Source organism: Herpailurus yagouaroundi, unplaced genomic scaffold (genome assembly GCF_014898765.1).
Source record: "Herpailurus yagouaroundi ecotype Mexico unplaced genomic scaffold, PumYag 77, whole genome shotgun sequence".
Classification (NCBI taxonomy): domain Eukaryota; kingdom Metazoa; phylum Chordata; class Mammalia; order Carnivora; family Felidae; genus Herpailurus; species Herpailurus yagouaroundi.
The window spans coordinates 73,769,668-73,841,756 of record NW_024412388.1 but is presented as its reverse complement, the minus strand read 5'-3'; the positions used below and the strand labels follow the sequence as shown (position 1 = coordinate 73,841,756).

At 38.0% G+C, this 72,089-nt stretch overlaps 1 protein-coding gene across 5 annotated transcripts; it reads right to left on the bottom strand.

Moving 5' to 3' along the window:
• Positions 1 to 24,471: 24,471 nt before the first annotated feature.
• SH3GLB1 (SH3 domain containing GRB2 like, endophilin B1) lies at positions 24,472 to 64,077 on the bottom strand. 5 transcript variants are annotated; one of them, XM_040470866.1, is made up of 11 exons: positions 63,698 to 64,077; positions 52,934 to 53,075; positions 50,155 to 50,283; positions 47,890 to 48,023; positions 46,443 to 46,535; positions 42,831 to 42,917; positions 41,199 to 41,222; positions 36,989 to 37,078; positions 36,507 to 36,607; positions 29,527 to 29,752; positions 24,472 to 29,162 (listed from the first exon to the last, which is right to left on the bottom strand). In XM_040470866.1, the coding sequence occupies exons 1-11, from the start codon at positions 63,767 to 63,769 to the stop codon at positions 29,055 to 29,057; spliced, it is 1,206 nt and encodes a 401-aa protein (XP_040326800.1). In that variant the 5' UTR covers positions 63,770 to 64,077; the 3' UTR covers positions 24,472 to 29,054. The 5 variants fall into 5 exon arrangements, with proteins under 5 accessions (XP_040326800.1, XP_040326802.1, XP_040326801.1 ...); XM_040470868.1 differs by having other exon boundaries at positions 42,879 to 42,917; positions 63,698 to 64,076; XM_040470867.1 differs by lacking the exon at positions 41,199 to 41,222 and having other exon boundaries at positions 63,698 to 64,076.
• Between the last annotated feature and the right edge of the window lie 8,012 nt (positions 64,078 to 72,089).

The following is a 72,089-nucleotide window of genomic DNA, read 5'->3' as shown; positions in this document are numbered from 1 at the left end:
AGGCTAAAATAAAATCTCTCATGTTTCTTTCCTAATGTCTTGTTTGGGGCAGAGGTGTGTGGGGGTGGGGGGAAGTAAGCGGCAGGATGAGTAAGCTTCTGAAATATTGCCCAAGATGTGACAACAGAAAAATATCCTCTTTTGAGGAGGGGCGATGGGCATGGGGGCAGGGGAACAACAGCCTCAGCAGCTGCTCCTGCAGAAGTTGCTTTGCACTGATTTCTGCTGGCATGTCCAATTAGGAAGCAGGGGCATGACACAGCTAGGGACCCATCAGAGAGAGCCAGCTCAAGTCCTTCTTCACTGATGGAACTTTAATTAGCATGTCTCAGAGAGGAAAAGGGAGGAGGGAGATAGATGGCAAAGGAATATCGCTGGGGGTTTTAGGAAGGGGAGTTTGAAGAGTCAGCTTGATCCCTACCAAAAATGTAGGAAGATTGCATATCTGCTCTTATCCTTTAGCCATTAATCATAGCCAATGTTTTTGCTGATTTTTAAGGGGATGGAAGGGGGAAAGTGTTGAGCTGAAGGGTGGGGTGTAGGTGTTGGGAAAGCATGGTGGTTGTGGAGGAGAGAAAGAAAGCTTGTCTTGTCACCGAAGTTTGCACCTGGCTCTTTCTCAGCTGCTGTTCTGGTTAAGAGAATGCTTTCATTTGTTTTCTCCCTGTGGATACACATGCTTGTTTTCAAGAAATGTGGGAAAATCCCATTTTTGCTCCCAGACTGTTCATCTGGTAGAAGGCTATGATCTTTGCTAGGAGATGTCTTTCCCCTGACTTTTTCTACTTTGCCTGAACCAAATCAAATTTAGTGTAAGGTATCTGATACACTGGGGGGAGAAAAAAGGCAGCGAGAATGAAAGCTGAAGTTCTGGCTCATTCGTTTGAGGTTTCAGACCTAGGTAGAAATATCCCCTCCTGCTCTCAATAGTAATCTTGTTTTATATGTGATATCCAGGGTGATAAGTCCTTGTATTCTACTCTTTCTGCTATGGCTCCAGTATTTTTCAAATATTTTTATCTACATGGAAAATACAAACTATTCACTTATTTCTTCAAAACTTTTTTTGTTAGCCTAAGAGACTCATGCATGAAAGTATTGCCAAATGGTGTTTTGATTCAGTTCCTGATTAAGTTCTTAAAATAAGAGGATTTCACTTCCTCAAACTTTCCTCTACTTCAAAAGGCAACCATGTGCCTCTAGTTGGAAGGATAGCAGCCTCCTGGTCAACTGGCCCTCAGGATGCTGAAAACCAAAGAACTATCACAATACTAAAACCTGGGCTCAGGAGTACCTGCTTGTCCTAGAAGCTCCAGGACAGTGTCCTAGAGCTGCCTCTCTTAAGGCCTCAGGAAAGAGAAAATGCTTCAGAAATCATTTAGAATACTTAACTCATCATATATAATAGAGCAGAACGAAAAATCTGGATTTGGTTTATGGAATGGTAAAGAAGCAATACCTTGTTCAATCCTTGTTATTAGGATAGATTAGTTTAGAGATTAATTTACCAGGAATGTGCCATGAAACAACACTAAGAGGCAACTGTGAAGTTCTTCATACAGTTATCAGCTTCTGAAGGGAGAAGTCAAATCAGATGCTTGTTCAGGGTGGGTCGAACTGGCAAGAACCAGGCAACACCCAGAGAGCAGAACCAAGTGACCAATGCCCAATGTCTCTTGAAAACCACTTTTAAATTTTAGGAAACTTTACAGTCTTTGGGAAGGCAGATATGGTAGCATTGCAGTTATAAATTGCAATTGTTTGTATGAACCTCAGCCTCCTATAATCTGAGCTCCTTGAGAGTAGACATCCTGTTTCTTTCATTTATTCAGTAGGCACAGAGAGTGTAACAAACATGGCTGAGCTGAACTGAACTGAACTCAGTGGATGGCTGGACATGTCCCACTGTTGTAGACTATAGCGAACACAGTAGTTTCTATTTTCTAGTAAATTCAGTAAGAAACCCTCACAAAATAGGAGGCTGAAAATCCCCCTGGAACAAGAAGCATATTTCCCCAGAAATATTCCTATCACTACAGAAGGGTGTGTGGTCTATGTTGGAGGCAGGGGAAGTTGCTCAAGCTTTTCCACAGCTGCACCAAGGAACTTCAAATTCATAAGTTATTTGACCATCATTCATAAGTAAGATAATCCAACTCCAAATTCAGTTTCTGCATTGACCAACCTGCCCTTAAATTTCCATTGTGGGTTTCCTGATAACTTTTAACCAAGAAGGGGATGCCCCAGCCAGGACTTTCTTTTCAGACAGGACAAGAGAAGCCACAAAAAGTTTTCACAGTGTCTTCATTCAAGATATTTAGACCTCCTTTCAGAATAAAAATGAAAAGAAGTCACAGTTAATGGGCAACAAAAAAATGGAGGACTGAGTGTATAACCACGAAAGGGTTTTCTGAAACCAAAATGTGGATCATAAAGTTGGCACACTCAATACTCCAATGCAACCAAGCCCGTGTGTCAAATTAGACTTTGGGTCTCCTCTTGGGACTTCAGGATGGTGCCTTACAACCCAGGGAATGCCCACCCACTGGAGGAGAACAAATGAGTTCTTAACAAATTAAGGGACCCTTAAGTTTAAGTTAATAAATTTCTAGATCTTCAATTTCCAACTGTACTCTTTTCTAAATTTGACCTGCCAAGTCTGTGTTCTGCTGATTCTTCCCACCTCTTATTTTAAATTACCTTTTTACAAATGAAAGACAAACCTTTTACCCATCTTAAGTCTTATAATTGCCCCAGAGTATCAAAGAAGAGGACAATTCCAAAATACCTTGCTCCAGAGGGGAGTCCTATAAGTGCCAGCAGGACTTATTGAAAGGAGAAGTCCCTTATTTCACCTGAGAGGCGAACTCTTGGCAAGGCTCTGAGGGCTTGCTTATCTACCCATTCATCCATCCATCCCTCTTCTAGTTAAAATTCAAAAGTGAGACGGCTATCACGGGACTGAGCTTTAACATGCTTATTTGAATTGAAAAATAAAGTAAGACTTTCTGACAGAAAGTGATTCTGTTTGGGACGGTTGGTTTGGCAATGAGAACTGGGTTTGCTAATATATATGGTAGATATTGTCTATAAATTAACTGAATCAAGTATGAAGCTCCAAGATTTTGACCAAAAAAACATATTCAGAGCACATAGACATTATAGAATATGATAGAATATGTTGGAAATTAAACATATGATGAACATTTCTCAATGTCAGCTTAAAATCACAGAGGGTCACATAGATTATTTTTCAAAGATTGTAACGGAATGTGCAAGGAAATTTGAAGACAGCTGCTCTGGGGATTCAGCAGGGACTAGGGTAAGCTAGATCAATCTGAAGAGGTTCATTGAAGTGGATTGGTTTGGGTGTTAGCTAGGATGGTTCAAAGTAAAAAGGCAGGGTAAGGATACCTGGTCATTTGTTCAACGTTGACAGCACATGCAAGGACTTCGAGGTTATGCCAAATGTGTCCAGTGGCAAGATGATAATATGACTGGTGTCACTTCAGGGCAGGAACCAATGGGATGGAAGGGACAAATACTTGGGCCACCTGTCTCAGCCTGGAAAAATTCAATATCGTTCTTGCTGGGGAGTAGTAGGGGAGTAGATTGGACAGGTGAATGAGAAATAGGGCAGGTAAGAAAAGGTTTTGAAAACCCCATGAAGGACTTTTGTAAAAATGTTTTTATTTATTTTTTAAGAGAGACAGAGCAAGTAGGGGAGGGGCAGAGAGACACGGCCAGAGGATCTGAAGTGGGCTCTGCACTGATGGGCTGACAGCTGCGAGCCTGATGTGGGGCTCCAACCCACAAACCATGAGATCATGACCCGAGCTGAAGTCTGATGCTCAACCCACTGTGCCACCCAGGCGCCCTGAAAAACCCATGAAGGATTTTAAACGACATGAACAAAGCAGGATTTACTCAGTCTTAGTCCCTCAACTTTTCTAAGCAGGGCATGTTGCTCTTCTGGATTCCCATAAAATTATTTCCATTTTCTGTTAGAGGATGTCTCTCATGTCATGGCAATTGTTTGGTTACAGGTTGGTCTCCTCCATTATTAGTCTGTGAACTCTTCAATAACATCGGTTATGTCTCGTATATCTTTGTAACCCCAAGGCCCAGCACGTCTTCCCTCAAGTGATAGGATCTTATAAACTTTTTCATAAATAAAATAATAAACAAAGGAAGTCCAAAAGGAAGGCGAAAAGGGATGAGATAGGAAAAGAGGCCCAATATGCTATATAGTCCTGTATACCAGGGACTGTGTGCTAGTTCTCCAAAGTCCTCCCAGCTGAAGGGAAGTCCTTTCTCCTCTGACCAGCTGTTTTGCTCTGTCTGTAGCTTTGCACTTTCAGATTGGTGTATTATCACTAATTTGTCATTATTATGTTGTTAGGTGTATGAAATTTGATATAACTCACACATTGGTAGCATGCAGTAGTAAAAAAAGCAACACTTCAAGGAAATACCTAGGTTTAAAAAAAATGTTTTTTTCCTTGAAGCCTTGGATCACAGCAGCTGGCAGAGAACATCTGAAAGTGCAACCCGAGAAACATAATTTGTCTCTTTTTTTAAATCTAGTTCTTAAATTATTTTCACCCTAAAATCTGTCCCATCTATGGAATCCTTCATAATGGACACTACAAGTTGCAAACTCAATACCCATTCCTTGCTTTCTTGCTAAGAAAACCCTAATTTCCTTTTCAGGCATCTACTCTTTTCCTATATGACTTCTGGAACTGCGTCCCCAGCTCCTAGGATAGATCCTACAGATCTAAGCTAATTATGATAATCTCATTTCCCCTGCTAGTGATTGGTTTAGAAATGACCAGAGAAAGTGAAAACAGAAGTGTCCTTGTACAGTGGGAATTTCTGCAGAAAGGCCCAAATCTCTTTAGCCTAAATACAATTTAAGGGAAGGAAGAAGATTCCCTTTAGGGCATTGACCAGACATTAGGTAAAAGCAGAGATTTTTTTTTTTTAAGCTGGTGAGGTCAGCAAGGATCTTAATTTATTTCTCATGCTTTGCTTAGACAAGATAATGCACTTAGTACTGCTTGGTCGGTCTCAAATGCTTGGCCAGCTCTCAAAGAGCATTTGATTTGGGGAAAGGATAGAACAGGGCATTCCCAGCCAGCCTTATCAGGACCAGACAGTACTCAGAACTGCAGCCTCAATTGTGTGTGTGCCCTTTTGTGAAACCTTTAAAAGCCTGGATCTGCTTACAGAGCCATTAACTACGGGGTCCCAAAAGTCACCTTACAGGGATGGCTGAGCATCCCTCTCCTAAATGCATAGCAGTCATCAAGCTGGAGCCTTTCACTCTTAACCATTGCCAACCCATGACATACTTAACAGATGCAGGGAAACTCACCAAATCTGTGTGGAAATAAAAATTTCTATTTATTTTGTTAACATATCATTAACTGACCCTAAAATGGGATGGTCACAGGGGGCAACTTGGAGGAAGTAGGATTTTGATTCATTCATTTCCTCATAAACTCAGCCTTTCTCAACTAGGGTTCCCCTTTTGAACTATAGCACACAAACAGTGATTTGAGTGACTGTTTCCTCATTCTAAGAATGGTACAAAGCTAGCGCCATTCATGAGGCATGGGAGAATAAATTAGTTCATGCAGCGGATGGGGCATTAGGACTTAATTCTTTCATGGAACTACAGTTCATTTATTCATTATATTTATTGAATGTTTACTATGTGCCAGATACTCTTATAGGTACTGGTTATACAGCAAGGAACAAAACAAAGTCCCTGTTTCATGGAGCTTACACACACACACACACACACACACACACACACACACACAAACACAAACACACATACACACACTCTGTATGTATATAAATAATATGTATGCTATATGCTTGGATCTTGAAGAAAAGAATGGAATTTGGATAGTGGAAGGGAAGGGGGAGCCATTCAACATGATCTAGGAAGGCCAGACCATCTGGAAAAAGATCCAGTACCTGGATGGTTTCTGCTCTGGTCATTTCCACCAACAGGAAGGGCTAAAAGGGCAGGCTCTCCCCATCTCTGACTGCCAACCATCATAATCTCTAAGCATATGCCTCTTTGTCCATGGGGCCATGGTCAAGCTCCACTTTTGTGGGGCTGACAGTACAGGAGCCAGATGTCACTTAGGTTATGACCAGGAATTTGGTAACAAGGTTGGGCATCTTGAGTCACCAGAAAAGTAGACACCAGAAAAGTACAGGGTGTGATTTAGGGATTCTGAAGTCATCCTTCTCACAAATACTTTCCCCAGAGCTTGCTAAGGAGCTCCAGATGCTACCCTTACTTTCTCCGTTAGCCTAGGGCAGAATTTCCTGAACTTTCTCAGTTTATGGTACATTTATTTTTTTTCATGGTTCTCCTAGGTCAAAAGAAAGATCTAACAGTTTTATTTATTAAGTAGTTAAGACCAAATACTGTAACTTAGTTTGTAGTAGTTCCTGCAGAGTCTGGCAAATGTCTCTATGTTTCCCTCCAAAATTTAAAATATCCCACAGTACCCCAGTGAGTTCACTGTGGAAAGCTTGGCACATGTTTGTGGTTGTAGACTTGATGCACTGAAAGTCCCTGTTAAGATATAAGTCATCTATCAACCCTGAAAGCCAAATGTGTGTCTCTGGTTTGTTGGAGAGTGGTCTGAGCCTAAAGAGATGGAACACATGATGGTTCAATTTGGATGGAGGGAAAAAGATGTAAAGGCCAGGATATAAAGTGCTATGGGAGTCAGACCTGTGGAGGGGGAAAAGGCTGCCTGCCAGGAGGAGAAAGAGAAAGCAGTAAGAGTCCCACATGGGGAGCCTGCAGAGCCATAGGAAGTGAAGGCAAGGAGGAGGGTCATGAAGTAGATGCAAATTATCTACTGCTAGTACACACTGCAGCCCCCAGTATGGACCCAGTCAAATGAGAGCCTCTTCTAGGTGTGAGAAGTCACTCTGAAGGGCTGGCTCACCCTCTCCAGATGGACCTGCGCTTTAGTGTTCCTGAAATTCCGAAGTTGCCCCTCTTGGCCATACCTCTCCCACTCCTCTATGGACTTCCAGGACAGGTAGGAGATATCATCTTGGCATCCCACTCACTTTGTTTCTACAGGTGAACATTTACCAGGCTCTACCTTGAGAAAATGCTCAGGTGTTAGGGATGAATGAAATGCAATATCTAATTTTATGAGCTTAGAGTTCCAGCATCCATCTGGAAGACCTTTGGATCTTCCCTGTCTTCTTCCCTTTTGGCTGGGAGTATTTAGATTCATCAGGTGTTAGAAACGTACGGGTCTCTTGACTAGCTCTGTTGCACATATTCTCTTTGAATTTTACCAATTAATTTCCAGATTCTGTAGGGAAAATCTAAGAGAGAACTACCAAATTCCAAAGGCTCTAAAATGACAATTTCAAGATGCACCCAGTATTTATGTATCTCTAAGAAAGAAAAAAATGTTCTTAATTATGGTTGTGAGATTTTATTGATTTTAAGATATAACTTGTCTTTAGAAATGTTAAAATGTTAAAGAGAAGGTGTGTCTCAGAGAAGAGAAAATATAGTAACATTGATTAAGCATCTGTCATGGTTAGGGACTGAGCTAGACACTGTTTATATATTATCTCATTTAATCCCTGTTTTCTGCAGGTAGAGACTACATGACCAATCTCTGAATAACTAAGGCATATTCAGATGGGTTGTTTGTTTGTTTGTTTGTTTGTTTTTTTGCTATGTTACTAATAACTTGATCTCTTAATTTAAGTTTCTCAGAAAGTCAAGCATTTAGATAGGAATCTAGTTATTTGGGAAGTGATTCCAAATAATTCCCTGAGGGACCATGGAGAGTGCACAGGGAGAAGGAAAAAGTCAATCAGGTGTGCATTATCAAAACCACCGATTTTGGCTACAGGGGCTGAACTCTGCAGGGACCATTGAGGCCTACAGAAAGGCTTCCAGAATTGTCTCTCCATCATAAAGGAGGTTGGGGCATCTGTCCAATGGATCCTATTTCCCTTTGGCTGAAAGTTCTCCCTGGGGGCTTTAACTGCTCCCATGTCCTGGAGAACACGTGTGCCGGTTGAGTGGGTTCTTCCTGTGTTTTTAGAGAAACGCTTGAAATGGAAGAACAGAGAAAGGCAGGGGTACACTTCAGGTGAAACTGTGATAGCTGCAAGCTGTAGCTGAGAGGATACGATGCTATGAAGATACTTTGCCATCACTTGCAACCTTGAGTTCTGACTAATCTTATAGTTTAGGATGAGTCAAGGGGCTGAGCTCCACACACTACTGTGTAGTCTTGGGCAGGACCGTTCACATATCTGGGCCTCAGCTTCCTCCTCTGTTGAATGAGGGCAGTGGACCACACCAATTTTGAGGAGCCCCTTAATCGATATTCTATCACTTGACCTCAATCTTCTATTTACCATGATTATACTATTATTAGTTTCAGCATTGGCCACCTTCCTATCTACCTCCTCTCTTTGTTAGATATCTCCTTGAAGGCCACCCAGATGGTAAGGGATGAGACTGGAATTTATATGCAGCGTTGTCTGGTATAGACTATACAGTCTGAATCAATGTTAAAATCAATGCTGAATCAACATTAAAATATAGAACTCAAGTTACATTTTCCTCTTTCTTTAATCCATTCATTCATTCAATAAAATTTTTTTTTATTTTATTTATTTATTTTTTTTTTTTTAATTTTTTTTTTCAACGTTTATTTATTTTTGGGACAGAGAGAGACAGAGCATGAATGGGGGAGGGGCAGAGAGAGAGAGGGAGACACAGAATCGGAAACAGGCTCCAGGCTCTGAGCCATCAGCCCAGAGCCTGACGCGGGGCTCGAACTCCCGGACCGCGAGATCGTGACCTGGCTGAAGTCGGACGCTTAACCGACTGCGCCACCCAGGCGCCCCTCAATAAAATTTTATTTGATGCCTACCACGTATCAGTCACCAAGCCAGGCTCTGGTACACAGCAGCAAACAAAAAGACAAAGTCCCTATCCTTTTGAAATTTATATTCTAATGGAGAAGGACATATAATAAACAATTAAACATTTCAGTACTGAGGGGAAGATAAGTGCTATGAAGAAGAAAAAAATAGGCTAAGGAGATAGAAAGTGGTGGGGTACTCTTTTCTATAGGATGAAGGTTATTTGCCAGCAAAGTCTTCATTGATAACCTTAATTGGTGTGGTAGATGTGGCATGTCAACCCTTACAACTTTTCTCTTACCGCAGTTGAAGACCCCTCCCCAGTCTTTCCTACCCCTACCCTCTATTTCTAGCTGGAGCCTTGTATGGCAGGTTGCATTTTCCAAAGATGGCTGTAACAAGCTCTTCTGCTCTGTGTGCTCTTCTTATGATGTGACTTTTAAACTCCTTTCATCAGGAGGTAGATACTATGCTCTTCCCTTTGAATTTGAGTGGGTTTATGACATTAGAATAAGTGATGCTATTAAAATTCTGAGGCTAACTCATTGAAGGTAATGCAGCAAGCAGGGACTCAAACAGGTATTTGCATACTCATGTTCATACCAGCATTATTTGCAAGAGCTGAGAGGTGACATTTAGGTTGAGATTGGGAGGATAAGAAGGCAATTGTCTTCTATTGGAAGAATACAGTGAAGAGTAATCCAGGCATAGGAGACAGCACTTGTGAAGGTTTTGAAGCCCAAAGAACTTGCCGTGTATAATATACCTAATACATGTGTGTTTGCCTGGGCCTGCTCAGAGCTGTAGGTGTGGTCCAGGTTATTCCACAAGTCTCTCATCCTGTTTGAACTAATGTTAGCAGGGTAGGCTCTTCTCTGGTGCTGGCAGAAGCCCAAGAAGGCAAGCCCAATTGTGTAAACACATTACAAGCCACTGTTTACATGCTTTAAGCATCCCATTGGACCAAACAGGTCACATGACCAAGTCCAGCATCATTGGGGGATCCATGGAAGAGAGGGAAAAGGGGCACATCCTGTTTTGGGGACAATCCTCTACATTTGTCAAATTCCCTGTATCCTTACCTATTATGACTATTGCCTGGGCTCCCCCTTTTGATCTATGAATGCTAATAATTTTGTAGATTGTACTGACACCAACTAGACTGTTCTTCCTGACACTTCCAGGTAGGTCATGCCCCCTCTCCGGGCCCCTCCAACCATCCATCACGGCTCATGCCAATGCCTTGTTTGATTTTCCATCCTCATCAGTCTGCCCCTCTCTGCAGCATTTAACTGTCTGTACCAGCTGCATCCGGCTATGACAAGAAAATCTGATGAAAATGTAGGGTGCTGGCAAAAATCATTTCATGTAGATAAAATACAATCGCCTAGGCTGATTAAAACCCTGAAGAAGAATTGAATTGGAACAGGGTAATAAAACTCACTTATCTTAGAGAGATGCCATGAAAATTAGCTAGTCAGTATTCATGATTTGAACACAAAAGAAAAATTGTTATTGATTTACATATAATGTCTCTGTTCTGTCTTCCAAAAGCCTCTTCAACTAATATATAATGGGATGGCAAAACCAAATGTTAAGCTTAGGACCCATTCATCATGGCTTTCTTTTTTTGTTTTTTTGTTTTTTTTTTCTTTCTTTTTTTTCTTTCTTTCTTTTTTTTTTTTTTTTTTATTTGGTCAATCAAAGAATACCATTAGCAGAGGCAAAGATAGCAGCTCTCTCGGCAGTGGGTGGAAAAAGCAAAGAGAGCTGGCTCTGGACCTAGACATCTTAAAGAACTGCAGAGTAGATCGTAAAACACCATTACATTCATAACGTATGGTTCATTAGATTTTTGATGAAAAACTTCAAGAGGCATCTGTTTTCCCCTCTCTGTTCTCGCCCCACCCCCCATCACCATTAGAGGCCATTTTGGAGTAAATTATGGCCTGTTCTCAAGCCTGATTATTCCGGGCCTGCTTGGCTTGGCTGCTTTCTTTTTCCTGCCAACCAGCGTCCCTCCATCTCACAGCTTCTTAGCCCTAACCTCTGAGAGCACAGAAGCAGAAATAAAGAGGAGGGACTCATGCCAATTCATTATGCCTCTTGGTGGTGGTGCTGGTAAGAGGTTTGCTGGGAAAAGAGATTGGAATTATGGCCCTCATTAACTGAGGCAATGGAAGGCGGGCCCTGCACTGCTGTTCAGCACTACATCACAGTTTAGGGGTAAAACCTCCTTCCTTCCAAGCTTGTCTTAGCAATGTCTATTGAGAAGAACTTTCCAGCAGGTTTTGGTTTTTTTTCAGAGTCAAATGATATTATGCTATGATAATGGTTATAATTATAAGAAGACATGTTCAGTTAGGCACTGTGCAGAGTATTTCCGGTGTATCATCTCATTTAATGCCCATAAAGACCCTAGAGGTGAGAACTGTTACGGTGCTTATTTTACAGAGCAATAACCAACTTGCCGGAGACCATGGCCCAGAGCAGCAGTAGAAACTGTGAAGAAAAGAGAAAACTGTTCTCCACTACAAGCAGCTTCATCATCTCTTATGGCTGTCCCACTGACACCCTCTGTCCCCGAGGTGCAGAAGCTTGTGTGGGTGTAACACTCTTTCCCACCTTTGTGGAGGGATTCACCAGAGCTCCTTCCCAGCCACTCCCCACCTGCTTGCTTGTGAGATTTCCCTGTGCACATCATGGCCTCTGCCTGCATGATAGAGCCTCCATGGTTTTCTCCCCAACCCTCAGACAGCAAACAAAGGCTCACTGAGGTAACAAGCACACTTGTTAGTCATTCTGGTTTTGGATCCAGACTCCTGGGCTCCATTCTTGCCTCTATTACTGATCCCCTCTGTGACCTTGGGAAGTCAGTTAGCTTCTCTGTGCCTCAGTTTGCTAAGGCTGATAATCATGCTTACTGTCTACAGCTGTTGTGAAGGTCAAATGCACATAGTTTCAAGCACTTGGCAAATGCTCAATAAATACTAGCTATTATTATGTCTTACTACATACAGTCCTAGGACTAAAGAGGCATGAAAAAAAAACCCCACTGGGCTCAGATAAATTTAGGGGTCTTCAGTAACCTTACATTTTTATGGACTGCTCTAGGTATTAATACTATTTTAGGCATTTTGGTTAAATAGTTAAATTAAATAGATTAATTTTGGTTAAATAGATTTTGGTGCACTGACTTGGGAGCCTTGTTACCATTTATGACATATCAATGTGCTCTGAGTTTGAGCAACTAACTTTCAAGGACCCTTGGGAAAGTTCTCTCACTGGGAAGAGCTGAGTAGACTGGAGAAGCAGCACTCATTTCTTACACTAATGATGAGGCTAGGAAGGGAGGGTCCCTGATTAGGAAAGGAGCGTTCCCAACCTGCTGAACATTCCAAAATGGTGGGCACCACAATGGGTTAAGAAACAAGAGGAAAGAGAAACCATTTCTTGGAATAGCATCCACTGGGCAGGAACCATCAAACTGTGGTTGAGTATTATGTTTAGCTGCATCTGAGAAGCTGCACTCTATCTTGTTCATAGAATAAGTGTCTGCTCCTACCCATTTTAAATATTGGTTAGGCTTAATGGTATAATAGTTCATTTGGGGGGAACCCTCAGTGTAGAAACTGAATGCGAGGCTTTTGGAATTAGGGAGACTTGGGTCAAATCCCAGGCTTCCTACTCTACCTGCTGGGTGGTTTAAAAGCTTTTATTTCCCCTTTTGTAAAACGGAGATAAGAGTGGTACCCACCTCACATGTTGTTAGAATGAGATAATGGGTGTAAGTCACCTGTGCCTGGCATGCAGGAAGCACTTAAATCATTGCAGCTATTATTATTTCATTGTTTTCTTAAGTTGCAAGGTTTCTGTTAGGACATTGGGAGAGAGGAAGTTGGGAAGGGGGTAGGGAAGACCAGCAAAGGAATCCCCGTCCACTACTTGCTCATGATTGTGGTTCCTGTGATTGGCGATGTGAAGCCACCTCAAATGAAGCAAGTGACCCCAGATGGGAGGAGATCTCTCCAGCACAGCCAGATTGGTTTCTAAGATAGACACCTGGCTGCTAAGGGCTTGACAAGTTTCCGGGTCACCACCAGTGTTTGTCCACTACTAATCCAAGGAGAATTTTTTTGCATTATTGCATTGGAATGTATGCACTGTTGGTGGATCTATGTTCTCTAATCTAGGAAATACAGGTGTGACCAGTGGCCTCTCCAACTCTGAAGTAATGAGCAGACAGCTGTCCCATGTCTGCAACCCCTGAAGTGTGGCACTATCATAGTAGCAAAGTCACTATTCCAGCAAAACAACACACGAAGTTATCCAACCCATCTAATAATTTGCATACTAATTATTTTGCTATATATGCTAGTGAAGCAGATATGGTAAGCTATTTATAAAAATCACCATACTTCTGTTGAAACCAAAACCAAAGAATAAAATGAAAAACAGCCTTGAAAATTCCCCAAGCAGATAAAACCAGCGTGGTTCTACAAGCAAAGCTTCATTTAGCTTACTTTGTAAGACAAACTTTACCTGGGTTATTTCCTGCTTATGCCTCTGAAAATCATAAAAAAAAAGCTTAAACCATCTCCAGGGTTAATAAGAGGTAACCACTAACCAATTCCCTATCATTTAAGAAAAATCTAGGGGCACCTGAGTAGCTCAGTCAGTTAAGTGTCCGACTTGATCTTGGCTCAGGTCATGAACTCATGGTTCATGAGTTTGAGTTCTGTGTCTGGCTCTGTGAGGCAGAGCCTGCTTGGAATTCTCTCTTCCTCTCTCTCTATTCCTACCCCACTCATGTGTACTTTTTCTCTCTCTCAGAATAAGTAAACAAACTTAAAAAAATTAAAAGCCAACAAAATAAAAAGGAAAAGAAAATTCTAATATAACTAATCACTGTGAAGAATAAAAGTCCCTTCCTCCTCACTATATATGCTGCTTTATAGTAATATACCTTTCAGCCTCATTCCATGTTTTGGTTTTTGTTCCTCTGGTTTGCAAACTGCCTTTTTGTTGTGTGGGCAAACTAAACTTTTACTACTTACTTCCTCAGTGATTAATTGGCTTTACTACTGTTATTTCTGAACTTTTGACACTTCCCATGATTTCCATATGGACCAGTCATATTTTTAGTTGTTCTCTTTGCTAGTTGCCTAGTATCTCTCTGCTCAGGGTCACTATTGACATAGTTTTCCACCTTCTAGAAGTCATGCCTCCTGCTACTACTGCTATTCTTCCTTTGTCTTCCCAGGAGGTATTCGTGTCCCCCCTCCCAGTGAGCTCCTGGGTCTCAGCAGCCCTCCTAGATCAGCTGTCTGGGAGCTGGAGGGCTAGAGTTTGCAGAAATTGAGCTTAAAATCAGCCACAATGGGCATCATGTTGGGAGTGAGAGAAAAAGTGGAAATGGGCTGAGAAGAAAGACCTAGAGCACTGGCCCCAGTGCTTAACAGTACTCTCCCCGCCCCACCCCCCCCCAAGTAAAGGAATGGAGGGCTAGCTAGCAATATGGAGGGAGAGGAAAGAGGAGCTACAGTTTAAGGAATGTACCGTCTCTGGAGACTCCGGGACCTTGAAATAAGCACAGCAGGTTCACACTTAACGTCTCTAGTGAAGCTTCAGTGTTCTCATCTGCAGAGTGAGGACAACAAGGTCTCCCTCACAGTGTTGGTTCAAGAGTGAAGACAGAGAATGTGTGTGAAGCACTCCATACAGTGACCAGCATACTGTAAATGCCGATGAATGGCACCTGCTGTTTTTTGTAATGGCGTCCCCTTGTCTTGCCCAATAGGGCATATAAGCCCCTCCGTGGAAAATAAGACTCTGGCTAGAAAAAATACTAACGATTATATAGATGTGTTATCTTGATAAAAGACAAATTTTTAGAACATATTCCATTATGGCTAAATTTTGGAATAAAACTAATCCATGGGCCCTTTCCCCTGTTCTGATTATATTCTGAGTATTTCACTTGCTCGCCAAATTTCTCACTAGTAATGGCCTATTTATTTGACAGAGTCAGTAAAGTGGTATTACATTTCAGCTTATTTTAACAAGTTAGAGTAATATGGGGGGGGGCTGTCATTGCTCCTTTTTTTTTTTTACTGTTTCTGCAGTAAGTCAGCTTTAAAGTGAAAGACAAAAAGGCAGTTTCAGTCTCTGCTTTATTTACATCAGTGTTTCTCAAATGTGCCCATCAGAATCACCTGGAGAGCTCTTGAAACACAAGATGGCTAGATCTCACCTGCAGAGATTCTGAAGCCTGTGCTTTGAGAACTACTGATTAAACCCAGGCTGATTTCTTTGCCCTTTTAGCTGTGCTGGTTAATGAAAGATCCCCACTTGGCTTGATGAACTTTGTAGATACTTTTTTCATTGGTTAAGAATTAAGAAAACTTTTTTTTTTCTGCTCTAAGAAAAGTTACTAGGCCAGGAGGACGGCAGGGAATAATAGGTAGGTTTTGGGCGATTGACTGGCTCAGTCAGTGGAGCTTGCTACTCTTGATCTTGGGGGTGAGATGTCAAGCCCCACATTGGGTGTAGTGATTACTTAAAAAATAAAATCTTTAGGGGCACCTGGGTGGCTCAGTCGGTTAAGCGTCCGACTTAGGCTCAGGTCATGATCTCGTGGTTTGTGGGTTCAAGCCCCACATTGGGCTCTGTGCTGACAGCTCGGAGCCTGGAGCCTGCCTCAGATTCTGTGTCTCCTTCTCTCTCTGCCCCTCTCCAACTTGTGCTCTGTCTCTCTATGTCTCTCAAAAGATAAATAAATGTAAAAAAATATTTTTTTAAAATAAAATGTTTAAAAAATTAAAAATAAAAATAAAAATGGTGTCTACATTACACACTGATTAAGAGCTTGGGTTTTGGGGTGGGAAGACAAGAATGAGACCCAGTTCTGCCACTGTCTGTTTCTGTGGCTCCCCAAACTTTGTTTCCTTTGTCTGTAAAACGGGGTCAAAGATAGCTTGTTGCCGGGTTTAAAGTAGGAAATGCACATAAACAATTCAATAAGTATTAGCAATGTTTTTCAAAGCAAAGTAAAAACTCAACAATGCCCAAGACTGTTGAGTGCCACTGTTCATGACGTGAAGGCTAGTTAGACTCTGTCAGTCCATGTGGAGAGGGATTTCCAAAGGAATCTCTCTCAAGTTGTCATTCAGTCTTTTCTAGAAAATTCACACTAAAGAGTTTTGTTCTCTAAAATTAAATATTGATAAAACAGCCCCATTGATTATCTGCCCATAGGTTGTGCATGCTGTTTAAGTTAATTAATAAATTGGGGGTTAGCATCAGTTACGACTACAACATGAACAGCTTTGCCTTTTTTAGAATATCTTAGGATGCAAGAGCTAGGATGGTAGAGATCACCAGCCTCAATACTTTTATTTTACAGATAAGAAACCTCTGGGTCAGGGGGGGTTAAGTGAATAATTTGCCGGAGGATACAGAACCACAAATTTAATTGTTACTGGACTTGTTATCTAAATGCTCTCAGAAGGAATGGCTAATGATGAACTATTCTAAAACCACAAGTATTTTAGTCTCTTGCAATATGTAATTGGTTTATATCCACACACCCTAAGTAGAAGGTAAATCCATTTAGTTTCACAGGGTGACATGAAACAAATTTATCTGGAGACATTTCTCGGGAAGTTACAGGGAATAAAGCTAGTCATTTTATGATTGCATCATTGCAACTGTTTCATAACCACAACATCCAACAGGTAACATACGCTTTCAAACACCTCGGGTCAAAACGTCATGGGTCCTGGGTGTATTCTATGAATAAGAACATTGGAGCTTCAATGTCCCCCTTTTCCATTCACGTAATTACACACTGGACTGTTTTCTGAGAAAAATCTTGACCCTTTCTCCAGTTGCTCCTTTTTGCATAGACGGAATGATGTTCTGTACTTTCAGTTGGTGAATTTTTGGTAAAAATAAGTTCAACTCATTTTCTACACAAGTGGTTAATGTATAGGGATTTGTGCTCCCTTTCTTCATCAGAGATCTTAACTTCAAACGTTCAGCTGCCAAATTCTTATGAAAAGTTGGGTAATGAAACAACTATATGGAACTTTGTGTGAAGGGTGTGTAGTTCATTACTTTAAAAATTCTGATAGCGATGATAATAATAATAATAGTAATAATAATAGACATTGTTAAGTATTTACCATATGCCGATTACCATGCGCCATGAGTCAAGATTTTTCGTGCACTGTTTTATTTGATCCTTAGAATCAGCGGTTCTCCAACTTCAGCATGCACCAAATCACCCGAGGGCTTGTTAGAACACAAATTGTTTCTGATTCATTTGGAGTCTGAGAATTTGCATTTCTAATACATTCCTAGGTGATGCTGATGCTCTTGGTTTGGGGACTGTGTTTTGAGAACTACTGCTTGCTATTCACCTAGGAGGTAGGGATTTCAATCCGTATTTTACAGATAAAGAAACAAGAATTGAAGTTATGTAACATGCTCTACACACAGCTAATAACGGGCAGAGGTGGGATTTGAAATTTTGCCTCTTTGATTCCAAAGTCTGTATATAGTCTTAATTTCTGTGCTAGCTGGTTTTGCAAGAAGACATTCTGTCTAGGAAGAATAGTATAGGACTCTACTGCTCCCAATACTGAGGTTCAAATACAGGCACACTTCGGACATTTGCAGGTTTGGTTCCAGACCACTGTAATAAAGCAAATATTGCAATAAAGCAAGTTAAATGAATTTTTTTTGTTTCCCAGTGCATATAAAAGTTACGTTTACACTATACTGCAGTCTATTAAGTGTGCAATAGCATTGTGCTACAAAATTTACTTACTTTAGGGACGCCTGGGTGGCTCAGTCGGTTAAGCATCCGACTTCTGCTCAGGTTATGATCTCATGGTTCATGAGTTCGAGCTCTGTGTTGGGCTCTGTGCTGACAGCTAAGAGCCTGGAGCCTGCTTTGGATTCTGTGTCTCCCTCTCTCTGTTCCTCCCCGCTCACACTCTGTCTCTCTCTCTCTCAAAAATAAAGATTAACCAAATGTACTTACTTTAATTAAAAAGTACTTTATTGCTAAAAATGCTTGCCATCATCTGAGCTTTCAACAAATCATCTCGCCTCGATGTTGATGGCTGCCGACTGATCAGGGTGATGGTTGCTGAACGCTGGGGTGACTGTGGTGATACCTGAAAATTAGTGAATTTGCCGCATCCACTGAGCCCTCCTTTCAAGAATAAGTTTTCTGTGGCACACGGTGCTGCTTGATAGCATTTTAGCACAGTAGAATTTGTTTCCAAATTAGAGTCAGCTCTCTCAACCCCTGATGCTGCTTCATCAACTAAGTTGATGTCCTATTCTACATCCTTTGTTGTCATTCCAACAGTCTTCACAGCACCTACACCGGGAGCAGATTCCATCTCAGGAAACCACTGTTTTTGCTCATCCGTAAGAAGCAACTCCTCGTCCATTAGTTTTGATCATGAGATTGCAGCCATTCAGTCACATGTTCAGGCTCCACTTCCCGTTCTAGCTCTCTTGCTGTTTCCACCACACCTGCTGTTACTTCCTCTACTGAAGTCCTGAGCCCCTCCAAGTCATCCATGAGGGCTGGAATCTTCTTCCAAACTTCTTTTCATGTTGATATAGTGAAGTTTCCCCATGAATCATGGATAGTATTAATGACATCTAGAATGGTGAATCCTGTCCAGAAAGTTTTCCATTTGCTTTGCCCAGATGCAACAGAGGAGTCACTGTCTGTGCCAGTGATAGCCTCATGAAATATATTTCTTAAATGATGAGATTTGAAAGTTGAGATGACTCCTTGATCCATGGTCTGCCGAATGGATGTTGTGTTAGCAGACATTAAAAACAACATTAATCTTGGGGCACCTGGGTGGCTCAGTCCGTTGAGCATCCGACTTTGACTCAGGTCATGATCTCACGGCTAGTGAGTTTGAGCCCCACGTCGGGCTCTGTGCTGACAGCTCAGAGCCTGGAGCCTGTTTCGGATTCTGTGTCTCCCTCTCTCTCTGCCCCTCCCCTGATCAGGCTCTGCCTGTCAGTCTCTCTCTCTCTCTCTCTCTCAAAATAAATAAGTGTTAAAAGAATAAAAACAAAAAAAACAAAAAACAACATTGATCTTATTGTACTTCTCCATCTTGTAGGTGACCAGGTACATTGTTAATGAGCAGAGATATTTTGAAAGGAATCTTTTGTTCTGAGCAGTAGATCTCAACAGTGGGCTTAAAATATTCAGTAAACTATGTTGTAAACAGATGTGCCCTCATCCAGGCTGTTGTTCCATTTCTAGAGCATAGGCAGAATAGATTTAGTGTAATTCTTAAGGGCCTTAGGATTTTCAGAATGGTACATGAGGCTGGGCTTCAACCTAAAGTCCTCAGCTTCATTAGCTCCTAACAGCAGCATCAGCCATTTCTTTGAATTTCAAAGCCGTGTATTGGCCTCTCCTCTCTAGTGATGAAAGTCCCAGATGGTGTCTTCTTCCAATAGAAGGCTGTTTTGCCTATATTGAAAATCTGTTGTTTGGTGTAGCCGCCTTCATGAATTTTCTTTGCTGGATCTTCTGGATAACTTACTGCAGCTTCTCCATCAGCACTTCTTGCATCACCTTGTACTTTCTGTTACAGAGACAGCTTCTTTCCTTAAACCTCATAAACCAACCTCTGCTAGCGTCAAACTTTTCTCCTATAGCGTCTCCACCTCTCCCCACCTTCACAGAAAGGAAGAGAGTTAAGGCCTTGCTTTGGATCAGTCATGCTTTGGCTTAGCAGAATGTTGTGGCTGGTTGGATCCTTCATCCAGACCACTCCATCTTTCTCCATATCAGCAATAAGCCTGTTGGTTTTTTTTGTTTGTTTCCTTTTTTAAAACATTTATGTGTTCTCTGGAGGAACACTTTTGATTACTTTCAAGAACTTTTCCTTTACATTCACAACTTGGCTAAGTGGCACAAAAGTCCTGGCTTTAAGCCTGCACTGGCTTTCAGTATGCCTTCCTCACTAAGCTTAATCATTTCTAGCTTTCGATTCAAAGTGAGAGATGTGTGACTCTGCCTTTCACTTGAACACTTAGAGGCCGATATAGGGTTTTTAGTTGGCTTAATTTTAATATTATGTGTCTCAGGGAATAGGGAGGCCTGAGGAGAGGGAGAAAGACAGGAATGGCTCATTGGTAGAGAAGTCAAAACAAACGCAACATTTACTATTTAAGTTCCCCATCTTACATGAGCGCGACTCGTGGTGCCCCAAGCCAATGACAATAGTAACATCAAAGATCACTGATCACAGATTGATTGCTGCCAGAGGGGAGGGTGGTGGAGGGACAAGCAAAATGGGTGAAGGGGAGTGGGAGACACAGGCTTCCAGTTACAGAATGAATAAGTCACAAGAATAAAAGGCACAGCATAGAGAATATAGTCAGTAATATTGTAATAATTCTATAACAGTGACAGGTGGTAACAACACTTGTGGTGAGCGTAGCATAACTTATGAACCTGTTGAGTCACTACGTTGACCCCTGAAACTAATACAGCATTGTGTGTCAACTATACCCAAATCAAAAACTTTTCTAAAAAGTGAAAAAAAAAAAATCACTGATTACAGGTTACCGTAACAATTTATAATAGTAACGAAAAAGGTTGGAAATATTGCAAGACCACCAAACTATGACACAGAGACAAGATGAGAACAAATGTTGGTAAAATGGCACTGATAGACTCGTTCGATGCAGGACTGATGCAGACCTTCAATCTGTAAAAAAATGCAATACCTGTGAAGCATACTAAAGGGAAGTACGAACGAAGGTCTGCCTGGAGGCTGGTGAGCAGCCCTCCTCCCCCAAAGGCTGTGGGTTGAAGGGGAGTCTTGTTCCAGGTGGACACTGCAAAGTGTACGATCGTGGGATTTGTCTCCACCAGCCATCCTCGTTGGGGCTTGTTCCCAAAAGATTTGGCTGCATGTGGAAACTGAAAGAACTCTTTAGCTTAGGGAGCTGTGCTTTGAGAGGCCCTCAGTTGAGCATCATAAGGAGGAAGAAATGGCTTATTGTGCATGGTGCTCTGATTTCTACCTCTAAGGGAGCAGTAAACCTGGCATGGGGCGCCGTAGTTGGCACTGAAAAAGGGGGTGGTGGATTAGGGTTAACAAGATGCATGGGTGACTGGGTAAGACCTGTATTGTTAAGGTAGTGCATCCCCATGAGTTATATAGGGGAGGGGAAAAGTTCTGTCATGTAACAGCTATAATACTTCGAGTCATGATGAGCAACTTTATTGCTTGCAATTAAATTGTATTAATTAAAACAGCATTCCTTACTCAATTCTGTAGACTGTTACATCAGAGGCCAAGGGTGACCTTCCAGTTTTGCCACTGTAACCCCTGCATCATTGGCTGCAGCTGCAATTTTTGAGGCAACTGGAATGGGGGGTGTGCAAGATGGGGTGGAGGGCCTAGGCTGTCCTAGAATGAGGCAGGAAGCTGGTCCCTGAATCCTTTCTGCACTAGCAGGTAGAAAGGAGAAGATTGATCTGTGGTCTTTAAGTGTCCCTGGAGATTGTGAGAAATATGTAGGGAAGGGGAGTCCTTGACAGGTGAAAGCTGGGAGTCATTGTATTTCAGGGTGTTAAATGAATCTTGTGTGCTCATTTATACTCCCAGGTTGAGGAAACCTATAAAATAGCAGATATGTAACATTTAATTCCTGAATCAGGGCAAGAGCTCTGGCCTCTTTTTTTTTTTTTTTTTTTTTTTTTTAACTCTGCTTTGGTGCTTGATATTGTCTTTGGTGCCACCCCAATGAGTGGCCTTTGGAGCACCAGCATGTTTCTATAGGTGGATCATTGATATGAAGTTCAATCATACTTCCTTCCTTTTTTGGTTGCTAAAATCTGAGTCAGATTTGCCACTCAGGAATAGAAATTGACCAAAATCAATCATACATTTTATTTTTCCTATTTGACCATTTTTCTTTTATACATTTACCTTTTTCCTGCTATGTGGTATACATTCCCCTAACCATCTAATCTTTCTGAAAGAAGGGAGAGGGAGTATGCACAGAAATAGAAAAAAAAAAGTAGGATGAAAAAAGAGGTAAAGGAGAGGAGACAAGAAGGAGAGTTAACCCATTTTACAGAGGACATTTACATGGAAAAGCTAATGACCTAAATTGCCCAGTCTTCACTTAATTGAGATGACTAATCCTAAATTTAACTTGAAGTATCTAACCAGCAAAAAAACGTCCTAATAAATTATAGTTTTGCAAAATACAAGTTAGTGATGGCAATTGTTTAAAGTGGATCAGAATCAACAGGAAGTAATAACAATAGATTCTGGAGTTTATGCTCAAAGAAAAGTAGGCATCATTTTCTATATTGGTGTGCAAAAGGAGAAATGTTTCTTAGGGCAAACACACATTTAATAGCACCAAGTCTGAATCATTAATAGATCTTTTGTAGAAATTAGAATGCTGGAAGCAGCTTCGGGGGTGCTAGAACTCAACTTTAGGTGAGCTAGGAGTTAGGGGACACAAGGTCCCTGTCCTTGAGCTCAGCTATGTTGGCAAGTAATTGCAATTCAAGGCAATAAATGCTATAGGTGAGTTACACGTATAGATATATGGATAATTAATTCTGCCTGAGGGAGTCCAGAATATCTTCGTAGAGGAGGGAGCCTTTGAGCTTGCTCTTAACAAATGAGGGTCTTCAGGCAGACCGAACAGAAGAAACTACACAGAAGGCAAGCAGCCATCAGAATATGTGGTTGCTGGGGATTACCCAGTATTTCGGACACTGTCACTAGAATGTGAGACAGGGCAGAAACATGTGCGCTGAACCCCCCAGTGCATCAGGCTTCCAAATATTTGCTGTAACAATAGCCCATTTTCTTTTACCTTATAATCATTTAACTTCTGCTTTGTTCTCACAAACCTGAAGCCTCCTCTATAGGCTTTCTTACTTACATCCCTCTTTAGTTCTCTTATTACTCAGTTTTTATTGGCTGAGTAGCTCCCAGTTATAATCAACAGACTAGAGGCTAATTTAAACTTACTGGGGTTCATCCAAATGTGACGAGTTGGTTTCTGGGGTTTTGTCTGCTATGATTACTGTAGCTGTTAACCCTGAGACATCTACCTTTTGGAAATACTGCTGAGCAACTTTTAGAATTTACATACATCTCTAAATTTCTTCCATTATGGATGGATCAATTCTCTGTCCTCTAGTTCTGGAGATGCTATTGGGACTTAGCAAATTACCGTTACCTGTATATTGAGCTGAGCCCTTTGTGCCAGGTTCTCAGACTAGTGTGGGGCAGTTTCCATTAGGAGAAGTCTGGCATGGTCGGCCTGTCCAGCTCACCATTTTAGAATAATCTGATCACCACTTTGTTATGGCCATAAAAGCATAGCAGTTGAAATCTTCTATGTTACCCCTTGACCGAGAGTTTTATTCTGGTTAGGTACTTGAATGCCTAAGTGTGCAAAAATTAGACAGCTTTTTAAAGAACTAGATTTTGTAGGTATACCAGGATATACCAGGCAATATCCATTTATCACCACAGCTTCCAGGAAGATTTTATTCAGCAACAGCTGTGATATTCACTCCACTGAGGTTGGTAACAGCAACTGCCCTAACACACTCAGCTGGAAAGCGTAATAAATTATTATCTATTGGGTGCCAGGCACTTTGTAACAGGGTACTCCTTTCAACCCTACAAGAAAGGTTTATGTTACTCTCATTCTAGAGTTGAGCAAAAAGGCTCAAGGAGGAAAGTCAGTGTTCTGCTTACCTTCCAAAGTTTTTACTTCTCTTTTTATAGCTAAGCTTTCTAAAACCAACTACAAGCCTGCATTAGAATGCAGAGGGGCCCCATTACAGGGGTGCCTGGGTGGTTCAGTCGGTTTAGGGTCTGACTCTTGATTTTAGCTGAGGTCATGATCTCCTGGTTCATGGAATCGAGCCCCGAGTCGGGCTCTGCACCGTCAGAGCCTGCTTCGGATTCTCTCTCTGCACCCTGCCCCCCGTCTCTCTCTCTCTCTCTCAAAATAAACAATAATAAAAAAATTACCACAAGGTTCCACTCAAGATTGTTCTCTTACCGTTTCACCACAGTCAGAAAGGTGATTGTGTTTCCAGGAGATTGAATTAAAGGAGCAAGCTAGTACTACAAACATTCCCAAAGGATTACAAAACACATAATAGAAAGTAGAACAGTAAATGACGTCACATTGGAATAATTTAAGACTGATCTTAATTTTGCAGGGTCATTTTACCTTCCTCTTACACTTCAGTTTTAAACTGAAGGCCCTAAGAATCTTTAGTTGGAAGCCCTCCAAAAAGAAACAGTATTCTTTTACGTACTACTGATAGAAGTGTAAATTGGTGTTTTCTAGGGGGCAAAGTGGCAGTAACAAAAGCTTTTAAAAACTGGCATATTCTCTCCACTAGCAATTCCAAGTATTCATCTTAAAGAAATATTAAGAACACATAAAAGATTTAGCAACACAATGTTCTTTAGAGCAGTTTATTAGTGAAAAATTGGAAACAGCCTAAAAGTCAACAATAGTTTAATAAAATGTGGCACATACGATGGCATACTGTGCAGCCATTAAAAAAGATGTAGAAATAGATTCAACACAGCAGGATAGTTATGGTATTGTCAAGTGAAAAAAAGTTACAAAACAGTACGTACAACTTGATTCCAATTAAAAAAAAATGTATAAATGCACAAAAGAGTCTGGAAGGCTATATACCTCAATAACAGTCCTCCCGGATGGTGGGATGATAGGTGATTTTTATCTTTCAAACTAAATTTTCATTTTTTTCCCCTTTTTACCAACACATCTATGACTTGTATTATTAAAAAAGCATTAACAATTCTCAAAAAGTCTCCTGTGAAGTAGGAATGAGAGTGGAGCTTAGTAACCTGAGGCACAGGGATGTAAACATTAGTCTGAAACTGCTTTAATGGCTTGTCAGGGTGCTTTGATGTCAAACTGTGACTGTGTTTAAGTGGAAATGTGGGTGGTCGTAGAGCTTACCCTTCTTCAGACTAAGGGATTCATTCCTAAGAAACCTTCCACAGCAACCAAGAACTGGCATTCCAAGCAAGATTTCCCTTGCACACACTAAGCATACCTTTATCTCACCCACTTGTAACAGAGCCCAGCAAGGTGCCTCTACCCTTGAGAACAGTGCTGGGTGACAGTACAGAAGGCAGGGAAAATTTCTCAAGTGATGTCAAAGAGTACCTGAAGGTGAAAGGCAAGTTTTTTGTTCTACTGAGGTGGTTCTCAAACTCACAAAAACAGATTGCGGGGCCTTACCCCCTGGGTTTAATTCAGTGGATCTCAGATAAGGCTTACGAATTGCCTTTCCCCCCCTTTCATTTGACAAGTATTTATTGAGTACATAAAACGTGCTAGGTCTTGTATTGTTGGAAATTTGTGATCAAAAGAATTATAGCCTCTATCTCAGAGAGCCTATATTGTAGATTGACAGATATATATTAAATTATAAAAGTAACTCTATATATAATTAAAATTATGATAGTGCTAGAATAAAGACAATTTTTGTCTTAAAACTATTTTTTAAAAATGTTACATGAAAGAACTAAGACCAGTTCTATAGCCCCTTCAAGACAAAAAATTAAGTACAAAGAAAGTACTTGGAAATACGAATTAGCATTTTAGACAAGTCCCTAGGTGATGCTGATATTGCATCTTAGGGTCTCACACTGAGAACCACTGCGCCCTAACTGAGCAGACTTTCTAATTAGGATAATGTGGGAGGAAGGGCACAAGGTAACAGCCATTTAATCATCTGGGGGAGGGGCTGAGGCAAAGCTAGCTAGCTATTATGGCTCCTTACTCAGGCTTCAAGTGTTACATACTAGGCAACACAGACCTCAAAATTTTAAGCATTTGGGAGGCAGGGAAGAGATTTTTGAGGAATCCTGTCAACAAAGCATGGAGGTGAGCTGAGCCTCTGGGTAAACGGAGCTGTTGCTTCTTGTCCTGCACTTGTCACCTCTCCCACAGTATCTCAGAAAGGTGCTCCCGTATCAGCTCCTCCATTCACATTCTGTTCTTTTGTCCTAGTGGGTAACAGTAGACTGTGTGGATGGACTCGAACCCACTGGTGACCCTAGCCTCAGGTTTCTTATTTCTCCTGTTACACAGAATGAGGCACATTCCCATTTCTGGGACCTAATGTTCTAATGTATCAGTTTTTCTGATTTAGCACCATAAAAAAAGATTTAACACCATGACCTTTCAGGTTAGATTACTTTGAGAACAGATGTAGAGGCAATCCTGTAATTTTGTTGAGTCTGTAAAAGAGCCTACAATTATTTCCAAGTTTATTACATCATTCGTATGTGCATCTTTCACGTTACTATACCTTTAAGCTCTGGGCCACAGAGCTTATTTAAATAATTTTAAATTGCACCATAAATTATTAGGCTTCCCAAGCTTTTCTTCTATGTCTAAGAAACTTTATGGGCTTTTACCTGAGTAAAAATCAAACTTATGACTTCATAAGTCAAAGCCAAAACCAAAAACCCACAAAAAACAAAACCAAAAAAACCTCCCAAACCACCAAACAAAACCCCTTTAACATAAAAAGCAATGAACATGAGAACAAGCCCATATATTATGGTGGATTTGTGGTAGACAAAGGCACTAGAAGCCTTTGGACCTTAACATTATTGAAGGTTACTAACATTATTGGATTACTATAGTCAACATTCATTTGATGGAAAACAAAAGGTTCTGATAAAACTTATGCTCTGGTGAGGTTAAACCTAGATCTAGGTGTGATTTAAAGGGGGTAGAGGATACAGGTAAGTAGAACAGAGCTTGGATATAAAAGGTATCTCTGGTACACAGTCATAAACAAGGCCTATAGTCTGGATTGGTCAGGAAGCTATGGGGGCTAACAAAGGGAAACTGGTATTTACAGAATGTTTCTACTATGTGTCAAACTTTTCCCTAAAAAAGACTTACCACACAAGTTAACATTTGCTATATAATCCTCACAATAACCTTAAGGTGGCATAACTATTATCCCTATTTTACTAAAAAGGAAGCAACAGTTTATATAATATTGAAGCTCAAAGAGCACAGGATATGAGGAAGACTGGATTTGAACTCAGGGTGGTTTCACTCCAGTATGCATACTTTTTCTCCTTGACTACTCTACTTCTCATAAACTTCACTTCCAGTTGCTGTTTAAGTTGACCTAGATTTTTTCTATGATCTCCTAAATCCTAAACCTGGACTGATGTAACATAAAAGATGGTACTCTCGGCTGGCTACAGACTTCCCTTCTGGGGAAAGAAAAAGTTCACTCACTTGGCTGGTGCTATAGCTAACTAACCAGCTTGAACACCTGTTAGGGTTACGAGTATGGCGATTCACAGTGTGAATCAAAGTGTCTTTGTACAATTATAAAATTGTAGAGCAATGTGTCTCAGCACAGAAATAAAAGGGTAACAACTACTGTTACAGTTTGGACTGTGGGCTAAATTATTATCAACATGTTGACAAAGTTCTGATTAGGAGCTCTTAAATAAATTTGAAAATACTTTTTGTGTTATGTGTTCATTTTTTAAAGTACCAAAAAGTGTTTTAATGCATTAACATTCCCTGAAGAAATGAACTACATTTTTGCACTTCACGAGTAAGCCAGACTGAACTCCTTTCAATTGTCAGAACGTGTCACATTCTCTTGGCTCGAGGCTCTTTTTCCCTCTGCCTCGAACACTTCCCCTCCATACCATCTCCCACTCCCCAAATCCAAATTAAGTGACTCAAAAGGTCTCAAACACAACACCCTGCATTCCTTCTATCATGACATGGATTCTGTTATATGGCAACTGCCTATTTACTTACTTAAGGTCTGCAGGGGGAAGGACTGTGCATCTTGTTCAGGGTAGTATCCCCAGCTGATCAACATAGTGCCTGGCCCTCAAACAAATGTTTGATGAATGAACGAATGAGGATGAATGCAGAAGTCCTAACATGGAAACAATCTGCTGATTCATAGCAATGCTCCAAACAGCAATTTTCTGACTGTAAGTGTGTTTCACAACCGGAGATCCTGATCAAGATAACCTAAGTTCATTAATAAATATTCAAAATTTTATTAGTAAATTGAGTAACCAAAAATGTATTGTTTGTATGCAATTTTCCTCTATAATGAGTGTAGTTGCACTAATCAATATTTTGATAAGAATTTGTTGTTCCATAAGAACACATTCTCTTTACTGAAATATGTTCTTAACAGATCCAGTTCTGATTATGCATTAAATTGTGCTAATTAAACAATCTTAAAAGCATTGTTTAGCAAATTGAACTTGTTCCAGATGTTTTAGAACCTTAACGAAATACATACCAGAGAAATATGGTAATCCTTTTCAAGGATTTCAAGGACTAGTTGTTCTTAAATTTAAAAGAAATCATTCAGTAGTGTTTAATAACCACCTCCCCCCACACCAAACCTCCAAAATAAACCATTGAGATACAATATTGAAATCACTCCATTTCTGTTGGAAAACAAGGTAAACATGGTAGATTAACTGCATTTCTGTTTATGGAAACATTCAGAAATATTATATTTTTCACAAAAGAGGCTTACGCCCTAGAGCTCTTTTAAAACCAACAGTTTAAAACAAATTTTAATTTTATTCTTTGGCTATTAAATTATACCTAATAAATGAGTCACTGATATCAATTCACAATAAATTTATTTTACATAAAAGAAAAAGCTTGCCATTAATGAAAAAATTCAGTAGAAAACAGTTCTTCTGCTTTAAGTTGGAGCTCAAAAGTAGAAGCTGCTTATTAGTGAAACTCAGTAGAAAGGGAACTTTGTAAGAAAACATTCTTGGCATGAAAGCACTAACATAAATTCTGTAATGAAATATTTACCATGCAATTTCACTGGCAGAAAGGCTGGTTTCTGATGGCTGGTATTTCTTTTCAGTCTCCTAAGAACATTAACATGGAAGATACTTAAACCTGCTTTATTCAGAGTTAATTGTATATAAATACTGGTGTCATGATGGGTAATCTTTCCATAGTCCACCTATTTAATTGAGCAGTTCTAAGTAGGTAATTGGTACCCTGCCCTTCTGATTTCCCCTTTCCCCCATTAGCCAGTCTGAATCCATTCCAACGACACTGAACACAGTGATCACCTACAAAATAAAATAGTTCCAGTTATTAACTATGTTAGAAAATAAACATTTGTAACTTGTTTAAGCTATTCATTATCAAAATTCTTTAAACATTATTAATTTTGCTGAAAGATAAAGGATTTTATTAGAGGCAGTTTTAGAAATTTTCTAGTTATTTAGCAGTTAAAAACTTTAAATCTGTGCTATTCTATTAAAGAATAGTAGTTAAAATTTTTATAAAATGTTGATATAACCATCTTAAATCTATGAAAGCATTCATGATAAACTATTTCCCAAGAAGTAATAAAGAATTTGCATTTTATTATAATACTAGAAGGTATGTCAATCTATGATAGTTTTCTTGTTAAACCCATATATTACTCACCTCATCTGCCAGAAGTGATAATTCACTACTGTTTGCAGCATCATAATCATACAGAACCCTGGCCTTCCTGCTGCCACTGCACTCCTTAAGGTCAATGAGGTTGGAAGGGGAGGTGATTACCAGACCACTTGTTGAAGTCAAGGCAGAAGAACCAATCACATTTGATGAAGCAGATGGTGCAGGTGCCACAGAAGTCTGATTGTTGTTACAATAATTGGATGGAAAACTGTTGGAAAAAAATGGCCAATTATCAATTTCCAAGTGACTATAGCTTCTGAATACCGCCACTTGGTGGCAGTGTTTACTTTCTACCAACTTCCACTTTGGCTAAAGATTTACAGATGTAATATTTTAATAGCAAAGTACCCTAACTAACTTATGCCTCTTAGGCCATAGAGAGGAAGACATAGAATCTGAAGCAGGCTCCAGGCTCTGAACTGTCAGCACAGAGACTGATGTGGAACCTGAACTCATGAACCGCGAGATCATGACCTGAGCCAAAGTTGGACGCTTAACCGACTGAGCCACCCAAGCGCCCCATGCAGGTGGTTTTCAAATATAAGTACTTGGAAGTTTTTTTTCAAAGCTGTCTTTACAATTATAAACTTGAAGTTTAAAAACAAAATACCCCCCCCAAAAACATGCTATTTCCAGAAAAAAATGAGTTTATCCTTAAAACACTTCCAAAAAACTTCTACTAGTATGTTTTATTAATCTTTTCTTGCCTTTATGAATTGTTAAATAAAAATATCAATGAATAACACTTCTATACTAGATACCACCACAAGAGTGAAGTTTTCTCAAGTTAATTCTTTGAGAAATATTTGAATAACCAAACTCTCTTTATAAAACTGATCCAATCACACTTTCCTATTCGTGCAAATGACAAATATTTATGGAAAATCTACATGTCCAACATCACTACCACAAGCTAAAGACACAAGGATGAAACAATACCCTTCCTTTATGGACATATACACAAGGGAAGGACATGGACATACAAATACTACGTTATGAGTAATAATTACCATAATGAAGACTCGATGGGAGAATAGGGCAAATTTCACAAGCTCATTCTGTCTTGTATTTTTTGTAGGGGAAAAATAGTAAAGTTTTATTAGAAACTAGTGAAATCTAGGGATGCCTCGGGGGCTCAGTTGGTTAAGCGTCCAACTCCAGCTCAGGTATAGATCTCATGGTTCGTGAGTTCAAGCCCCGCGTTGGGCTCTGTGCTGACAGCTCAGAGCCTGGAGCCTGCTTCAGATTCTGAGTCTCCCTCTCTCTCTGCCTGCTCACACTCTTGTCTCTCTCTCGAAAAAATAAAACATTAAAAAAAAATTTTTTTTAAAAAGAAGTTACTGAAATTTCTGTGACAAATGTGCTTGTAAATATTTTAAAGATAATTAAAATTTTCCATTTAGTGTAAAGCTACTGTTTCTCCAATACTACATGGAAAAGAGCATCAAATGGCTGGCCTATATTCATTCTCATCCAGCCATTTCTAAGGTTGAAAATTTCCTATGAAAATTCATATTTAAATTTTAATAAATATAAAAGGTCTCATCTGGTAAGATGGGTGAAATTCATCCCTAAATAAAACACAACTTCCTTCTTCTCTTTATGACCACTGTGCCATCTGGAAATCAGTCAGCCAACAACACAATTCTCGTTAGTCTCATAACCTCTTCTCTAAACCTTCCTTCACCCTCTTATGCTTGTGTTTATTTTTCATACTTATTGAGTCTACAAGTGGATGGAGTAGGAGTTGTATGGTCCTCATTACCATTTCTACACTCTTCTAACCAATCTCGCCCAATCTTGGAATTTCAGGTTATTTGACTCTTTACTACCCATCATCTCTTGTTGCCATCATCTATGGATGTTTCATTCCCTTCTCCATTTCTACAAGATTTTAGTTCCTGGCTCACAGATACTGTATCTCACCTGGTGATTATAATATCCATAGAGACAATTCTTCCAACACTTTGCCTTTTCAGATCCATGGTATCTTCTCTTTCTGTACCTGATCCTGTAGTTCAGCCACCCATTTCTACTGCCTCATCTAGACCTCATTAATTCCAAAAACTATAACCCTTGCAATAATAATTTCCAACATCCCATTGTCTGACCATCATCCTTTTTTCCCCCAGTACTCTCCAACAAGTCTATAGTGGATCTATGGTCCTACTAATACGTCCTTCATGGCCATGGTAATTACTATAATCACTCCCTTGCATACGTCTTCATCTCCTATATTCCTCACTTTAAATTACTCATTTGGTAAAAATCTATGAACCTACTCAGTATCCATGTTATTTACTGTTGAGAGGAGAAAAGTACAAAACCATGTTGTCTGGCCTTGCCCTCAATTTATGAGTAGGAACCTCAAGTGGGTCCACAATGCTGCTTAGCAATTACTATACATTTCTCTAAGTCCATTCACTTTCCATTCTTCTAATATTTCATACACTTTCATCCATCCTCAAAATTCTAGCAATTTCTCCTCTAACCTTATACTCGGTTGATGAGCTGTTTCCTTTCTCACAGAGAAGAAAAAGAACAATCAGGACACATCTACGTGTTTGTGGTCATCTCTCCTCTTACTACAGATGAGCTGTCTATGCTTCTGTGGCTAATTTCTCCACCTGTGCACAAAATCTCATTTTTACCTCTCAAGGATATCACGCTAGTAATTCTTCCTTTTCCCATGCTATCTTATTTCTCTATGTGCTGTATCATTCTCATCAGCTTGCAAACATGCTCTGATTTCTCCTATCTTAAAAACAAAAATCTGCGAGACCCACTTTCTCCTCCAGCTACTACTTCATTTTTCTGTTCCTCTTTACACTAGAACTCCTTTGAAAGATTTATCTAAACTTACCATCATAGTCCCTCCTCTTCTGTTCTCTTACACTATAGACATGATCTGGCCCTATTGTTCTACCAAAACTACTCTTGTCAAGGTCAGCAAGGACTTCAATGTTCTAATCCAATGGTCTATTGACATTCCTCACTTCACTTGACATATCTAGTGATCACAGTGGATCCTTTCCCTCCACTTTCCTGTACCTTCCTCACTTGACTTCCAGGCCACACTCTTGGTTTATATCTTACCTTACTGTTCATTCCTTACCGCCACTTCCTTAGCTGTGCTGGAGTACTTCAGGGTTTAGCCCTTAGCCCTCTTCTTTTCTCTGCCTATATTTACTACCTTTCATCTAGTCTGAGACTTAAACATCCCTGATATGCTGACCACTCTCTAACTTGTATCTCTAATTTAGCTTCCAAACTCCAGACCTGCATATCCTAAAACTGGGCATCTCCACTTAGATGTTTAATAGACATTTCAAACTTCATTATGTCTAAAATTGGGCTTCGGGTGTAAAACTGGGGTGATCTACCACCCCAACCTCCTCCTCCTGTGACATTCCCCATTTTAATTAACTACAGCTCCCTTCTTTCAGTTGCAAAGGCCAAACACCTGCAATAATTCTTAACTCTTCTGAGCCCTATGTAAATGAAGTCTGTCAGCAAATCCTGCTGGTTCTACCTCTAAAATGTACCCAGGGTTTGATCATTTCTACCACATCTATCACATTCACCATGATCCAAGCCACCATCATCTCCTGACTGGATAGGCTAAAAGTTTGCAATCAGCTCCAAACAGTTCTGTGTGCTTCCACTCATGCCCTCTAGCATTTATCTTTAACAGAGCAGCAAGAATAGTCCTATTAGATGCTAGCTGAATCTGTCACTCTTCAGGGCAAAACCCTCAAAGGCTTCTCACCTCTGAATAAAGGCCAAAGCCCCATGTGTCCCAGCTTCCCGTTTTCGTTTTCTCCCGTTTTCTCGATTCATCTCCAGCCGAGCCCTCCTCACTGTTGCTTGAACATTACAGCTATGTTCCTGCTTCAGGGTTTTGTACTTGCCGTACCCTCTCCTGGAGCAATTTTTCTCAGATGCCTGCATGGTTTGCTTCCTCTCATCTTTCAGGTCTGTCTTCTCTAACTAGTGCAAACCTTTACCCCTAACCAAGGCACTTCTCCACTTATTTTTCTTCACAGCATTTATCACCCTCTAATGTAGTATGTAATTCACAGCCATATCGATTTTCTACTTCCCTCTGCCCCCAAACAGATGTAGGTTCAACGAAGACAGGGATTTGCTCTGTTTTGTTTGCGCAGTATCCTTCATGCCTGGAATAGTGCATTTTTAAAAATTAAAAGCAAATGTTTCTCTGATAGATAATAGGGTTTTAATGACAAAAAGAACTAATTTCTAATTCAGGTTTTACTATAAAGTTAGGAACACATTTCTTAGCATCTCTTGCTCAGTGAACTCAGTTCCTCAGTAGTGGTTAAATATACACATTTCTGAAGATTAAAAACAAAAAAAAAACCTCTCTTTCCCCACATAAGTGTGTTTATACACACGTGTTTTTAAAGCCTCTAACTATGGAATTTTACTTTCAAATTTACTAGTATAATTAACCTTTGTTCACCACTGACCTCTACCTATGTCACTTTGGAGGAATTAATGGTAAAAAGAAAAACACCCAACACCCATCCCTCCAACCAAACAACAATAAAAACCCTGAAAGACCATTTTTACCTTCTAAGAACTTTTATTGATATTTTAAAAACTATAGACTTTCTGCTACTGTAGCTTGATGTATTAAAACCTTCTAATTATTTAAAAGTAAAATACATTTGCTAGCCTTGTGACTAGTGCTTCTGTTTCCTCATCTGTAAAATGTGGATAATGGTACCCACCCTCACAGGTATGAGGACTGTAACATTACATATGAGGTGTCTAGAGGAGTGCCTGGGGACAACTAGAGCCCTTCCTAAATGACTACTGTTTTCAGTTACTACTACTGCTACTAACACTGCTCTTATAACCTGGTTCTACTTCTCAGAAATACCTTCTGAATTAGCATGGAATTGGATGATTTGTCAAGTTCTGCAACTGAATACTTCTATACACTCTTACAAAGCATAACCTGCAACATTAAAGACTTTAAACTCTCTCCCCCTCCCCCACTCTCTATCACTGGTCCTTACCAGTAATCTAATTCTTTGAGGGCAGGCTTTCTTCCCCAGAACAGCAGCACTCAGTTCACGGTAATGTCTGAGCTTACCCTAAAGTGCAATAACTAGCATTTTGTTTGGATGGAAGAGTTCCAAGCATTTGTATGGCTTTAAGCAGAGTGCAAGTATAGATGGTAACAACAGCAACCCCTCTGCTGTATCAGGACACAGTGAAAAGAAAGTACTAAGGCTTCTTGGGCTTAAAATAGTTGTAACGATGTGGGGATAAAGTGGTGTTCTGCTTTCAGGTATTTAACACCACTAACAAAACTTTAAATATACAGAAGTGTAAATCTTCTGTAAATCCTATTGGGATAACCAATGGTATCAGACCACGATTCATTTTTAAGATCTAAAATTGGTTTTGTGGATGTGCCTAATATTGTTTTAAGCCCAGTTTTTTTTTTTTTATATATGAAATTTATTGTCAAATTGGTTTCCATACAACACTCAGTGCTCATCCCAAAAGGTGCCCTCCTCAATACCCATCACCCACCCTCTCCTCCCTCCCACCCCCCATCAACCCTCAGTTTGCTCTCAGTTCTCAACAGTCTCTTATGCTTTGGCTCTCTCCCACTCTAACATCTTTTTTTTTTTTTTTTTCCTTCCCCTCCCCCATGGGTTCCTGTTAATTTTCTCAGGATCCACATAAGAGTGAAACCATATGGTATCTGTCTTTCTCTGTATGTTAAGCCCAGTTTTAAACGATTATGCAGAAAAGAATATTGAATCCACTTAAAAAAAACCCCACCTTATTCCTTAAAATTATCTTCTCTTGATATTTTTCCTTCAAATATTATGTATCACCCACTCCCTGCTTTAATGGTTTCTCACTATATAAATCTTAAACTCCTTACTATTACTTACTTTACAGGACATTGGTGACATGACCCTGCTTCACTCATCTAGCCTCATCTACCATCCCATTCCTTAACTCAAACACCATGTACACTCTAGCCAGAACGAACTACTGTCAGTTCCCTGAACTTGCCACACTACTCTTTTTCCCTGGCCTTTTTACATGCGTGTTCTTCCTTTGTCTGAATATTTGTTGTCCCTGCCCCTTTCTTCATCTAAATTATTTCCACTAAAATAATTTCATTTGTGAAACTTTGCTAGACCCACATGAGTCACAGTTAGACGTCCCTTGCAGGAACCTACACTTCTACCTTTCCACTTGCCATCTGGCCCATCCCCCAATGGCCTTTATTTCTAGCTAGACTTTAAATACCTAGGTATTTCCATCTAGACCTTGTAGAGACCATGTTTGTCCTATACATCATTTTATTTCCAGTGTAACCTTACAATGTGAACTCCATAAGGATAAGCAATTTTGCCTGTTCTGTGTGCTGATATAATCCTAGAGTACAGAACAGTGCTTGGTATATGGCAAGTGTTCAATAAATATCTGATGAATGAATGACTGAGCTATGCATGTTATACATTATCACTTTGCTTTAAAGTATATTAAAATATGATTTTTAATAATAACATCAATGGGCTTGAGGTCTTACAGACTATTCCAAAACTTTTTTTTTTTTTTTTTTTAAGCAGTGAACAAGTGAGTAATGAATAAGTATAAATTAGCTAGCTGATCTCTAAGGGCAAATTAAGTGTCAATGTAACTAGTTAATCTTCCTCAACTAATTGCAAAAAACTAATTGCACAGAAAAGTGAACTTCAAACACTTTTGGTGCCAGGAGAGTTCAAAATGTTTTTGCTACCTCACAAGTCTGACAATTACTTTCCTTAAGAAAAAAAAATCTGATTTTAAGCAAGCTAACACAAGCCTTTAATTCTTTGAATCTTCACCTCTATCATTAGTTCATATGCAAAAATCTGAATTTCTTCTCTTATCAGGAGTTTTATGTGTGAAAAGGAAATTACCACCTTCCTAGTTGTTTCTGGAGGTCTAACATGTACTGGTAACATTGTGCATAATAAGTCATCTGGGCTTCCACAAAGTCATTCAGACAGCGGAGATGATGGGCCTGTAAAGGAAAGTTTCAGTTACTTCTCAGTTCTATAATCTACTTAAAAGTGTTAAATTCCAAGGGGCAAGAAAGCACGACATATACTCATGGCAAAACACCAGTAACTAGCATTCTACTACAAGGCTTATTGAGACTGACCTTGGTCAGCAGTGTAAGAACAAAACGTGTAGCCAATAAAGGCCAACAAATGATAGTGGGAGAACTAGGTGATGAAGTATAAACAAAAATTTAAAATATTCCATGTATCTTGGAAAGTGCCACAATTTAAATTTTCCTTGATAAGTGACTGAAAAAGAAGTTCAGTTTTCCCCCCTCAAAGTGCCTTAGGACCATCAAAGTCTTCTGTTTCAAACAAACTTCCAGTTAATGAACACTCACGTGCGTACTGCTGATTCCCTCTAACAGAAGTCTTGTAATCTCTGCTTGACGATCAAATTCACTTTGGGTTATTCTCAATTCCTGTTCAGACTTAAATTGGAATATAGTTTTAGAATTTTGCTTAATGACTTAGTCCGTTTTATGTACATTTGTTTAGACAGTTTACAAATCTCTCAGGTAAACCCTGAATGATGAGCTGGCAATGCTCTCATTCTGCTTTGAGTTTAAACTGTTCCCTGAACTCTACACCTCAGCTTTTCTATATTACTCAATCTAGATAGAATGTATTCCTTACCATTAATTGACTCAAAAAAATCTATTAATGTCAAAGTTTAATGACATATACATAAAAGCCTAGAAACACTACTATGGGACAGTCAATATACTGTCATGTATTTTGTCATGTCAATATAAAAGGTCATAACATTTTATAAAATCTTAAGAATATTAGTTTAGAAGTATATTTGAAAAAATTCTCAATTATTACTATGGTTAATTTATTTTGAAGTTAAAGATAGACTTTAATCTCAAATGAAAAAACTTAAGAGTAAAGCCATAAGATTTTAATCTCTCTCTCTTTTTTTTAATGTTTGTTTACTTTTGAGAGAGAGCACGTGAGGGAGGATGGGATAGAGAGGGAGACAGAGGATCAGGAGCAGGCTCTGAGCTGACAGCGCAGAGCCTGATGTGGGACTTGAACTCATGACATCATGATCGGAGCTGAAGTCAGACACTTAACAGACTGAGCCACTCAGGTGCCCTAGATTTTAACCTCTTATGTTTAGTTATCAAACATACTGTTTCTAGGCATATAGTTCTTAGGTTCCTTAAGAAGGAACTCTTTTTGCATAAGGGGTGACTTTTTAGTTTTCTTTCTAAACTTTGCATTTTATATGGCTTAAGCATCACTATTATCTACAAGATGTACTAGGGTTTTTCTGCAAGTTATGGGTGACCTTTAATCAGTAGTGTGCTGATAAACTAGCTGGGGTTGGGGGAGTTCTAATGTGCTGATTTTCATGGTGCAAATACTCCAACCACACATCATTTCAAGCTACCAAGGTGAAGTCACTGACCTCATGGCTGGAAAGAGGTGTATATAATAGCACTCCACTACTACTAGCTTCAACCCTCTCATACAGGTTCAGTGCTGGGACAAAATAGTTCACTAAAAAATCAACTCAATAAAAATAGTAAATACTCAATAAAAAACATCTTAAACCTTTAGCCAGAGTTGGTTGGTAGTAAGTGAGGAGGAGAAAAATAAAATCTCACATCTCACTCAAAATACTCAGCTTATCCCACACAGGGAATCATCATTGGTGAGAATATCATTAATACTGTTATGTTATACTACCTCTCCAGGATAAATAGCTCCCCCCACCTATCCAAGTAATATTTCTAAGACTGTAGTAAGTATAAAAACTAGGTCTAAACTTTTTCCTTGCACATCCCATCTTCCTCTCCGTCAACGTTTGGTGGCAATAGTTAACCTAGTGAACCAGTCAACAAGGAAGCAAAATAGTCAGTTGCTATAACCATTTTCATCCCACTGGTAACAGACCTGGCAGAGTGACTAAGAAGTGACCACTAGATTGGATTTATGGAAATGAGCTTGAATTACTCAATAATTCAAAAGTTAAAATTAAATTTTACTTGGCTGAAACCAGAATGCATGGTGCTTTGATAACAGAGCTGAAGTTACAAGTTTCATCTAGAAGCCAGTATGAAGCAGAAAAAAGTCCCAGGAGAAGGAAAGAATCAATCAATATTCTTCCTAAGTAAAGTGTTAAGGAAAACCAATCACTTCAGAGTTACATTTGCATTATTTATTGTTCTGCTTGGTTGAATACAAAACGGTTTTAAGAAGTTACCATAATAAACCCAAAATAAATGAAATTCAGAAGTAAACAAGACTAGTGAAAGTACAATTTGATTTAATGGCTTTTAGTAGAAAGGGCAGAAAAGCCTACTAAATAGCAGTATTTCTATACAAGGTGTAAACAAGTAAGCTAGATAATAGATTAAGGGACTGGAAAGTCTGAGTATGAAGTGGAAGTGTTTTAGTTAAGGACACTGAGTAAAAAAAGTTATAAAATGATCTCACAAAGGATAAGAGATCAGTCTTCCGTGTTTGAGAAAACTGAATGATTTCATTATGAAGAAAGGCACCATGTTGCAAAGCCTAGGAAGTCATTCTTTGAACAATTCAGACTTTGTATTTAGAAAAGGTAAATGACAGGAAGGAAACGAATCCCATTTTTTGAACAAGTTTCAGTGTATGCCTGGGGTAGCTGCAGTCAGACGTCCCAAACCATCTCTACTGCTGACACATATAATGATCATAATAATTAATATAAAAGGCTGAGGTATCTAAAATAGGTTTGGCATCATTTACTTAGGAAGAGAATGATCCCTATTAGAAAGACAGATAAAAAGGGTTTAAAGAAAGAACTGTCTTTCTTTAAACACTTAAGGATTTTTATTCTGTCCTCCAGAAGACCTCATTCCCTGACGAATTTTACAATTAAGACAAAGAGTTCTAGGGGAAAGACCTTTTCCTGCCAGAGTATATGACAGCATAACTTGGGTTAGGGAAGCAAGAAGAACTCTTTTAGGATGTAACTTGGAAAAAGGGCAAGAATTTGTTGATCTGTGATATCAGGACTGGGTAACTAGAAGCTAGAAATTTGGTGGTTATGCTTTTGAGGCATTTGCTGTGAAATTTTGTTCAGTGTTATTTTTTTCTATAGGCTTAAATCTTAAAACATTTGAAGATATGAAGTTTTAAAATTATATATTTTTTAAATTATAAAAATGACAGAAGTGAGTATGGAAGAAAAAATCTCCCTAAATCCATTTTGATATATTTTCTTAAGTTACACACACACACACACACACACACACACACACACACACACACACACTATAAATATTTGTTTCATGGGCTTCTTCCCATTGTATATATCACATATTTCCCAAACTCACAGAGACTGCAGTATCAGAGATTTTTTGGTGTATCTGTTTGCTAACCAGAGTGGAAGAGACCCTGGTTTCATTGTTCAACTTATATTCTCTTCCATGTTACTCTGCCCTCTTTTCATGCTAGAGGTTCAGGAACAACCAGAGGCCATGGCAGAAACATAACTAAGCTGACAAATGGATTTCACAATAGAGGATGGAAGAAGTCAAGCATTTCATACTGAATTTCCAATTCATAGAGTCAAAACCCCATAACCTATTCAGAGAGCAGACTGTATAGTCAGCATTCCTACAAAGTCAAAAAATAAAAAGTTAAAGTTTGAAAAAAAAAAAAATAGGGGCCACAGTTACCACCGGCCCTTAATCTCCAGCACTGTCCTCATCTGGAGGTCAAATTTTGGTAGGCATGAACATGAGGAGTAAATAAAAAATGCTTCTGAAGACCTTAAGTAGCATTTGAAACAAATCTGCCTAAAGTCATAATTTTATTCCTTACATTCTTGCTTATTATTTCCCAGCCTAGATAAAATGAGAAATGGAAATACAGAAAGAGGGCCTACTAGTAGCAGTAGCAGTCATGTGGGGCTTCTAAGTGACAGTCCAACACTGAGGGAGGAGACAACATACTTCAAAAACAAACAACAGATCTAATTGTTATACAGTACAATAATGTACATTTACAATAGTGACCCTAACTGTAAATGAAATTAAATACATGCTATCCTATATTTACCTAATGGAGCAGTAAAATACTATTTTAAAACTGTTTTCAACTAAAGTGACAGAAGACTTAGCTCTGGTGCTGGAGGAACAAGCTTTGGTTACCCAGGAAACTCATTTGTGTGACAGACGATATATTCAATCTCTGAATATACAAGACATGGCGTAAACTATATTTTACATAATTGTCACGTAAGTAAACCAAGTATTTACACTGTTTCCTGGCAAGCACTGTAAATATTACTACTTAATGTAGCATGTATCTAGTATTTATCAGAGTGTATGCACAGTACATCTCTGTAATATTCTTCTACTGCTCTGTGGAGCTACTACTAGCCAAAGAGATCTGAGCTTTCTATAATAATTTTCAGATTTTATAAGTAACAAAGATATAGTAACAAAGACTGTCACTGGCCCTATCCTATTGGCTGTTGTCCAAGAAATATTTACTGAATGAATGACAATTAAATTCTTGTTTCATAATTCTGTAGTTTAATAATTTACTTACTTTTGTCACTTCCTCTGCCCAAATCTAGCCAGCATTAAAAATTAGAGAAAAATATACAGCATGAAAGAAAGTTGGAATTTAACATTTTCTACAACTTAGTATAGAAAAATGTAATTATTTTAAATTCAAAGGGCACACTCTCCTTTTCCGGAGTCACATTAACACAATAGTGAATCAGTATAGTTTAATATACTGTGAAAGTATGCCTTCATATGTATCAATACTGTTAATTTTTGAATCTTATACTAATTTTATAAATTAATAAGAGTAATAGTTTTCCAAAATTGGGACTATTTAGCCCCTCTTAGTTGTAGTTTTCTAATCTGTAAAATGAGAGGTTTAGACTAAGTAATTTCTAATTTCTCATTTAGGTCTAAAATTCTAGAATTTTAGGAAACTAAAATAAAGCAAGGATAAATAGACAGTGAACATTGATACAGCCACTGGTGGAGCACATTATACTTGAGAAATAGTTTAAAATTACCAGAGTTAAACACATATAAGTAGATGACATCAGTAGTAACACAAATGCCTAATAAATGGAACATAGTCTTGCTAACTGTTTAGGATACTTCTACCTAAAATAAAAGAAAACCTATGATCTATAGACAATTACCAATGACTGAAATAGTCTAACACTTTCATTCACCTACAAACAGGACAATGGAAATAAATGAATGCATTCTCTTGCTATCTAAGGAAAGCCCTGATTTAGCCAGGGCTTTGGTGATCATAGTAGTTTAAACAACAAAAATGCATTTTAAATATTGTTTACATAAACCTTCCGATTACACGGACATTTTCCCCCCTTCAGCTCAATGCTAATGGAATAAAAACAGCTGACTGTGAATTTATTATAAACTGTACTACAGATTCCATGTCACTTCTATGGAAGTAATTTATCTAGCAGTATAATGCCAAACACCACATCTATAAATCTTTATTGGCTAATGTTTATGAGTTTTGGGGCTATATTCAGATTTTATGAATTTCCATTTTGTTAAAAATTAAAAATTACTAACATCTCAAAAATTTCCTCAAGCCAGACTCAACATATATAGAACAAGCCTCATTCCCAATTCTTACCCAAGGCTATTAATTAATATCCTGAAGCTTTCCAAAGTAAATTAGCAATGGATAGGGAATGGGCCTTGCTACTATAAAAATACCCAAAATATCAGGGGGAGGTGGAGTGTCTTGGCCTGAAACTGAAGAAATTAATTCAATGTTGAGTTTGGGTGAAAGTTAAGGTAAACATCAAAGATACTAAGAAACAAAGTAAATCTGTATACCTTACACTTTTCTCTAAGTAAATTTTGTTAATTTTCTTTGCTAAAAGTAAAAATGCAAAGTGCCAGCCAAATTAATGTCTTAATTACTAGGTATAAAAGGCACTATATATTTATATATAAATTCATATTTTAAAACCTGAATTTGGCATAGATAATAATATTTGGCAATTAGAACACAATTTATTTTCTTCAAGTTCCAATATTACTTCAGCTAGTATTCCCTGTGATTTTTGCTGGACTAATGAATTCATGGCTTCGACTACTTTAGACTTTTACATGCAGATAATAGCAAGAGAAGGCACTTTACTGAGTATGTAGAAAACACAGTAGGCCAACAAACCTTCAGCCATTTTACATGCAGGAAGTTGAGCATGTAAGAGAAATTTACCATAATGTTATCTCCTTCAAGGCGAGCTGAGTTTAGTTGCTTAAGTGCATAGGTAAGAGACAAAGAACACATTATACCAATGAACATAGTGGAACAAGTTACTTCTTCACAATAAAGAACACACAAACAAGCATTAAGAGAGCTTAAAAATGGTCTTCTACTTAAAAAAAACCCACAATAAACTATATTGCTCTATGGAATGTCACATAGTGGTACCTATTCAAAATTTTCCAAAAGATACAAATTTTTAAAGACAAAAAACATGGTTGATGCTTGATTTTAAATTAGAATCATTTAAGGAAACATCACTTTAAAAACTGCTGCAGTTACCTATAATTTTTACTAAATTTTCAGCTATGAAAGCCCTTCTGCCTACCCACAATTTTCCTATTCAAAGATCATTTCTATTTTATGAATATATGATGCCTTTAACCACATTTTCTTTTCAGTCAGCCTCAGCCAGGTCTTGGCATACCCTAAGGAAATATGAAAGGCAGGTCAATCCTTATATTTTTAATAAGCTTTAAATTCTCATATGTGTACATTAAGATTAAAGTAATATGATGGTGCTCAGTTTACAGATTAAAGATTTAGACATCTGTGAAAATAAATGCTTAAGCAGGCAGAGGGACATTCATAATACTGTGTTATTTGAAGATGTATTTTCTGTATTTGTATACCTAAAAGTGAGGTCTAAACCTCGAAATACTAGCTTTGAAACCAGATGATTTTTCTTCCCATTAACAGTAGTCTAAAATAATTTTAAAAAATTTATATAGAACTAAATAAAGCTATTTAGTGCCTTATATAAAGTGCCTTATAATTTAAATGCAGAAATTTTATTTGCCTTTGCTACTTATGATGTAAGTTTTAGAATATTTTCAAAACTGTGTTTCTGTTCATTATAAAACATTCAAGTAGGTTTTCTTTCTGCTCAACTGGTATATTTTTGAGAAAAGCTTTTGATGTTGCGTTACCATTCTTCAACATGCTAACTAATAAAATACAAGTTAGTAAAGTAGCAATACTGTATACAGGCATAAATATCTCACTGATAGGGCTAACATCATCAAAAAGTTCAATCTAGTGGACTATATTGTGAACTGAGGGCAGCAGAAATTTTGCATTATTTATCTCTGAACTCCTCAGCAGAGCATGTTATAGAAAATAAGCATTTGATAAATATAGAATTGAAAAAGAGGTCACAAGAAGCCAGTAAACAAGCTAAAAAAAAAAAGTCTTCAGGTACACAGGTCCCAAATCTTACTTGCAGAGAAATAACTACTCACAAAACAATACATGGAGATTTATAAAGTGAAATCAAAGAAATTCTGAGATTAGAATAACCTCTTCAAGCTGCCAACTAGGAACGAGGAAATGGGTCAAAGAAGGAAAAAAACCCCGCAAATTCCTAGTGGTTTCTATTTTTCTGTATTCTTCAAGTAAACAGAAGAGAAATACAGAAAACAAACCTCCACCAGAGATCACAAAATATAGGCATGCCTCAAGGTTTTATGTAATAACAAACTAATAGGACTTTTCCTTTCTAAAGTATTTCAGACTTACTGCTATAAAGTTGGAAGAAAAAGGAGTTGGTTATCTAGGGGAAAAGAACACAACTGAAATCAGGAAATGTGAATTTCTGTTTGGACTAACATTTTAAATATTTGGCTATAGTTAAATTTGTTTTACATAATATATAAATTCTAGAAAAGTTGTATAAAAATAAAATTGTTCAATAAAGTCATTTGTATACTCTTTGGTATTTTAAATGTAATTTCTCATGGAAAAAATTCTGCCCTCAACAATACTCAGTAAAGAAAAATTGCCAAGATCTTTTCTGGATACATCAAAAGAAACATCTCTCAAAGTTTGTTTACTATTATATTTAGTTCTTACAAACTTTAATAGCAATGGCAAAATAATTTCGAATAACTAAAGGACCTTTACAGTGTTAAATCTATGAGTTTTCTGGAACTTTTTCAGGTAAAAAAGTAGACACAGTCATTATCCCGTAATAGTGCTTGTGTAAGCACTACAAAATAAAGTTTTGTACTGACACTTGACAACAGTATTCTTCTCATTCCACAATCATTATTGGGCACATGAAGGCATTTTGAATAAAGAGATTTTGTTCTGGTTCAAACACTTATTTCCAAATGATCCTTATTTATCTTAACATTTTTTTTTCCTGATTATGACATTAGTATCTTAAAAAAATCAATTTATACTTTACCACATAAATCTTTTATTAGCAACTAGAAACCAATCCTAATTTAGAGTCTCTTGCCACCTACAATGTTCATTTTTAAAGTTCTTATTCTGCAAAAAGCCTGTTTGGGGAAGTTAGGGTGTTCTTGATGATGACATCATAATAAATTCTGAGGTGAAATAGCCAGTGAATTTGGATTCAATGTTCTGTCAAAGATAGCTCTCCAGCAGTAACTAATACAGTGTCTTCCAAAGAGGAGCTGTCTAGAAAAAAATTTTTCTAGAAAAAAATTTATTCAGCTCATATAAGGTTTTGGGGTAATTTCATAAGACATCACAACCCAATACCAATTTTACCAGTTTTAAATTTTACTGTAAACCAAATGTCAACCTCTTCTTTCCCAAAACAAGAGAGCCACAGTCAACTTCTGCCAGCACTGTGGTTTATGTTCCTTAAGGCAATGGTTCTTGATGAGGACAGTGGTAGTTGAGTTGGGATCAGAAGGCAGGGGGAATGTCATGCCTCTTAACAAAACATATCCCTTAATATATGTTAAGAATTTGTTAGCCTTCTCTAATAAATTCAGACCGGTTTACATTGTACTATCGTAAAGGCATAAATCTCAAATCTGATTGATGTCTCCAATCTTTGGAATGGAAATATAAACAGTATAAATACTAGATTAAATAAGCTTATAAATAAAATCTTTCAATAAAGTTATAAATATATACATACATAAATCATTAAATTACTACATTTAATATAAACCCACTCTATTTAAAAAGACTAAACTGAGGTTGATTTTATGAAAAATATACCAGAACTTATGTATCCAAATGAGTTTCCTCCCCTGCAAAATAGTCACCTGGGAGTCCATGCTGCCACTGTTTGAATGGTTTTGGAATTCTTGGTGACAACTCCTTTAGCCAGTTTGACTCACATGTGAAAAGGAGTCCAGTTTAATTTTTACGTCACACACAAGCAATCTCAAATTTGATTCTTTCTAATCTTAATTACTATTTGTTTTTCTATTTCAAAGATAATAACCCTATCTCCAAAAGAATATTTTCTAACATTACTGATGATATTTAAAGAACATGATACAGCTTTAGGAGCTCTCACAATTTTTATTTTTTAGCAACAGGTATATTGCTGAAATAATACTACCTGTTGATATAACTATTCTGCATTGATTTGGATGCATTAAGCTCTGGTAAGTTTGTTTAAAAACACTAAAAGTCATAGTCTAGTCTTCATAATTAACTATAGCTTGCATGGTACAGGAGTAAAATATTTTACAAATTTTAAAGTTATCAACCTAGAATGTTTTTCTATTAAAAAATACTACTTACTGAGGCTCTAGTTTCTGCAGCTTTTGCCTTTTTTAGTCTGGTTTTCGCAGCATCCAAATCCAGTCTCTTATTTTGTAATAGTTTCCTTTCTTTCTATAAATATAGAAAAGAAAAAAAAAAGGCTAATGATGCTAACGTCCAGTAAAAAGCATACACATTTAAAGTATTATTCTCCATTAAATATATGAATCATCTGCTAAAGATCTAGAATTACAAAATTGACTATGAAGTGACACTTGATTCCTTTTTCTCATGGTTTTCAATTTTAAAACAATGGAGACATTCTAGATGCTTGAAAAATCTGGGAAAGATGGCAGGTGATGGCAGAAACAAACGAATATTAATTTTAATATCTTGTGGTTTTGCTCTCCAGGAAATATTTTGCTCTATCTTCTTGGTTGTCACAACTGGGGGTGTGGGTGTGTTACTGAGTAGAAGCCAGGATGCTGCTAAATATCCTACAATGCAGTATGGCTCCCACAACAAAGAATTACTTGACTCAAAATGTCAGTACTGTCCAGGATGAGAATGTTTCGAACAGACTATCTAGGAAATACCTATGATAAAGGAGATATGGGCCTAGGGCAAAGTTTCTTGATACCTTAAGTGATCTACTTTAAGAACTATGCAGGTTCACTTAATGTGCCATAGCAGTGAATGCAGTTCTACTACTCCAAAGTGGAATTCCAGATTTCATATATCAAATTTCATCCTATTGACAATTTAATCTTTTAAATCATCTTTCAACTTGGTAGCTTTTCTTTTGTCTCAGGTGAAATACTTTTTACCCAGACAAATTCATTGTAAACATACTGAGTTTCTGAAATAAATTGTAATAAGAAATCTGCAAATTAAAGTTTAAAGTAGTATTTACAATAAAAAATAATCTTGCAAAAATCTTAGGAAAAAAATCCACCTAGATCTCCACTCTCCATCACTGAAACAAACAAACAAAAAATAATACTAGGCTTGGGAAGGTGATATTTATTTCTTTGGCAATAAAACATAGCTGTGTGAAGAGAAGATAAGAGGCTTCTAGGGATGCAAAAAACAGGAAGTCGAACAACCAGAAATATAGCTTCCAATAATTAGGTTTTTTGCTTCCAGTTTAAATGAATAGTTACATGTCTATACTATCGTGATATTTTGTACCATATTTTTATAATAATTCCAGGAACTTCTCTACAAATTTTAATGCTGGTAATGGACAAGAATTGATGTAAAGTAATCTCAATAACACTACAGAGACACAAAAATAGAGTACATATCTTTAAGAGTCCTTTATTTTGGTTAGGTTTGTGTTCTGCTGGATATGCACCTAGCTAGATTATTTAAATTTTCTAATCTGCTACATCTACATGATCAATAAGAGGGTAAATTATCCATTAAAAACTGGAATTATATATCTTAATATTGTACTAAAAAAAGGGAACATTTTCCAACTCACAGCAATTGTTTTGTAATCTCCTTCTATAAAGTTTCTTAAAGGAGTGAGAAAATTTAAGGCTGATGTTTGAATCAGCTCTCTGTCTGCTGTTCCAATTCGTTTTTGTGTTTCTCCACATTTAATAAGGGCATTACCTGCAAAGGAAAAAAGTGTTGTTTGGTTTTTTGTGTTTTTTTTTTCTTTTTTTACCATTTTCTGGTAATGTCAGAAAATAAAATCAGCAATTTGATCTGCTTTAAAGTTAGTTGTCACTTCTTTACTTAAGTAAAAAATAAAATAGAATTAACTGTAGTTAGTTTTATTTTAAAAGGTAAATTTAAGACTATAAATATCTAAATAAAAATGACAAAGGTGAAGTCCTTATCATACCATAGTTAATTGTACCAATTCAACCAATGGAACACAAGAGAATAAATATACTAAAAAGTATTTATGGTCATAGCTCAAACAGTGGAGGTATGTTTAGAAAAGCATTAATGCTTAAAATATTTAGTAAGTCAAAATTTGTCTTCTGTTTCTATATTAATGCATGGGCCTCAAGTATCTCTAAATAATAGTATAAATTTGCATCTTAGGTTAAAGAAAAAGCCATGTTTTGTAACACATATACCTTAATGTTTAAATAGGACAAGTACAGTGGAAAATCGAGCAAATGAAAGGGAACCACAAGACCAAGGTTCTACTCCCAGGTCTACCTCTAATAAATTTTAATTCCATGGATCTTGATTCCTACATGTTAGCATGAGATCAGATCTGATTGGCAAGGAGGATAATATAACACAGTAGTTAAGAGAGCCATGTCTGGATACATATCTCCATTTGAATTATTAGATGTAGGATTATGGATGAATTATATAATCTAAGACTCAGTTTCTTTGTCTTCAAAATGGAGACAATTTATATTGTAAGTAGGATATAACTGAAGATTTACAGAAATAGTATGTTGTGCAGTGTTAAGCCCAATGCCTGAAATACTCAATTGTTAGCTACTATCAATTACTAATAAATAGATTCACAAAGTCCAATTCCAATGATCAGGGTAGAGTGATTAATAGAATTACTATGGGTAAAAACAAACTAAGTGGATTAAAAAAGGAAAAAATGTTCCTTTTGAATGTTCATGTCCCACTAGGCCTTCAGCTTGATGAAGGTAAGGGCTGGATGCCCTTTATGACTCCCAGCATCTAATTGCATCTGACACAAGCAGGCACAAAAAAATCTGTTTAATGTGTAAAATTTTTGCAAAATAGTTAAAATTTAGAAATAGAACTATAAAAATTTTAAGCATTTTCAGACTTCTGAAAGAAGTACATTTTGAAAACCACAATGTAAAAGTTTCAGTTGCATATCTAACAGTCAATGGATTAATGCCATTCATTATACAGTATTTAGGATATTTCCCTCTGACATAAAGGTAACTACTAAAACTTTAAGTTCATTTTGCTCCAGAATTTAGTAACTATTTTATAAATCAGTACTATATGAGGAAAATCATTTACCTACCATTTCATACCCACATAAAGACCAATTTCTTGCAGAAGTCTTAATAAAGAGAATTTTTAGCCATGAACAATAGGAAAAGATGCTATAGAAATCTGAAACAGTCTCATATTCTGAGAAAATTAGATTTGAGGGATAATGAGCTTCAGAGTTATACATTTAAAAAGTCAGTACAGCAACCAGCAAAGCTGACATAACTATAAAGCATGATGATAGAAAATTTGAATTACATGAAGAAAATAGAATGAAATGTAATCCAAACATGTAATCCAAATAGTTATCCAGAGATAACCATTGTTAACATTTTTGTGGTACCAACATCATTGTGTAATGAAAGCACTAGTGATGTGTTCAAACACTATGTGCCAGGCATTTTATTATAGAAATCAATAAGCTCTCAAGAAAGCTTTAAAGAAATCATCTAGAGAAGACATGTAAACAAAATTACAATATATCAAAAGAAGTACTGTAACAGAGGTTGCAAGGTTCAATGGCAGTACCAGTAAGGAATTAATTCATTCAACTTTTTAGATCTAAAAAGATTAATGTGAATTCTCAGAATAATATATACTAAAAACATTACATTGAATTGCACATATTTACTGGTCACCTGTATTTCTCACTTTATCTGAAATTTAAACATAAAAAATTTGAAGTTAAAATTGAGTCTACTAATATTTGGCAAATGTTAATGATGTCTCTAAGTAGTAAAAAAATCTAAAAGGAAAGTTATTAACTTAGCAGATCTTTTTGCCTTTTGCTTACCATAAGCTGTTCCTGGGCCAAACTCAGTCCCTGCATCAATCATATATTGTCCCAAAAGTTCTGGGTTGTTTATACGACTTGGAGCTTTTCTATCCAATTTCTCATAAACAAATTCTTCTATCCTGGCATCTAGGAGAAAGGTTTAAAACTATCAATGATTTCAAAAAAGCAAAACTACTTAAAAGACTTATTGTTTTTTTCCCCTCTGAGCCATTTATCACTCTGTAAAATAAACATGAAGTTAGCATGCTTCTAAGTACATATCTTAACAGAATTTTTAATTTTTATGTTGCAGTATTATATAGCTCAAAGAAACTTATACTTTAAAAATATGGTAAAATATTTTGGCACAAAAATACTTAAAGTAAAACTATTATACGATGAGTATTCTATGAGATTTTAAAAGAGTTGGTTATTCACTTAATACCTAATGAAGTTGCCTTTGTCCCACTCATACACAGTCTAATTTTTAACTTTGAATACATGTTCATTTCAATTTCAAAACCAGGGATTTCCAGCTATGAAAATATAGAGATAAGGCACCTATAAGAACTAAAGAGTCACATACTTCTAATACCCTTTACATGCTTTTGCTTGCTCGCATGCTTTCTCTCTTTCCTAGAATCTAAATATAGGCATGGGAATTTAAGGAATAGAGCAATCTAGGCATGGAACAGCCACAGACAGAGATTAGCAATGTGGTATCTTGGCTTAATTTTATTTAATTTTGCTTAAAGTACAAGATATATCTCTCAGCATGTATTCACATTAACATTAAGGTTAAAATACAAAATAGGTTAAAAGCAATAATAGAAGGCTAGTGTACATGGAAAGGAAAAAAAATCAGTAAAATCTGAATATAAACACTTGGTTAGTGTAATGTACAAGACATTCACACCTATACTGTCACCCAATAGTGAGGTATTTTAGAGACAAATGAGAAAAAGTCAGTTTCTAGAAATAATGATGAACTATGAATCAAACTTACAATCCAAAGAGAAGCTAAAATAAATAGGTCCCTTCTAAGCAACTCAGATAATTCCTCCACAAGTGGAAGCTTCACACAGTGCACTGAAAATTTAAAAAATGAACTAAACCAATAAAACAAACACTTCAGGAGCCAGCATAAGCATTAATTATAATGCATAAAATAGGCTGCTGGAATAATACTTGCTTTTGTGGTAGACTCTGGAGCAGTGTCAGAAGTTTTTAAGCAGGACTTTTAAAACCTTTAAATTGGTTAAAACCCTAATGAGTCAGTCCAAAACATAACCATTTAAAAGATGTTAACTACATTTCAGAATTTCATTTTCTGACTGTGAGAGGGATTCTTAGCTTTGTTGCATTTCTATCTATTTGGTCAAAAGTTCAAAGTTGAATCCTATGTTGATTTCATTCAGTTAATAAAACATTTGGTATGTTTAAACTAAATGTTCATTTCATTAGGGCATCAATGGACCATAATAAAAATCTTAAAAAAATCTGCGGGCAATTCTGCTATAATGCAATAAATATTTCTGAAAAACTCTAGGTTCTGGAAAATTGTACCCCCAAATTAACAGGGTTTAGAGTAAAATGAAGTTTGTGCCTGACCACTCATAATCTATGTAACTTTATAGTCAGAGCACAAACAAAAAACCCAATTTTTGTTTACTACTTCAGACTTAAAACACTAATGTAAAATTGTACTATATGAGCCACTGTAACTTTATGCTGATGAAATTCTCATTTGCCGGTTGTGTATGAGTTTGTCTGCCATTCAGAAAAACATACAGAATAGACTACTTACGTGAGGAGCTCTGGACAGAGCAAGGAACAAAAGGCAAAATATCTACTACTTTTTTACGATGCCATGGTATATAATTTAAGTAGCCTTAAATGAGTAAGAAATACCACTTGGTGTTCAAAGACCACAGGCTTCAAAGTGTGAAAGGCCTGTTTCAGAAGGTCACCACAGTTCAAGTAAAATGTACAAAATTACTAATATTTTGTGTAGTGCTTCAGGTTCACAGAATAGCAATAAAGTTTAAACCTTGGAAGTTAGTACCTAAAAGTAAGCTTATGGAATCTCACAACATGGTCACAATACTGGGGCAAAGGGGAATGAAAACATTTGCTGCTTTGTTCTTCACTGTTGTATAAAGCTCACAGTGAAAAGACTGGGTGTCAATACACCAAATTCAAGTTCAATTTCCACTTCTAACTGGCTAAGCTACACTGTATAAAATGCTAACTTGTGATTTGCAATTAATAAACAATTGTTGTACACCTTATCTGAAAGATTACTGAGATTGGTGATCTGAAACCTTAGAGTTGTCTGAAAATCAAATGGAATAATTTATGTAAAAATATAAAACTTAACATAAACATAAATAATTGGTAACTAAGTTTTCACATAATTTTTCCTTAATTATTTAGGGACAATTCCCCTGTATATATATAAAAAAAAAAGGTTAATTTTTTTTCACAGCCTTCCTAACTCTTAAAATTAAAAGTCACTCCCTGAAATTGAGTTTTCAAGAGGATTCTACGAAGGCATGAAAAACACGATGTTAGTCCAGTTGTCAGAGGGTACACAAAGAGGTGTTTAGCACCCTCTTCTTCACCAAAAGCACAACACACAAACCCATAGACCCTAAAGCCACAAACCAAAAACTTCTGTTTTCTAATAGCTATCAAAACCTTTTTTGTTTGTTTGTTTATATTAAAAAAACCCCTACTAATAGTACCCTTTAATGAGATTAGTCAATAAGGTAGACAAAGGTAAAAAGTTTCTTACTTGGATTTGGCTGCAATAACACTTCAGTTTGTTTCATTATTTTTTCTGTCCATATTTTGGTACATTCAGCTTTGCTAAGAAGATTCTCTAAGTGAGCATCCAATTCTGTCTTCTCTGCCTGGCCAAGCTTTTCTTCTGTGAACTGTTATTAATTATAAAAAAAATTAAATATACCTCAAACACATTTTAGGAACCTATATCAGTAATTAAAAACTCAAATCCAGCAACTCCCAAACATACAAATAATTGTTTGCAAACCATTGCACTGAGTGCTTTTTTGCCCCTATAGAAATTTATCCATACCTCTTAATCTGGACCCTCTCTTAAGATTAACGTATATCCTCAGTTCTGTTAAAAATGTATGGTGTGAATTCTAGAGAAAATCTAGCATACTGCCTGGTATATAAGTATTTCTTACATATAAAGGTAGGATAGCATAGTGGTAAGGAGTAAGAATTTTGAGTCCATTGTGCTGAATTCAGATTCTGGCTGCACTGCTAATTGTGTGACCTGAGCAAGCTTCTGAATTTTTTCTTATCTACTATCATAAAAGAGAGATGATACATATCGTACAGTGCTTTGAGAATTAAGTAAGAGTATGTACGTAAATCACTTTGTTCAGTGTCTGGTAATTATTATTTTGAATTTAAAAAGGGCTGCTTATGTTAACGTGGCTTTGTATTAATGGCACTTTAATCACCTCCAGTTAAATATGCTTTAATGGGATGTTCTGGGAAACTACCATTTGTTTCTTCAGGATATGTTACAACAATTGATCTATAGACTAACTTTTGGGGCATATCTTATTCATACTGTGGAGGCAGGTTTTAAAGATCATAAAATGTAGTTAAATATAGTCAGCATATCAATTTTTACTATCTTGAATGTGGTGGTTTTTGAGGAAAAGCAGCATTGCCCATTCAAGAACAAAGAGGTAAAAAGATTTCCATGTGCATTTTATGGGCACTTCTGAAGACTTTCAATTGAACACTAGCAGTGACGACTTGCGGGGGGGAAAAAAAGAAGTGATGACTCAGGCTGTTTACCATGCAAAATTTTCTTCTAGAATATGTGGCTTTCTCTCATCCTAACACAGGCATATCACTAGCACTAATTCTATACTCATTAGTCATGACTCACTTCTGGGTAACAATGTAATGTTTACTATGCTTTTTTCCCCCTTTTCATCTCTTAAAATATCTTCTGCTACTTCATTTTTCTGAGTTTTATTATCTGTTTCTTTCAGCATCCTTTTTATTGGTCTAATACTTTCTGTTGATTATCAGTTAACATTTTTAGCTGAAAGGTTCCCTAGAATGTTATTCTTAGAGTCTGGTGTTAACTCCCCACTGAAGGTCTTGTTCAGGGGCTAGAAATAAAAGCTTCAATAGCTTTTGTAAAGCCTTATGTCTTTTTGAGACTGGCTTATAGACAAGCCCTGACCCAGTGATTGCAACTGAAAATAGCAGTTCCAAAGCTACTGCCTAAGCCCACAACCTTGCAATGTACTGTAACTGAGGATAGGAATAGGAGTTGCATTGGGCAAAAGGTCAAAACCCTGATGCCACGGTCAGTTGGGTAACTACTATAATTTCACTCTTAAGAGTGAACTCTGGTATTCTCTCTACAAATCCCTAAAGATTCTAGGCTACAGACCTCCTACAGAGGTTAGAATTTTACATGTTCGAGGTCTACCTCTAATGGTTAAATAGGTTATCTCCCAGATAAAGCAACCGATAGGAGGCAAACAAAGGAAGAAATACATCCAGGTTAACATGATCTATGAAGGCTGATCTACCAATAGAGAAAAATTCTTAACTTAGCACCTTAATAAGTATATGTATTTCTTTATTGCATTCATTCCTTCAACAAATATTTTTAAGTACCTTAATATGTGCCATGCACTATTCTAAGCACATGGGTTTAAGTAGCCAGAACAAAGTTTCTGCTCTTAGAAGCTTACATTTTAATAGAACAGACAATAAACAAGTAAACAATTCGATAATAAGGATACAAAAAGACAATGGATATAGGACCGACAAAGTTGGTCCTATTATTTTTTGAGTGACTGAACAATTAAATGAGTGAATTAATGAATTTGAGTGTAGAAGAAGGAAGAATTCATTCTGCAGGGAAAGGGAGAAGCAGGAGAATCAGGGAAGGCTTCAAAGGGAGAGGAATATGCAACCTGGGCCTGGAATGGGGAACAGGAGTTTGAAAGGTGTGAGATGTGGGTGGTTAGAGAAACAGCTTCTCTGAACAGGTAACAACTGATCTAAGAGCAAATGATAAGAAATGGGCTATGTAAAGATCTAAGGGAAGGGTATAAAGTCTTTCATGACTGATCTTCCAGTTGCATTCTGGAAGATTCATTAGCACCGCCTTTATACATGTTAGTTTTTTATAGAAGTCCTTAACAGGGAAGTCAGATGCCCAACCAACCAACTGAGCGACCCAGGAGCCCCTGTTAAGGACTTCTATAAAAAACTAACATGTATAAAGGCGGTGCTAATGAATCTTCTAGAAAATACTTCCGTATTTTTAACAGTGTCAGGGCTTAAGATAAATTAGAAAATGCCATATACCAAGCTGTGCATTTTATACCAAATACTAAAAAAACCTAAAACCCAAAACCAAAATAAACTCTTATAACACATAGATAAGAATCACAACTGTAGTGATGAACATTTTGCCTAACGTGTCAGTGTTGCGATTCAATCTCACATCTGTTTAAATCAAAATCACAGTCTCTTTATACTGTAAGACTTCCAGTAAATAGTTGCTGATTTTAAAAAATTAGTATTTTCTTCTACCATTATATGAATATATTCTGTTTTTCCTTGCCTCTGTGTCTTTGTTTGTAGCACTCTGGTCAGCTGTATCCTATAGTGCACCTCTGCTTCTTACATGATATTCAATAACCATCAACTTAAGGTTAACTTTAATCCTATCTAGAATGAGCAAAAAAAAAAAAAAAAAAAAAAAAAGTGCCAGTACAGAAACACACTGCAAATGTTATATATTTAGGTTGAAATTATACATTTATATTTTATTACTCAAACTTATAATTGTAAAAGACACAGTATCTCCCATGACTTTACTGGGGGGGTTTAAGGATTTTTTTTCTATCATTAATCAGCAAGTATGACATACTAAGTTAACAATATAGTATATTTAATACATACATTTTTCTCTAAAATATTTTAAAGAAAGCTTACAGAAAATGAGCTACATCAGCTAAATTTAGGCATTTTAAATTGTTAATAAAGATATTTATGGGGTATATATTTTCTTCTATTGTAAGTGAGATAAAGAATCAGCATATGACACAGTTCTTTTGCCATCAAGGATTTTATGATCTTAAGAATGCTGGTTAAACACAAACATGAAATTATAATAATGGCACCCTTCTGAGACAGACAGAAGACCTTTTCTTTCCAAAAAAACCCAAAGAAAACACAAAATTCCTGGGGCGCCTGGGTGGCTCGGTCGGTTAGGCGTCCAACTTTGGCTCAGGTCATGATCTCACAGATTGTGGGTTCAAGCCTTGTGCTGAGCTCTGTGCTGATAGCTCAGAGCCTAGAACGTGCTTTGTATTCTGTCTCTCTCTCTGTCCCTCTTTAGCTCACTCTCTTTCAAGATAAATAAATATTAAAAAAAAAATCCTTTCCCTAATTACAAAAAATTTAAAATTTTACTTTAAAAAGTTTTTGTTTTCGGGGTGCCTGGGTGGCTCAGTCGGTTAGGCATCTGACTTCGGCTCAGGTCATGATCTCACGGTTCGTGAGTTCGAGCCCCGCGTCGGGCTCTGTGCTGACAGCTCAGTCTGGAGCTGTTTCGGATTCTGTGTCTCCCTCTCTCTCTGACCCTCCCCCATGCATGCTCTGTCTCTCTGTCTCAAAAATTTAAACAGAAATGTTTAAACAAACATTAAAAAAAATAATAAAAAATTTTTGTTTTCAACATATTTAAGTCCAAAATCACTACTAAGTTTGCAGTCTTCTGAGGATAACCAGTTGTTAGTTAAGAACAATAGTTGAGGGGCACCTGGGTGGCTCAATAGGCTAAGCGTCTGGCTCTTGATTTCAGCTCAGGTCATGATGGTGAAATCTGGTCCAACAACAGGCTCAGTGCTGAACATGGAGCCTGCTTAAGGTTCTCTCTCTCCTTCTCCCTCTGGCCCTCCCCCCCACACATTCTCTCTCTCAAAACAAAACAAAACACAACAAAAAACACCCACAAAAAATCCCCTATACTTTGATTTTAAGCATTTTAATGAACTTTTAGCAGTACCATTTAATAAAAACTTTCGTGAAAACAACCTACAATGAAAGTCAGAATATGTCCTGTAAGTCCAAATCCAATGTTCTCTAAAATGTAATTTGACGTACAATTCTTTCATAATGATTTCATTAGGAATATAGTAAAATGACACAAGAACCGAAAGCTTAATAATCCCCTCCTCTTTACATATTTTCTTTACACATTTCTTTAAGGAAAGGACTGTCTTTGAGTCAGCCACATTATGCCAGACACTGTGATCCTTTCTTTACTACAGGATAGGCATCTGGCCTACAGGATTCTATACCATGCTTTACTACAAAGATAAAAGCACAAGCAAAAAGACTGTATGATGAAAGACATCTATTTAGTATGAACTCTAACCATCAATTATTTGAGTGGGTAAAGTAACATTTTAAAAGTTATCTAAACTTCTTAGGGTAAAATGTATAGCACAAATTCTGAATATAATGAATTCGTAAATTGTAAAATTAGATCCTTCTCAACTTATTCTCAATTTTGGCTGCTCTTTGGAATTACCTGGGCAATCTTTGAAAAACAATGATGCCAAATCCAACCACAAGGATTCTTCTTTAACTAGACTGAGATGCAGCCTGTAAAGATTTCTGAGGTAATTCTAAGTGCAACTAAGACTGAGAACTACTGTTCTAAGCTCATAGGTGATTATGTTAACATCAGGTTAACCAACCATCTTCTATCAGTTAATTAACACCAACAGCACCAAAGGATGTGAAAAGTTTTGGGTAACACTAAATATGTAAAGTTTTTACACAATCAGAAAATGTATGGACTTTGAATGTGACATGTTTTATTTAGTAGAATTTGAGAGACATGGTGAAGTTGTTGCAGTTTATATTCTATAGAATAAACAGGATTTCAAAAGGGCTTGGGTGAGTGGTCATGTTAGAATTCCATCCAGATAGGATCTCACAGAAGTTAGTTGAGGGCAGCAGCATATTCATCTTTACCTCTAGGCTCAGACACACCATTGTTTGCTAAATTAAACTGGAGATGAAAGCCAAGCTTGCAACTAAATTTTAAAGACTTTTTTTTCCCCCTCAGAAAATAGCTGGCATTCATGAAGTTTATACAGTAACTTCAGTAGGCAGTTCAAAGGAAATATAAGAAAATTAAACTCCTAAGTAATTTAAGTTGAAAATATTTTTTTAGAAACAATATGGTCTTATTTTAAAGATGGTGAGCAAAATTTTGCTTCAATATCAATTCTGAAGTAAAAATGTGTCCACATGGAACATTTATCAAGTGAAGTAACAGAATAGTACTTCACAAAATGGATAGTTACTACAAAGAATGAAATACTTAATTATGATAAATTGGGGTTAGCCTATGAAGTATGAGGGCAGAGACCAGGTCTCCTTTACTTTTGTACTTCAATGCCAAGCACCTAGAAGGTACTCAATAAATACAGGTTAAATTAAACAGTTTAAAATTTTAGACTGGCATTAGTCAACTTCAACTTCAGCAGATTTAATGTTAGAAAAATGCTAATAAAAATAACAAATTATTTAACATACTAAATGATTCAAAGAGTAAACTTTGAATATGGATACCCTGCCTGACTAAAATGACAGAAACTTTTTTCTTTCTTTCTTTTTGAGAGACAGAGAGAGACAGAGAGCGAGCACGAGCAGGAGAGAGGCGCAGAGGGAGTGAGAATCTTAAGCAGGCTCCGTGCTGAGTGGAGGTTCACGACCCTGGGATCACGAGCTGAGCCGAAATCAAAAGTCAGATGCTCAACCAACTGAACCACCCAGGTACCCCCTAAAATTATATAAATAAAAGAACGATGTTGGATATTGTGAGATGGGAATAAGAAACAGAGTTGATTCCTTAGGACATACAAACTTATAAAGATGTGAAAGCCATAGAGTAATAGAATTTTACAGCTCCAAGGACCTTCATTAGAAGAAAAAAAAAAGCCAAATGATCATACAGAATTGAAAAATGACACAAGATTTCACATCAAGCTCTTGGGGTCTGAGATGGACTGAAGTTTCATCCAGAGGGAAGGAAAAGACTACACAGAGAGAGGGTGGAGGGCACTGTAGAGGCATTTAAATGTATGAACAAAAGTCTACAGTTAGAAAAGTACAAGACATTTTGGAAATTAAAAAATAATTTGATAGGAATACAGTGTGTATGCATGAGTGAAAAAAAAGACAAGGCCAGAAAGGAGTATGTAATACTCAAATAAGGAGTCTGGACTGAAAAGACAGATACTAAGACTAAATGGCTTTTAAGACCCTAATAAAGGAACAATTTATGGAGGATAAATTACCTGATGCTTTTGTATTCTATTATTTTGAGGGAGTTAAGAACAACAAAAGCACCCAAATGGAATAAATATTCCTACTGATTTATACATTTTACCTTAATATTCTTTCAAAGTGGCAAGGCATATAAATATAGTCCAACGCAGTGCTTGAACTCAAACTGTTGTGATCACGACCTGAGCCGAAACAAACAGTTGGACCCTTAACCGACTGAGCCACCCCTGTGCTCCCATATAAACAGATTTTATAAGAGAGTAGAGTGATGAAACCAATTTGTAGGTTTAATAGTCTCTCTTTTTTAAAACAGGGAATGTTTACTTTTTAACCTGAAAACTTTTAAGTACAATGAAAAAAAGATATGGCAGTTGGCCACCAAGAGCATGACGTATTCCTTAAGGTATAATTCGATTTGAATAGAAATTATTATTTAGAAATGTGAAAGCTGAATTCCATTCCTACTGTTTTTATTACTTATAATGAGTAACTGGCATAGCTCTTACCCTATTCTTAGCATGAAACTTGGCACTTGGCACTATACTGATGTCAACTCAATTTAGACTGGGAATTCAGTTATTAACTAAATAGCAAAATGACAAAGCAGTGTTTTTGTTGAAAATTACTACACAGCATTCCAAATTTCACATGTTGCATTTTGGAATCATCTTTTTCTTCTTACATAATTAAAAAAATAGTACTGTGTAAAAGGTCAAACATTCAAAAGTATAATAGTATATTGAAACTCAGCTTCATAACTGTGAACATTCTGCCATTGTTTCAACTACTCCCTTTTTCTCTTCTAGAATATTTTAAAGCAATCCTCAGATATAATATAGCTTCTACATAAATATTTCAGAATCTATTTCTAAGAAATACAGACTTAATAGGAAAAGATAATATTTAAGGAGTCTGTTCCTCCTGAAATTTTTCCCTTCTCAGTAAATCTCAAGCCAAAACCTCATAGTCATCCATAACACATCTTTCCCTCCTGGCCTCAAGCCAATTTGAGAAGCAATACTGAATAGGTTCTGAATCCTCCCTGCTATTACTGTCACCTAAGTCAATATCACCTTTTGCCTATCCTATGGCCACAGCTCCCTAACTGATAACCCTGGTAACCCAGAACCTCAGGGTCTTCATACTTTTTCCCTCTGCCTAAAATGCCTTTCCTCCACAAAACTGGAATGGTCACTTCCTTGAGGTCTCTTGGAATTTGATCCTGTTGGAAAGACTTGTCCTGAATCATATATCTATACAACCTGACAAAAACCACCATCCCTGCCATTAACGTATCCCTTCTGGCTTTTTTCTTCATCACCACCTGATGTATTTACTAATTTGTCTTTTGCTAGATTATAAGCTCTACGAGAACAGGTATTTTGCTGATTTTATTCACCAGTGTATCACCAGAGTCCAAAATAGTAGTGTAAGACAGACATGGCAGTAGGCACTTAAGTATTTAGTACTGAGAATAATTTGATAGCTAAGATTAGGACAGAATTTAAAAACTAAAGGATTTGAAGCAATGAGCAATTAAAATCCATCTGAAAAGTACATCTTTTGAGAGCTTTAATAGATTTTTTTATTATTTAAAAAAAATTTTTTTTAACGTTTATTTATTTTTGAGACAGAGAGAGACAGAGCATGAACGGGGGAGGGGCCGAGAGAGAGGGAAGCACAGAATCAGAAGCAGGCTCCAGGCTCTGAGCCATCAGCCCAGAGCCCGACGCGGGCTCGAACTCACGGACCGCGAGATCGTGACCTGAGCTGAAGTCGGACGCTTAACCGACTGAGCCACCCAGGCACAGGCTAGATTTATTTATTTATTTATTTAAAAAAAAATTTTTTTTTTAACGTTTATTTATTTTTGAGACAGAGAGAGACAGAGCATGAATGGGGGAGGGTCAGAGAGAGGGAGACACAGAATCGGAAACAGGCTCCAGGCTCTGAGCTAGCAGCACAGAGCCCGACGCGGGGCTCGAACTCACGGACCGTGAGATCATGACCTGAGCCGAAGTCGGACGCTCAACCGACTGAGCCACCCAGGCGCCCCTAGATTTATTTTTTAAATCAAGTCTACTAACAATTTAAATCAAATTCTAAAACAATCAATCAAATTCTAGTACATGTGTCTTATTTAAGCACTGTGGATTCTATACCTGAAAATACATCTCTCTTTAAAAGGGTGGCAATACAACATCAAATCTCTGCTCGGCAAACAAAATCTTTGGGAATCAGCAATAAAAAATATTGAAGGCCTCTTTTCAGTCAACATTAAGTCTCACAAATCAAATCATTTCAGACTCTCAACCACTTACTCTCCTTGCACTTGTCTTTTAACTATCAGAAGTAGGCTAATTTAAATCAATAAATCATTTTAACCAATGTCTTTACAATATAGCATATGTTTTATTTTTAAAATGTTTATTTATTTTTGAGAGAGAGCAAGCAGGGAAGGGGCAGAGAGAGAGGGGGGACAGAGGATCCGAAGCAGGCTTGGCGCTGACGGCAGAGCCCTATGAGGGGCTCGAACTCACCAAACCTGAGATCATGACCTGAGCTGAAGTCAGACGCTTAACCGAGCCATCCAGGCCAAATGAACCATCTATAGCTTATATTTTAATGAAGGAGGAGGAGATAAGGGTTAAGGCAGCTAGCTTATTACTCACCATGCAGATTTTGGAACTTAGAAATCAACACCTAGAAGGAATTTCCCACTGCCTTAAGTATTATCTGCTTAAGTGTTATTGAAATGCTCAGATTGTATTAGATGATCTTTAAAGTCTCTCCAGTCTGCAACATTCTATATTCTATATCTGCAATGCCTACTCTGGAAGAGAGAAGCAGCTTTCAATGAGTAGTAGATCAGGCAGCACTTGGCTATTTACTAGCCATGCAAGTTAAACAAGTAACTTAACCTCTACGAGGCTGTTTCCTCATATATAAAAGGGGTTAACAGCATCTATCTGGCAAAGTTACAGAAAGGACAGTAGATAATCTGTCAAATGCCTTGCATATGTTTGACAGTTTTTTTTCACAATATAGGCAGCTATTACCTAGCTCGACTTCTACCATTCTCTTGCCAAGAATAATGCAATGTAAGATCAACTCCACCAATGAAACTGGGGTAAAGGAGAAAAGTAATAAGGCAGTGCAACTGACTTACATTTCAGTATCAGTTTGGTATGTGTATTAGAAAATTATTTTTGTTTTCTCTTTACAAAAGGGAATGTTGTTGCTACTATGACTATGTCATTAATTTAAGCACCAGACTGTTTATAACTCATGTTGTGGTGGAATTTACATCTGTTCATAGATTTAACCGAGTTGACATAATGTGGGTGATAGCTGGGGAAAACTGTCCAAGTTCCCGAGTGCTGACACTTCCTTGACTGCGGAATGCCGCAAGACGGCTAAATTTCCCCCTTACAGTGTATTTGAAATATAACAACTCTGACAACACGCATAACGCGAATCTTCCCCTCCAGCGTCTCCTTGTCCTGCTGCCGATGCTCCTCATTTTGAGAACGAGGTGGGAACCCCCAAACTCCAGGCTTCCCAAGGCCTTGGCAGAGTATGGACGCCAACCGACGATCTCCATTTCGCCCGCGGACCGCCCTAAGCCCAGGGACCTTCCTTTCAGGGAGAGAGAGGGCTGGAAGGAACTGCGCTGGCAGCTCTTTCGGTTCAGGGGCAGGAAAAGGAAACTTCCTTCTTGGACTCGGCGAGGAGAGGGAGAGAGACGAAAGGAAAGGGTGGGGGTGGTGCAAGAAAGGCCCGTCTCTCTCGTTACCGCGCCGGGCTAGCAGGGCCTTTGCCCTCCCCGGGAGGGCGGCCACACCAGCCCTGGCGATGTGGGGCCAGAAAGGCGGGCGGTGCTGTCTCTCGGTCCGGAGCCGAATTCAAGGTGTCCTCCCGGGGCGGAGGAAGCTCCGCACCCTCTCCCCACCCCGCCTCGCTTCCGGGGAAGCGGCGGTTGAACTGGAAGGGGGCAGAAAACCGCCGCCGTGCCCGGAGGGGGCACCAGGCCGCGCCCATCATCCAGGCCTCCGGCCGCAGGCCTGCCAGCCGGTCCGTGTGGTCGGGTGCGGGGAGCGCCGCCGCCTGGCCCGGCCCCTCCTCGGCCCTCTCGGGCGCCCCCCTTCCCCCCCCCCCCCCCCCACCGCGGTACCTGCACAGCACGACTGAGGAAGGTGCCCGCGTCCGCCGCCAGCTTCTTCACGTTGAAGTCCATGATGTTCATCCTGGGCGGCGGCAGCCGGGCGGAGCTGCCGGCTGACTTAGCGGGGAGGCGCCGAGGCCGGGCTGGGGCACCGGGCGAGAGTGGCGGGGGCAGACGTGGTAGGTGGAGGGAGGCGGCGCCAGCCCTGCCGCAGCAGCTGTCGTTTCCGCGAGGGGGAAGCGAGAGGGTGGGGCGAGGGGAGAGAACAAGCGGGGCGGGCCGCGCGCCCGGGTGGCGGCGGGGGCGGCCGAGACGTCGGGCCTGCTCCGCCGAGTCTGGCGCTAGCGTCGGCGCTGGCGGCCGAAAGCTTGAAGGAGACTGACGGACTGGTAATGAGCTGTATGGGGCGGGGTCCCGGACGGAGGAAGCCCCGCCGGCCGCGGGGTGGAGCCTTTTCATAGGTTGTCGCGGGAACAGCGACCCCTTCTGGATCGCCGCGGCGCAGTCGCGGGGCGCGCCGGAAGCTCGGCCAGCTCCACCGGAGGGAGGGGCATGTTAGCTCCCAGAAGTGAGTAGTGAGTCGTGGGGGCCCTGGTTTGCAGGTTAGCCGCTGAAAACTGAGAGCAGAGACAACCCAAATCCCCCGTTTTGTTTCAAGGGAAAATATGAAAATTGTAGCACAGAATGACGATATTATGAAATTACAACCAACAGATAACTCCTTAGCATCTTGTAGCTTTCACGCCCCGCTGATCCCTGACGCCTGGTGGCACTCGATTTACGTTTGCTGAGCAGGGCTGAGTTTATAGTTCCCACTGAGTGTGTTGTTCATTAAGGATTATTGAGAATCTTCTGTGTACCAGGACTGAATCAGGGACTGACATACCGTACTGAACAAAACTGTCCCTGGTCTCAAGGAGCTCTCAGTTGGGTTACTTGACAATCTTCGGGCGCTTCACCCCCACCAGAAGCTCCGTTAACTATTTGCTGCTGCGGGGGGGGGGGGGGGGGGGGTTTGAGTGCCTTAAGGCAGCAAGCCCACGCTGGATTATTCGAGCAACACAAGCCGCCTACTGTGTGCAAAGTACGGTGACGGGGGATACAAAGTGCCAGGTGGGAGACACAAGGAAGTATAAAATGGTGAGTGAGATGGAATAACTCTTAACCCTTAACATTCAGTGTGGGGAATTTTAATAACATGAAAATATGAAGTGAAATCTGTTCAAAAGCCCATAATGCCAAGTAACTTCCAAAGCAGCTCTCACGATACGACCTATGCTTGAACTAAGTTAAAACAGGCGATAGCACAGAGGGAGAGACAGTATTTCAAGAATAAAACACTCCATGTTATTTTTTTTGTCACTGTATCCTTTTGTTACATTAGGGCTGGGAAAATACAGGCCCAGCAGGCAATGAAATGAGCTCATGTTTTACTGAAGCAGCAGAGAAGCAGTAGCTATTGTTACCGGCTGAAAGATTAGTTCCTGAAGACATAAAGAACAGCAGATTCATATAAATATTTGTATTCTTTTATTCTCTGTGGTGGTGACAGAAACAACCACTTCTTTCTAAGGTAACTCCAATAGAATGAGTCTCCAAGACCAAAATTGCTGCATATATATTTCATCTCAACCTATTTTCCCAGAAATATGGAAAAGGAAATATGTAATCAGGAATCCTGTTTTTCATTTATTGTCTATTTTAGGTTTTTATGTGGAAATGCACTTTCTCTCTTTCCAGATGTCTGTCTTCACAATAAATATGTTTGCCATCATTTATGTCCATTCTAGTTTAAAATCACAAAACTGTGTCCACCATTATAGGAAAAAACTCTGAATCCTGTCCTCAGACATGTAGATCTTCCTAACTTGAAAAAAACGTCACTTCTTTTTGTTGAGCCCTTTAGAGTTTTAATACTGTTTCTCGTTTCACAAATTCATAAGACTCGTGTGTGTTGCCTGTATTAACTTACTATCCGTTTCCTGCCTGATTCAATGCAGTTGACTTCTATCTCTGTAACTATACCTAAACAGCATTCTTGAGGTTGCCTGTTCTGTTCATGATAAACTCATTGGCCTTTTCTCAGACTTCCACAGTGACTGTATTCAGTGCCTTCCCTGCAATACACCCCTTTCCAGGCCCTTATTGTTTGCTGGCTTTCCCAGTACCTCCTAGACTTTCCCATTCGACTCTGCTGGCACTTCTGATGGCTTTAATGCAAGTATTCCTTAAACTCAATGTTCAGCACTTTTTTTGTTTTCTCTCTCACTCTTTTTTAATGTTTATTTCTCTTTGAGAGAGAGAGAGAGAGAGAGAGAGAGAGAGCGAGCACAAGCAGGGGAGGGACAGAAAGACATAGAATTCGAAGCAGGCTTCAGGCTCTGAGCTGTCAGTGCAGAACCCACTAAGGGGCCAAACCAATGAACTGGTGAGATCATGACCTGAGCTGAAGTTGGAAGCTTAAGCGACGGAGACACCCATGTGCCCCTGTTCTCTTTTCTTTGATTAGTTTCTTAATCCGTATTTATACCACTTCATTATTTTATGCATTCATTCAGTAAATGTTTTTTGGGTATCTACTCTGTGCCGCATGACATTATTCTTGTGGCTAGGAATATAGCAGGCAACAAGACAGATAGCCCTTGCTCTCATGGGAGTTTATAAATAATTCCTAAGACAGAAATTGAATAAGTACAATGTGATGAAATGCCTAGGAGGAATCCAAAGTGCTCTTAAATGTTCACTTCCAGCCTGTACTTAGTAACTTGAATTCTAATTTGGATGGTAGGTCTTTCTGTAAGGGTTCTAGATTACCTTTTAATGCTTTCTTTAATCTGTTCCTTATAGTAACTTCTTATTCCAATACAAAGTATTATGAAAGTGATGTTTTTAAGATCATACAAAGTGTTGAATACCTGGAATCTTCCCCAAAATTTTTAGCCTAAAAAATAAATAAAACCTTTATTAAAATGGTATTGTAGGTAGTATGATATGCATTTAAAATTTTTTTGTTGTTATTAGTGGCTAACAAGATGTTCATTACCTCATACCTAGACCAGTGACATCTAAAGTGGTGGTTTTTATGTACGTCATTGGGGTGTGCAATATGATCCACTGGGGTGCTGAGAAAATATTGGAAGGTTGGTTTGTATTTTATCTAACAAATAGAAAAAAATTTGTTTCACTAAGTTTTTAAAAAAATATAGATTGACACTGGTGTTCTCACTTTACATTTATCAGATAGACACATGTCACAGATAGTAAATGAGGATCTTAAGGGAATAATGGGAACTTCTCAACTTGGAAGAGTTGGAATTAGTAATTTCCTTTGATTGTTTGCATCAACTTATGATAACATAATACAGTGTGGCTGATTAAGTGTATCTGTAAATTACATTATCTATCTAGTTTTAACTAAATAAACCTTCACAAAAATGGACAAGTAGCCTAAAGAATTTCCCCCAAAGAAACCATCATTAAAAGTAAGGAAACAAGAAATGCCAGAATCAAGTATTTTGGGAAGGTTGTTGAAATATGGATTAAAAGATGATTTGCAAAGTAAAACACAGTCTGAAAACTATAAAGTATAAAAGTTTGTGTAGGATTGGGTGAGAGTGAGAGGAAGGGGGTATTAGTAGGGTAAGAGAGGTGATAGTGATAATTAAGACTTCTTAGGCTGGCTTTTGATTGAATTTATCTGGAAGGATGAGGTTTGATGGTGGGGAGAGATGATCAGGCTTTTAATTTATAACATGTTTGCAGTGTGGCTAATCAATTGGGGAGGGACAAAGACAGGTAGTAAGAACAATTAAGATTCTGTTATCAAAACTTTTCTTGTACTCTCCTATCTTGAAATCTTAAATTTAGAAATCTCAATTTTGGCCAAAATTGCCTCTCATTTGACCTCTCTGATTCCTTTAGTCATTTAGTGTGTTCTTACTGTCATCAACGGCTACAGTCCCATGACTCATTACTATTTACCGATTTTTAACTCTCACCAGAACTCACAGTTCCCATCATCCTTCTGGCCCATCAGCCTACGTTCCCAGATGAGTGTTTTCTCTGTTCATGCTCTCAAACTGTCAAGCGTTGTTAGGGGAAAATTGCACAACATTGTAGGTGGATGCTACTACCAATGCATGATTGCCTATTTCCGTTGAACCTTTAACTGCCTAGAAATGCTTTTACTTCTTCCTAATCAACTCCTTTTCACTCTCTCTGCAGACCCTACTGCAAAACTTCACCACTCTCCTTAAGATTCCTACTTTATTCTCATATATCCTTACTCTCAGCCTTTGATACTTTTTCTTTACAGAGAAACTATATATCATAAAGCTATTTGGCAGCTCCTTCAATCAAATTCCCTTATTTTCACCTTTTATCCTTTCCACCCCCACCCTCTGCACACTCATCATTATTACCAAATGCTTCAAAGGAAAAGGTATCTTAGGTGTTGTCTTCTGAGTCAAGCTATTGCCTCTTAATCTTGGCTGTGCATTGGCATCACCTGGAGAGTTTAAGCAACCACTGGTGCCTCATCCCCTCCCCCAGAATGTGGACTGGGCATTGGGATGTTTAGAAGCTCCTCCAGGTGATTCTAATGTGTGCCTGAGGTTGCGAATGAACCCATCACCCGATGGGAACGTCTATCCTTTGCTAACAGGTAGATTCCATTTCTCTTACTGGATTGAGTCCTCAAGGGCAGAAACCATTTGTTGTTAATTTTTATACTTTTATGGTCTACATTCCCAGCAACACAGTGGATTCTCCATTTGTTAAATGAATAAGCAAATCAAGATGTATACAGTTTTTTTTTGTACCCCTCCTCTCCTATCTAAACATCCAACTACAGCGCTTAAATATTTCCAGCGCTGAGTTTCCTTTTCTTTAATGTTGTTTTTCTTCTTGGATTTCCTGTAATGGTAAATTGAATTATATGCACCAAGTCACCTAAGCTAAAAATCCCAGTCCTCTATGATTATTTCCTCTTCTTTATCATGTCCAACAGATCAGATCCTGACAATTTTTTTCTGTGCACTATTTCTCATCTTCATCTTCCTTTTCTTTTTTTAAATTGAGGGATAATTGACATATATTACATTAGTTTCACTATTTATATACATTGCAAGATGATCACCACAGTAAGTCTAGTTAATATCCATCCATATCACCATGTGTAAAGTTACAAATTTTTTTTCCTTCCCGCCCCCCAACATGTTACAAACTACAAGAGACTTTTAATGATAGAGAACGAACTGAGGGGTGATGGAGGGAGGTGGATGGGAGGGATGGGCTAGATGGGTGATGGGTATTAAGGAGGGAAGTTGTTGTGATGAGCACTGGGTGTTGTATGTGATGAATCACTGAATTCTCCTGAAGCCAATATTGCACTGTATGTTAACTGAAATTTAAATTAAAAAAATAAAAAGGTAGTAAAAATTGTTTTTGTGTGGTGAAAACTTTTAAGATCTATTCTCTTAGCAACTTTCAAATATGCAATATGGTATTACTAGCTATATTCACCATGCTGTACATTACATCCCCATTACTTATTTATTTTATAATTGGACATTTGTGCCTTTTGACCCCTTTCATCTGTTTTTTTCCTTCGAGCCCCCCCCCTGGCAACCACCAGTCAGTTCCCTGTATCTGTGAGCTTGGGTTTTGCTGTTGTTGTTTTTAGATTTCACATATAAGTGAGATTATATAGTATTTGTCTTTCTCTGTCTGATTTATTTCACTTAGCATAAGAAGGCCATCTATGTTGTCACAAATGGCAAGATTTTATTCGCTTTATGGCTGAATAATATTCCACGGTGTGTGTGTGTGTGTGTTTGCATGTCACATGTCGTATTTTCTTTATCCATTCATCCCCTGATGGACACTTAGGTTATTTCCATATCTTCGCTATTGTAAATAATGCTGTAATGAAGGAACATGGGGGTGCAGATTTGAGTTAGTTCTTCTTCTTCTTCTTCTTCTTTTTTTTTTTTTTTTTTTGGTAAATACCCAGGAGTGGAATTGCTGGATCATATAAGAGTTATATTTTTAAATTTTGGAGAATCTCCATACTATTTTCCAGAGTAGCTGCACCAGTTTACATACAAACCAACAGTTCACAGTTGTTCTCTTTTATCCACATCCTTTCCAGCACTTGTTGTTTCCTGACTTGTGAAAATAGCCATTCTAACAGGTGTGAGGTAGCAGTTTTGATTTGCGTTTCCCTGATGATTAATGATGTTGAGCATCTTTTCATGTCCCTGTTGGCCATCAGTATGTTCTCTTTGGAAAAATGTCTACTCAGATTTTCTGCCCATTTTTTAATTGGATTTTTTTTTTTTTTTGCTATTGAATTGTATGAGTTCTTTATATATTTTGGCTATTAATCCTTATTGGACATATGACTTACAAATATTTTCTCCCATTCAGTAGGTTGCCTTTTCATTTTGATGACGTTTTCCTTTCTGTGTAGAAGCTTTTTAGTTTGATATAGTGCCCCTTGTTTATTTTTGCTTGTGTTGTTTTGGTGTCAAATTGAAAAAAAAATCATTACCAAGACCTATGTCAATGAACTTACTGCCTATGTTTTCTTCTAGGAGTGTTATGGTTTCAAGTCTTCTGTATAAATCTTTAATTCATTTCAGTTAATTTTTACTTATGGTGTAATATAGTAGTCCAGTTGCATTCTGTTGCATGTAGCTGTCCAATTTTACCATCACTGTTTATTGAAAATACTATTTCCCCATTGTTCTTGGCTCATTTTTCATAAATTAGTAGACCATATATGTATGCATTTATTTCTAGGCTATCTATTCTGTTCCATTGATCTATGTGTTTGTTTTTTGAGAATACTGTTTTGATCACTGTAGCTTTGTAATACAGTGTGAAATCAGAGAGCATGCCTCCAGCTTTGTTCTTCTTTCTCAAGATTGCTTTGGCTATTTGGGGTTTTTTGTGTTCCATATACCTTTTAGGATTGTTCCAGTTCTGTACAAAATGCCATTGGAGTTTTGGTAGAGATCGCATTGAATCTGTATATTGCTTTAGGTAGTATAGACATATTAACAATACTGATTCTTTATTTTTTTAATATTTATTTATACTGGGTGAGGGGAGGAGCAGAGAGAGGGAGTGAGAGAATCCCAAACAGGTTCCATGTTCAGCATACAGCCTGACATGGGGCTCGATCCCACAACTGTGAGATTAGGACCTGAGAGGATATCAAGAGTCAGATGCTCAACCCACTGAGCCACCTAGGTGCTCCTAACAATACCGATTCTTCCAATCCATGAGTACAGAATATCTTTCTATTCATGTGCGTCTTCTTCAGTTTCTTTCATTAATGTCTTGTAGTTTTCAATATACAGATCTTTCACCTCTTTAGTTTTAATTTATCCCTAGGTATTTTACTCTTTTTGATGAAATTGTAAATGGGGTTGCTTTCTTAATTTCTCTTTTTGTCAGTTCATCATCATTGTATAGAGACACAACAGATTTTTGTATATTAATTTTGTGTCCTGAATTTCTACTGAGTTTCTTTATTTTAACAGCTTTTTGGTGGAGTCTTCAGGGTTTTCTATATGTAATATCATGTCATCTGTAAATAGTGACTATTTTACTTCTTCCTTTCCAATTTGGATGTCTTTTATTTCTTTATGTTTTCTGATTGCTGTGGCTAGGACTTGCAGTACTATGTTGAATTAAATGGTGAGAGTGGACATCCCTGTCTTGTTCCTGATCTTAGGGAAAAACTCTCAATTCTTCACCATTGAATATGATGTTAGCTGTAGGTTTTTCATATATGGCCTTTATTATGTTGAGATATGTTCCCTGCAAACCTGTTTTGTTGAGTGTTTTAATCATGAATGGATGTTGAATTTTGTCAAGTACGTTTTCTGCAACCATTGAGGTGATCATATGATTTTTATGCTTCATTTTGTTAATGTAGTGTATCACATTGATGGATTTGCAGAAGTTGAACCATCTGTGCATTGGGGGAATAAATCCCACTTGAACCTGGTGTATGATCCTTAATGTATTGTTGAATTTGGTTTGCTAATTTTTATTGAGAACTTTTGCATCTATGTCCATTAGGGATATTGGCCTGTAACCTTTTTTTTTGTGGTGTCCTTGTGTGGTTTTGGTATCAGGGTAATACTGGCCTTGTAAATGAGTTTGGAAGCATTCTATCTTCTATTTCTTGCGAGAATTTTGAGAAGAGTCACTATTAACTCTTCTTTGACTGTTTGATAGAATTCTCCAGTGAATTTGTCTGTTCCTGGACTTTTGTTTGTTGGGGGGGGTTTTGATTACTGAGTCTATCTCCTTACAAGTAATTAGTCTGTTCAGGTGTTCTGTTTCTTCATGATAAGAAGGTGTTCTGTTAAGGTGTTCTGTTCTT

Excerpts from the sequence above, each read along its gene's own strand:
- SH3GLB1 (XM_040470866.1), bottom strand. The coding sequence starts at position 63,769 with ATGAACATCATGGACTTCAACGTGAAGAAGCTGGCGGCGGACGCGGGC. Across the intron at positions 53,076-63,697 it reads TCCTCAGTCGTGCTGTGCAG|TTCACAGAAGAAAAGCTTGG; the intron begins GTACCGCGGTGG and ends AATTAATAACAG. Across the intron at positions 29,163-29,526 it reads TATCACTTCTGGCAGATGAG|GTGATCACTGTGTTCAGTGT; the intron begins GTGAGTAATATA and ends TTTATTTTGTAG.